The 72,089-nt window shown below is 45.5% G+C and overlaps 1 protein-coding gene and 1 pseudogene across 1 annotated transcript; one reads left to right on the top strand and one right to left on the bottom strand.

Moving 5' to 3' along the window:
* Window positions 1-19,000: 19,000 nt before the first annotated feature.
* Window positions 19,001-20,324, top strand: LOC146187351 (uncharacterized; annotated as a pseudogene).
* A 21,164-nt stretch (window positions 20,325-41,488) lies between these two features.
* Window positions 41,489-48,567, bottom strand: LOC146187350 (uncharacterized). The gene is made up of 5 exons (XM_084605768.1): window positions 48,289-48,567; window positions 46,512-46,652; window positions 44,812-44,900; window positions 41,852-42,071; window positions 41,489-41,604 (listed from the first exon to the last, which is right to left on the bottom strand). The coding sequence occupies exons 2-5, from the start codon at window positions 46,555-46,557 to the stop codon at window positions 41,522-41,524; spliced, it is 438 nt and encodes a 145-aa protein (XP_084461894.1). The 5' UTR covers window positions 46,558-46,652; window positions 48,289-48,567; the 3' UTR covers window positions 41,489-41,521.
* Window positions 48,568-72,089: the final 23,522 nt, after the last annotated feature.

The raw sequence follows: 72,089 nt of genomic DNA, 5'->3' as shown, positions 1-72,089 counted from the left end.
GTAATGCAGAGCAAGATTTGAGGAGGGAGCGACCTTCAATGAAGTGTTGTTGTCACGTAAGCGGGTATTTAGGCACCTTCCCGTTTGGCCCGCATGTGAAAGGCACCTTATACACAACTCCCTCTGCGCAACAGACAAACCTCAAGTCATGCTTTATCTTAGATAAGATAAGATAAGATATTCTTTATTTCGCTTTCAAAAAAATGAAAGAAGGAACTGCGGCAAAAGGCGGTTAGGCCTGACGGGGTCACAGTTAACCATACAGTTCACAGTAGCGCGCAACACGGAAAACAAACGATAACAGAACATTACAGCAAACGTGGTAATTAAACATACTGGAGTAAAACCTAAAAAAGGAGACAGTGTACACTATACACTCAAAAAGAAACAACAGCATATGGCACACAAAACATGGAAAAAAAATTGGTACACTAACATAACATGATAAGAATTTGCATTTGCCAAATACAACACCAGACTAAACAATTATTCCACTTCGGAGAGTATCAACTGCTTTTTTATGTCCCTTTTATATCTGCGTTTAGAGAGATAGAACATTGAACATAGGGGTGGGTTTTTGAGAATAGTTGGAATCTGGTAAATAAGCTTCTGTTTACCGTATTTTGTCCTTGTTTTTGGGACGACGGTTCTGTGTTGTATGAGAGGGTATTTAGTAGGAAATCGATTAGGAGAGACGAAGAAAAGCCCATTACTATGGATATGTTGTAACAAGCGGTATGTGTAGACTCGGTTAGCTTGAAGTAGATTATGTTTTTGGTATAGAGGTGATGTTGGTAAGTGTTCCGGTCTTCCATGATAACCCTCAATAGCCCGGAGTGCCTTTTTTTGCAGAATCAAAAGCTTGTGATAATTGCTATTTGTTGTGGCGCCCCACACCAGTGCACAATAAGATAACTTATAAAAAAACAGAGCATAATACATAGATACTTTAAATGAAACAGGTAAAAGGTCACTGGTCCTGTAGAGACAGCCAACAGTTCTGCTAAGATCTGTGGCAAGTTTAGAAATATGTGCATTCCAGGATAGGTGTTCATTGAACCAGACAACAACTTCTGAGTGGTTACCTGCTGTATTTGTTTGTTAGCATACCTTATATCAAGTGAGTAATGGATTGGGGCGTTGATAGGTCTGAAAATATTATAACTAGTCTTGGACAAGTTTAAGCTAAATTGATTTGCCTGCATCCAAGCGTGCAATTTTACCATGTAGTCATTTACAGTAGTTTCTAAATCTGGCAGAGTTCGGGCTGTGAAAAATATATTTGTATCAACAGTATACATGACCAAATCAGGTGAATCCGGTATATTACAAACATCATTTATGTAAACTAAAAATAAAAGTGGGCCTAATATTGATCCCTGCGGCACACCTTGAGTAACACACAAGAAATCTGAAACATAATTATTGCATTTAACATATTGTGGTCTGTTGCTCAAGTAACTTCTAAGCAGGCTCAAGGAAGTACCTCGTATTCCATACCTAGTTAGTTTGCTTAAAGGTCCCCTGAAAGATGTTACAAAGAAGGGTAAACAATGCCGTAACACTGATAGTTATTTAACCACCCATCATTCTCCCGCAAAAATTTTTGATCTAGCTTCTGCAACACCAGAGATATCGGCGATTAAAAATGACCCTTCCAATTTTCCCTCTCAACTCGTACGCCGAAGGGAGCCATAAAAAAAACAAAGAATACAAGCAAGTTCAAAGCTCCGCCCAGACATACGTCACTTCGACGAACTTCCGGTTGCCGCGCGCTCGCTCGCTGGCGTACTCGCGCCAACCCGTCCTCGCTCGCACACGCCTGAGGAGTTCGCCAGTTCGCGCAGCGACGGTTAGTGTAACCGCGAACCCGTGGTTATCCTATGCTACACGGCGCACCAAACCATGGTTGCACCACTAACCGCGGTTACCGCAAACCGAGCTTGACGACCTCGGTTTGCGTCGTTAACCGAGGTTATGACGGCGTCTGTTGACGGAAGCTACTCGTCGGAGCCCGAGTGCGCGAAACGTACGAGCGGGTCTGCTTCACACAGTTATTCATTTGCCCACTGTATCACGTTTAAAGATCGATATATAGATTATGGTGCCGCCCGACGTCTTCGATTACGGCCGACAGCGCAGCGACTGCGTACTGAAGCCTTGTCTTGATAACAGTATCGTTTGAACGGCTTGTTGCTGAGCAGAACGTCAAAAATACGCAGCTTTAGCTATAAAAGTACACGAGTTTGCAACGCTTGCAGCACGGGATGCCGCGAGCAGGCTGAGGTACGTTACAAAATTACCGCGGGGGTGGAACGTGCGAGCGCGGCGAATGCCGGCGCCGTGCGTGACCGTCCCTAGTCGTCGCTAGGCCTACATTGTTTCGCTTCGAAGCCGCGGCGGTCGACGCTTTGGAACATGATCAACGCTGTCGTAAATCGTCTACTTATGAAACTGCCTTATAGTGATTCCTATCCTGCCATAGTAAAATAATTATAGGATTAACTCTGCCGACGCATTAATCGCAGAGCTAGTACGAGCAGATGGGATCAGCCGAAATGCACCAGCGGCAGCTGGCTTGAGCAGAAACTAGCTTGTATCACGGCTATCGCTCTTACCAGCAATTTGCTGCTGGTCAGCGATCCGCACGAGGGCTTCATACTTGATATTCGGCTCAGTATTCCAGACGCCAACAAATTTTAGCACGCTTTATTTCGGACATCGGTGCTAACGATCCGCCGTGTCGTTCGCGAACGGTATGCAAGAGGAGGGGCCACAGCGGCGGTGTTTACGGCGGTCGAGGAGGTGCTGCCATCGTGCGGTGCTTGACCGTGCTGTTGACGCCTCGCCGGACGACACTCCGATACTCCTGAAATCACGTTAAATAAATAAGATATTTGTAAAGACAGCTTCGTTCTGCCGATGCCTGCGTCGCTTCGGTTGTTGCACTTAATGGGCAATGGCCACCTAACCGATAAGGGCGGCGAGCTGTGTAACAGCCCGCACAGAGTTCGAGCAGCGCACGAGCAGACGACTTTCGCAGCTACCGGAAGTGTGTCAGTGACGTCATGGTTGCAGTGACCGCAGCCAATGGCAGCTTCTAACAAGCCTTGCCAGCCAACCGACCCGTGACGTCACGGGACTAGGAAATAGTTCCATGCGACACCGCCAAGCGACATTCTCTCTGCCCGCGAATTTCAAAAAACGCTGTTTTTAAAAATTAATAATAAATCGCTGGCTTTGTTCCAAGGAGTTATACTCTGCGTTAATGCTCAAAAGGATGTGTTCTACACACTGAACACGTTTATCAGTGGTTTCTTGTGGGCCGTTTTCGTGGACCTTTAAAAGAATTTCATGCTGCACGCAATCAAAAGCCTTTCGGAGGTCCAAAAACAAACCAAGTGTACATGTTTCGGGACTCAATGTTGTCAACAACTTTCTCTTTAACAGCAAGTAAGGCTTGTTCGGTCGATCTATATTTTAGGAAATCATACTGGGACGGGTTATTTATATTATGAGCACTGAAGAACTTTTCCATTCTGCTGTGAATGTTTCCTTCGAATACCATAGAAAATACAGATAATACGGAAATTGGTCGATAATTCGTAACATCATTTCTATTTCCTCCTTTATATTGTTACGTATATGCCACCGAAGAGGACAACGATAGAAAATAGAGTGAGAGACGACGAAGCCCAAGTTCTAACTCACAAGGCGCGAGCTGGTGCAGCGTACACACCGGACATCCTGAGTCAATGGCGCCGAACCAAGATCAGCTGCCCCAACTGCCCTGCTGACTCCGTTGACCTGCAGCACTTGGTCTGGACCTGTCCTGGCACGGCTGGCCTCCGCGCACGCTACACATCTGCTCACCACATTCAGAGTTACGAAGACTGGACAGCCCCCAATACCAACGCCAAGCGCAAGCTTAGTGCCCTGCTAGACTTCATGTCGGAGTCTGGCGCCCTCAACCTCACCTCACCTAACCCACCCCCTTCCCCTCTAGGCCTCAGGTCATCCTCATGAATAAAGGTTTATGAATGAATGCTGTGTTCTGCTCGGCTGTGCTGTTAACACTTGTTCATCACCTGCCGTGGTTTCTTGTGCTTGCCATGTGCCCCGTATCATCTTGGTGGAGGTGAATCAAGGTCCCCGTACGCACCAATTAGCCCATTTACGCTGCAAAAAGCTGGATTTGCGCAGCGGCCGCCACCTACCTGGGATACCAACGACGCCACAAACAGCCACGATGACCTCTGAAGCAGCCCCTACCACCCCGGGAACATCGCCTCAGCCAGTTGTACTCGCACAAATTCGCCACCCTCCCATCTTTATTGGCGACGACCAGCCAGACGTTGACGACGGCTGGACGAATACGAGCGATGCAGCCGGAACAATCACTGGGATGCGACCATCATGCTGGCCAATCTGATTTTCTATTTGGCGGGAACTGCTCGCACGTGGTTCCAAAATCACGAACACGAGCTGGTGACCTGGGAAATTTGCAAGCAAAAGCTTCACGACTTGTCCGGGAAACCCATTGGATGGGCCCTCGCAGCTAAAACCGAACTTTCCTCTCGCGCCCAATCTACCACGGAGTCCTACCTTGCCTACATACAAGACGTGCTCGCGTTGTGTCGCAAGGCGAACAGCTCCATGCTGGAAAGTGAAAAGGTAGGGCACATCCTAAAGGGCATCGCAGATGACGCTTTCAACATCCTCTTTTGCATGGATTGCTCTACAGTCGAGTCGGTGCTTCAAGTTTGCCGAAGATTCGAGCAGGCTAAACAACGACGCCTGGTACATCGCCTTGAGCGCCTTCCGAACACGGCAGCTGCATCATCCTGCGATGATCTTGCTCCTCTGCAGCAGCCTTCTCAGTCCCCTACCATGACTCGGATCGTCAGGCGAGAACTCGAGGCCTTAGCTCCTGCGCCAATCCCATCTCCACTGCCCGACACCGTGGCCATGATACAGGCAGTTGTCCGCCAGGAACTTGCTAACGTTGGTCTTTCCTCCAACCACGTACCGCCCTCGTCACCATCGCCTCCTGTTCCTGTAGTGGCTGCTGCAACCACTAGCCAAGCTCCCCCGCTTCGCTACGTTAGTCGCAATCCTGCAGAGTGGCGCACCTCAGACGACAGGCCAATTCGTTTTATTTGCTGTCGAGCCGGCCACACTTCACGATATTGCCGCACTCGTGCCTTCCCCACCCCTCGCCCTTATTACAACGCTGGCCGTCGGTACTACTACGGACCTCGACGCTTCCCTGCCCAACCTGAACAACACCGCCCCGCATATGATGGACCTGGACACTCACCTTCTCACCCAGATGAGCCTCACACCGAAGCCGTCTCAAGGGTCCGTCACACCAGCCGATCTCCATCTCCACGGTCTCGTCGATCCCGTTCACCGGTGCCTCCTCGCAACTCCTCCCCATCATACGCCGGCACATACTCGGGAAACTAGTGAGTGCAGCGCCCGGGAGTGACGCTGCATTACCGACCCGGACTATCGACTCGGAACTGACCCTCGCACCCAGACGTAACCTCATTGACATTTTTGTGGACGGAGTCTCAGTTTCTGCTCTTATTGACACTGGCGCCCACATTTCCGTCCTCAGTGCCTCGCTCCGTCAACGCCTCAACAAAGTTCTCACACCCGCTCCCTCATCTACCGTTCGTGTTGCTGACGGCAACACAGCTACTGTGGTTGGTATGTGCACTGCAAGAATTACTATTGCCGACCGCCATATCCCTGTGCTATTTACAGTCCTCACCAGTTGCCCTCACGACGTTGTATTACGACTCGACTTTTTAACTACACATTCCGCGCTCATTGACTGTTCGTCTGGACTGCTTCATCTGGACCTGCCACTCTGTTCTGACAAACAGGCCTCTGATACTTCAACGCTCCGTCTCCGCTCCTCTACATTTACTCGTCTGCCACCAGAAGCTGCAGTGTATGTGCTCATGTCGCCTTTCCCCTCCGTTCCTGATGGAGACTACGTTGTTTGCCCCATAACCGACGTGACACTGAAGCGCAGGATCGCTCTCCCTCATAACATCGTGCACGTAGAAAATAACAACGCTTATATTCCAGTCTTGAACTTCGGCCTTTTTGTGCACGTTCTTCCTGATGGCATTACTCTCGCCGAACTGATCCCACTGTCTGACGTCACAGTTGCCGCTCTTTTACCTGACCCTACTGCTAAAGTGTCGACACGACCTGCATCGTCTCCAGCTCCGGAGTCCCGCATATCAGGAATGGTTGCACCTAACTTGCGCCCTGATCGAGCTACAGCACTTACGAGTCTTCTGACATCGTACATCGATATTTTCGATTTTGGTGACCGACCCTTAGGACAAACGTCCCTCGTTACACATCGTATTGATACCGGAGACGCCCGGCCAATTCACATAAGACCTTATCGTGTCGCCATTTCTGAACGACGCGTCATACAAGGTGAAGTGAACAAGATGTTAGAAAAAAACATTATAGAGCCTTCGAGCAGTCCCTGGGCGTCGCCTGTCGTACCTGTTAAAAAGAAAGACAATACCTGGAGATTCTGCGTTCATTACTGACACCTTAACAAAATTACAAAGAAAGACGTTTACCCGCTCCCCAGGATAGATGATGCCCTCGACTGCTTGCACGGTGCTAGCTATTTCTCTTCCATTGATCTTCGTTCCGGTTATTGGCAGATCGCAGTCGACGAACAAGACCGAGAGAAGACCGCCTTTGTCACTCCCGATGGCCTGTATCAATTCAAGGTGATGCCTTTCGGCTTGTGTAATGCACCCGCCACATTCGAGCGCGTGATGCATTCTCTCCTGCGTGGCTTGAAATGGACGACGTGCTTGTGCTATCTCGATGACGTCATTGTATTTTCTTCTACATTCGAGAGCCATCTCCATCGCCTTGATACTATTCTTGGCGTCTTCCGAAGAGCTGGCCTTTAGCTGAACTCGAAGAAATGTAGCTTCGGCCGACGTGAACTCAAGGTGCTCAGTCACGTGGTCGATGCCCGTGGCGTTCAACCCGATCCAGACAAAATACGTTCTGTAAGTGCATTTCCTACACCCCGTTGTACCAGTGATGTGCGTAGTTTTCTTGGGCTTTGCTCCTATTTTCAGCGGTTTGTACCCAACTTTGCGGAGACGGCTCGTCCACTCACCAATCTTTTGAAGAAAGACGCTTGATTTTGTTGGCACCAAGAGCAATCCCAAGCCTTTTCTGCACTCATTGCAGCCCTCACTAACCCGCCCGTCCTGGCACACTTCAATCCTTCGGCACCAATCAATCCTTCGGCACCAACAGAGGTACGCACCGACGCCAGTGGTCACGGTATTGGTGCCATACTCGCCCAACAGCAGATGGGTCGCACTCGCGTCATTGCTTATCCCAGTCGTCTCCTTTCAGCGGCTGAGCGGAATTATTCGATCACAGAACGTGAGTGTTTAGCCCTCGTGTGGGCCATTACAAAATTTCGCCCTTACTTGTTTGGCCGACCGTTCTCCGTCATCACCGACCACCACGCCTTAAGTTGGCTTTCTACGCTGAAGGACCCTACTGGTCGCATAGGCCGTTGGGCCTTCCTACTTCAGGAATACGCTTTTTCTCTCGTCCACAAATCTGGCCGGCTGCACGCTGACGCCGATTGCCTGTCCCGCAACCCGGTAGATCCGCCACCTGCGAGCGAGAGCGATGATGGCACATATGTGTTGGCCATCTCTGACCTTTCAAGCATTCGCCATGAGCAGCGCTTAGATCCCAAGCTTTGCAGCGTTATTAATCGCCTCAGCACTGATCACCTTGATGCTACCCTTGCTCTGTTTTTGCTCCACAACGGCACCTTATACCGACGGAATATGCGACCAGATGGCGCCGAGCTTCTGCTCGTAGTCCCCGAACACCTGCGTACCACCGTTCTTCAACAGCTGCATGACGCACCCACAGCGGGTCATCTTGGCGTGTCTCGTACGTACGATAGCGTCCGCCGCCGCTTCTTTTGGCCAGGCCTCTATCGCTCTGTTCGTCCTTACGTGGCTTTTTGTGACCGGTGTTAGCGGCGGAAGTAGCCCTCGGTCATGCCTGCTGGATCCCTGCAGCCGATCGACATCCCAGTAGACCCGTTTTCCCGATTTGGCCTTGACCTCCTCGGGCCTTTCCCACTTTCTGCGTCGGGAAATAAATGGATTGCGGTGGCCACAGATTATACTACGCGCTACGCTGTCACCCGAGCGATACTCACCAGCTGTGCAACTGACGTTACTGCGTTTCTTCTCCATGACGTCATCCTGCTCCATGGTGCTCCACGCCAGCTGCTCACTGAACAAGGCCGTTGCTTTCTTGCTCGAGTAGTCGACGAAATTTTTCGGTACTGCTCCATTAAGCACCATTTTACCACCGCTTACCATCCACAAACGAACGGCCTCACCGAACGCCTCAACCGCACGCTCACGGACATGCTGTCAATGTATGTCTCGGGTGATCACCGTGACTGGGATATCACATTGCCGTTGGTAACATTTGGTTTGGTTGGTTTGGTTTGTGGGGTTTAACGTCCCAAAGCGACTAAGGCTATGAGAGACGCCGTAGTGGAGGACTCCGGAAATTTCGACCACCTGGGGATCTTTAACGTGCACTGACATCGTACAGCACACGGACGCCGCTCCGTTTCGCCTCCATCGAAACGCAGCCGCCGAGGCCGGGATCGAACCCGGGTACTCCGGCACAGTAGTCGGGCGTCTTACCACTGCACCACCCCGGCGGGGTTTGGTAACGTTCGCGTACAATTCCTCTCGGCATGACACATTGGGCTACTCACCGTTTTATCTTCTATACGGCCGCGACCCTCCCTTTCCGTTTGACAGCGTACTGCCTCCCAACGCTAACGCCAGTTGCTACGTTCGTGACGCCATCTCCCGAGCTGACGCCGCCCGTGTTATCGCTCGCCGCACACTCGCCTCCTCCCAAAATTCTCAAAAAAGACGCCATGATTCTCGCCACCGGGATGTTCACTACTCTCCGGGCTCTCTTCTTGCTCTGGACTCCCGCTCGTAAAGTTGGGCTGTGTGAGAAGCTCTTGCCACGCTACGCAGGACCCTACCGTGTTTTACGGCCAGTCACTCCTGTGACATACGAGGTCGCCCCTGTACATCCGCCGCGACAGTCTTCTATGCCACGCACCGAGATTGTTCATGTCACCAGAATGACGCCGTACTACCCCTGCAGTAGTTTGTCCTAGTGCGCACCGGGACTGTGCTTTTCGTGGCGGGGTAATGCTATGTATATGCCACCGAAGAGGACAACGATAGAAAATAGAGTGAGAGACGACGAAGCTGAAGAAACCGTTGGGGCTTGCCTGAACACCTGCTGTGTTTGCTCTGCTGTGCTGTGAACACTTGTTCATCACCTGCTGTGGTTTCTTGTGCTAGCCTTGTGCCCCGTATCAATATATTGGGCACACCCGGGCTATTTTTAGTTCATCTGGAAACACACCGGTGGTGAAAGTTAGATTTATAAGATAATCTAGAACGTCGCAAATTGATACCGATACATACTTGAACGGTATGGCTTTGATGCCGTCATGGCCGGCGGAAACACTGTTTTTTATTTTACTAATATAAAGAGCTACTTCGTATGGAACCACAGGCAACAGCACAATAGAATTAGATAAAGGTTCAATGAGATCACGCATGGAGGGGTTTAATAAAGATTGATCAAAAGTGAGTTTACCAGCTTCAATGAAAAAGTGGTTTATGGTGTTTACTATATCAGTTCCACTGGTCTTGGAATCAGATATAAGAATTTCTGCATTATCTCTGCACTTCTGCTTGTTTAGTAATTCGTTTATCTCATGCCAAACTTTCTTGCGGTCGTTATATATTCTCGAGAAGCGTTCTATATAGTAAGCCGCTTTTGCTGCCTTGATGTCTTTGTTTAATTTATTTCTGAATTTTTTGAACTCAGTAAAAAGGTTTGCATCACGAGTGCATACAAAGTTATGGTACCTTTTATTTCTAACCTGTATTCGTTTATAAAGCTGCTTATTGACCCATGGCTTTCTGGACTTTCGAAAGTTCTGCTTAACTTGAATTAAAGTTGACATCAGATATGTAATATATATTGTCCCAACTGGTGTTTTCGATAAGAGTTCGAAATTTAAAAAGGTTTGTCTCACTAATATCCCTAGTTACCTTCTCGGCGCTTTTGGACACTATTTTATTGTGGTTCATAGGAAGAAAACGAAAAATCGGGATGTGGTCGCTAATTTCAGAAGATAACCGGCCAGCCTCCGTTGGAGGAGACATCGTATTGACACAAACATCCAAAAGAGAACCTCTATCAACAGTAACTCTAGTTGGTATAGATATAGCATTTATACAATCATAAGATGCTATAATGTTATTGAATTCATGTGTGTTACAATCATCATGCATTAGAATAATATTAACATCACCCATTATTACAAAAGGCAACCGGAAATTGGCAAGATAGAGCAGTAAACTTTCAAGAAGCCTAAAAAATGCAGTTTTTTCCGAGCAGGAAGTCTGTATATCACAGCCACAATGATATCAGACAATGATACAGCTAAACACTCGACATTGGGATCTATCATCGAAATGTCTTCTAGTACAGATTGTGGAAAGTTTTTCACGTACAAGGCAATACTACCGCCTCTCATATTCGGGCGAATGAGCCCATGATGCCGGTAGTTCTTGAATGGCAAATGATCATCTTGAGATTTTAACCAAGTTTCGGTAAAGAAAAGCACATAAAACTGCACATTTAATGACCCAAGAAACTCATCAAGACTGTCACGTTTGTTCTTCATACTACGGACGTTAATATGTATGCCAGAGAATCTTCCCATGGAAGTGGCAAACTTGTTGTTAAAGCATCATTTATCACAATGAATGCAATGGAATGGGCTGTCCATGTCAATGAGATTGTGATGTTATCTTATGGGCCCAGTACCGTTCAGGAGCTCCGGTAGGTAACAGAGCAGGCTCACAGACACACGCACGCTTCTTTTTTCTTGACCAACATATCACGGCCAACACACATGCATACAGCCTAGCTTGCTACCTAGTGGGACATATCCAAACACAAAACCGTCCTACTTCTGTTTGTCCGCTCGTGCACTCGATGCCGGTGCAGGCGAGTCCGCCGGTGCTCGGCGTCCTGTTAAGGCAAAACCAGCGGCCGGCGTGTGACGCGGGCTCTGTTCACGCCCAGTCGCCCGAGGACTCGGTAGCGCGGCAGGCCACGCTCCGGCGTCTGTGTCTAGCGTCTGCTTCGCAGTCCGGGGTACTGCGGTGGTCACGCCCGGGTACTGCAAAGGCACCAGTGCGGAAGCACAAGTGCGGCGGCCAGGCGCGATGAACAGTCGAGCTGCCTCCGGAAGTCGTTCGCAGGCTGGTGAAGCGCTGGGCGGCACCAGACCCCGGACCAGGTGCCCGGCAGGTGCTGGCGAGCCGGCCTTGTACGCCAGGCCCAGGAAGATGAACTCAGCTGCCAACGACGCCCAGCAACGTCCGTCCCGTTCTCTTGCCCGAACAAACTCTCGCGCACTGGCACGCCCCGCACGCGGCCGCACTTCACTTCTTTTCGAGCAACCCGCACACTCGCCACAATCACCATCATCACAACTTCCCCCCGTTCCAAGTCAGTTTCTTGCAACTGTTCTGGCGCCGGGGAGGGGGAAGACGTGGCGGAAAATGCACAAACTACACAAATTACAACCACAAAGCAGACGCCCACAAAACTCTTCACAGAGATATCAATCTAGCTATCAGATAAGTCAACACCTAATTAGCCATTTTAGCCAGATCAGATCCTGCAGATATTTTGATTGTGTCAGATGATTCATCCCTGCGTGCGAAAATTTAGCAGCCATTCGTCCACACAAATTTCCAGCCGAATTCCTTTTTTCGAGCAATGGTCGCTCTTAGCAGTTTTTTGTTGACATAGGTCAAGTGTTCATTGCCGCAGATACGGCCGCTATCTGTGTCTGTGCAGCCAAGCTCCTTATTAGACAGCCCACGCTTTCTGGCCTTGGAAAGAAATGCGTGGCGCTTATCTCGGCTCACAAAGCGGACTATGATGTTGGTTTCATCTTTGCGGCTATTTGGGATTCTATGACACGTGTCAATGTCAATGGAAGAAACGTCTTCATTAATGACCTCGCCGATTTTCTCTGTCACTTCGATTGGTTCAACATCTGACTTTACACCCTTGAGTTCTAGGTGTTTTAGGCGACCATACTGCTCAAGTTCTTCAACCCTTAGAGCCAAACGTTTGTTTTCGGCTCTCAAATTGTCATTGCAGCCTACCAGCTCGCTAAGCTCTTTTCTTAGTGCCTTTATTTCAGAGCTGATAACTTTCGTCTCGTCACAAGTGTCGCTGCAGAACTTTAGGCTATCCTTGACAGAACGCAGCTCACCTCTCATTTCACGTTTGAAATCGTCCAATGCTTTCGCTATTTCTTTATTTTTGTTTCTTTTCGTTTTCCCTTGATTTGGCTCAACCATGGCGCATATTTTTCCCAGCTTTTTGGGTGCAGAAAAAAGAACATCTACTCCATATCTGCTACCTACTTGCTTCAAACGGTGAGACATTTGGTGAATATATGGCACGACTGCAGTTTTATTTTTCTGTTTTTCGGAATGGTGCGGTGACTCTTGTCTACAGTACGATTTTATCCTTTTTAGTATCTTGTTGCATGCAAAAACTATGATATTGTTACGAGTGGAAATCACTCACTGATAGGTCACACCACTGTGAAATCGCTGGGCACCGTTTAGCCGCACAACTCAACACTGAGCGTCGTCTTTGTTCACACACCCAGACACTTCTTTCTTCCCTTGCTGAATGCCAGCATGGTACACAACATAACATTACCCCCGCCGCAGAAGCACAGTCACGGTGCGTTCTAGGTAAACAAAGCAATGCGTCGTGTCACATGCACAATGTCGGAAGCTTGTGATGCAGATGACTTCGGGTTCAAAGGTTCGATTTCATATGTGACGCCAGTGACTCGGCGCAAGATACGGTAGGGGCCTGTGTAGCGTGGTAGAAGTTTTTCGCACAAGCCCACCCGGCGTGATGGGAGCCAGAATAGAACGAGAGAGCCTGGGGCGTAGTGCACATCGCGATGGCGACTGTTATAACGGGATTGCTGGGAGCCTGGGAGGCAAAGAGCCTGCCGCGAGCAATGTGGCGAGCATCTTTAGCACGGGAGATGGCATCACGAGCGTAAGTACTAGTGGCGGCATCAGTAGTGTGTAGCGATGTATCAAAGGGGAGTAACTGGTGTCGGCCAAAGAGCAGATAAAAGGGAGAGTAGCCAGCGGTATCATGACGAGAAGAGGTGTAGGCAAATGTTACAAAGGGTAGATTAGTGTCCCAATCTCGATGGTCGCCGGAGACATACATTGATAACATATCTGTGAGCGTACGGTTGAGGCGTACTGTCAGGCCGTTGGTCTGAGGATGATAGGCGGTGGTAAATTTGTGGCGGACGGTGCACACACGAAGTAGCTCGTCAGCCACTCTGGAGAGGAAGCAGCGACCACGAACCGTGAGTAGTTCACAAGGGGCACCGTGTTGTAGTATCACGTCGTGGAGGAGGAAATCAGCGACGTCTGTAGCGCAGCTGGTTGGGACCGCGCGGGTAATGGCGCAACGCGAAGCATAGTCAGTCGCTAAGGCGATCCATTTGTTGCCCGACGCAGAGAACGGGAAGGCCCAAGCAAATCAACACCAACACGAAAAACTGATCAGTCCGGATGGATATTGGCTGTAGGTGTCCTGATGGCAATGCGGATGGTTTTTTTTCGACGCTGGCACAGCTCACATTCAGCCACATAATGTTGAACTGAGCGATGGAGGCCCGGCCAATAAAAACGTCGGCGCACACTGTCATACGTGCGGGACACGCAATGATGTCCAGCGGTGGGAGCATCATGAAATTGTTCCAGGATGGTGGAGTGCAGATGTTTCGGAACGCGAGCAAGAGCTCAGCGCCACTAAGTCGCATATTGTGGCGGTATAATGCGTCCCCTTGGAGTACGAACATGGCGAGGGCAGGAAAAGACTTGCCGGTAGTCAGACGGTCGATGATAGATCGGAGCGCGGCGTCCAAGAGCTGTTCATCACCTATGTGGGGAAAGGCCGATAAAGACAGGACGCATGCGTCAATGTCACAGGACGTAGAGCTTGGATGGTCGACAGGGTGTCGGAACAAGCAGTCTGCATCTTGGTGAAGCCGACCAGACTTATAGACCACGGAAAAGGTGTATTCTTGCAATCTTAACGCCCAGCGTACCAAACGTCCAGCAGGGTCTTTGAGTGAATATATCCAGCACAAGGCATGGTGGTCTGTGATAACAGTAAAGGGTCGTCCAAACAAATAAGGGCGGAATTTTGCAATAGCCCAAACAAGAGCTAGGCACTCCCCTTCGGTGATAGAGTAATTTTGTTCCGCCCTAGATAGTAGGCGGCTGCCATGCGCAATCACTCTGGTGCAGCCGTGGTGCCGCTGAGCAATAATACCTCTATTGCCGTGACCACTGGCGTCAGTGCGGAGTTCGGTAGGGGCCGAAGGGTAGAAATGGGCCAAGACGGGTGGATTGGTGAGAACAGCGATAAGTTCGGAGAAAGCTGCAGCTTGCTCAGGGCCCCGAAAGAAAGGAGCATCTTTTTTCAGTAGGGCGGTGAGAGGGCGGTTAAGGGCTGCGAAGTTGTGGACGCAACGACGGAAATAAGAACACAAGCCAAGAAACCTTCGAATATCACTAGATGAACGTGGTGTGGGAAACGTACGAACGGCACGAATCTTATCGGGGTCAGGCTGAACACCAGCAGCATTCACTAAGTGGCCAAGAACTTTAATTTCCCGATGGCCGAAACTGCATTTCTTGGAGTTGAGTTGAAGGCCGGCGCGGCGGAATAGCTCGAGAATGGTAGAAATACGAGAGGGGTGGATGTGAAAAGTGGACGGGAAAACAATGACGTCGTCTAAGTAACAAAGACAAGTGGTCCACTTGAAGCCGCGCAGCGATTAGTCCATCATCCGTTCGAAAGTTGCAGGGGTATTACATAGGCCAAAAGGCATGACTTTAAATTGGTACAGGCCGCCAGGAGTGATAAATGCAGTTTTTGCGCGGTCTCGTTCGTCGACGGAGATTTTCTAGTACCCAGAGCGAAGGGCGATGGAGGAAAAGTAGCTGGCTCCATGTAAGCAATCAAGTGCATCGTCGATGCGCGGAAGAGGGTAGACGTCTTTTCTTGTCAACTTGTTAAGTGGCGATAGTCGACGCAGAATCTCCAGCTCCCATCTTTTTTCTGGACTAGCACAACAGGTGGCGCCCAGGGACTGTTTGAAGGCTCAATGACGTCGTCGGCCAGCATCTTGTCAACTTCGCGTTGAATCACCTGGCGCTCGGGAAGAGAGACATGTTACGGTCGCTTGTGAACAGGAGCAGCATTGCCGGTGTCGATGCGGTGGGCTACAACAGACGTTTGGCGAAGAGGTCGGGCCCAAAAATCAAAGATGTCGCTATATGAAAGCAAAAGCTTGTAGAGCGTGTCGACAGAATCAGGTTGCAGGTCGGCCGCAATCATGCTGGAAACAGGATCACGGTGTAAAGGTGACGACCTATGAGCGGTAGGGGCTGTGGAAGGTGCAGAGGGAGGGTCGGTAGTTAGGGTTGAAACTTCTCAGTCGGTTAGCGGGGACAGTTCAGCAAATGATATTGCGTCGGGGAGGACTTGGGTCGACAAACTGAAGTTTAGGACTGGGAGAGGGGTGCGATTCTCAGATACGTGTATGATGAGGTGTGGGAGGATGACGTGACGCTGCAGGACGACGTCTGTAATTGGGCACGCCAGGTAGTCTCCATCGAGCACGGGCGGGAAAGGGCTCATAGGAATATAAACAACAGCTTCCGGAGGGAGGCGGGAATATTTTGCTGAGCGGAGGCGAGGTGGCGTGGAGAGGTCTTCAGAGCTGAGAGGAAGGTCCTGGCGTAGAATACCGGTTGAGCAGTCAATAAGGGCTGAGCGAGTGGTCAAGAAGTCAAGGCCGAGGGTCACGTCATGGGGGCATTCCTGGAGCACGGTGAATAAGACTGGTGTGTGACGACCAGCAATGGTTACACGGGCGGTACACATACAAAGCACGACAGCAGGGCTGCCATTGGCGACACGAATGGTGGGCGAAACTGCTGGCGTCAGGACTTTCTTCAGGCGACGACGAAACGGGGAACTGAGGACAGAGAGTTGGGCACCAGTGTCAATAAGGGCAGACACAGGAACCCTATCAACAAGGACTTCGATGAGGTTAGATTGTGGAGCAAAGGTCAACAGATGTTTTTAAGTCCGGGTCGCGAATGCAGCATCAGCTCCGGGAGCTGCATCGTCTAGTTTTCCGAGAAGCGGCCGGCATAGGATGGTGAAGAATTACGACGAGGAAGAGGAGAGCGGGAACGTCGGGTTTGTGGGGAAGGCGACCGGCTGGAAACACGAGCAGGTGGAACAGGATCTGCGCGGGATGGGTCAGGTTGGGTCGAGAAATGGCGCGGTTCAGGGACACCACTGCGATTGACGTAGAAGAATGTGCGTGACGGCATGTACCAGTGGTTGCGGCAATGACGGGAGATATGACCAACACGGGAACAGTTGAAGCAAACGGGGCGATCTTCAGCGGTACGCCAGTCATTAGGATTACGATAACGGTTTCGAGGCATAAAGCTTGGGTTAGAGGCAGCAGCGATCAGAGGAGGGGCTGATGGTGTCCGGGACATGGCCAGCAGAGATGTCCATGTTAGCAACCTCCTGGCGACCAACAGCATGGATGAAGGATACCGTAGCAAGGGTGTTGTCTGTCAGCTGAGATGAGGAAACAGCGGGAGCCATGGCCTCAAGTTCTCAGCGGACGATTCGTGGTAAGTTAGTCGGGTTGGAAGGCTGACGGAGAGTAGGCAGGTCAGTACGGGATGAGGTAGCAGCTTTGTTTGGCAAGCTGTCAAACCGGTGACATATGCGTTTTTGTTTCGCCTGTTCAAAGCGCCGGCACACTTGAAGAGCAGAGTCTACAGTTGAACAGTCTTTGCATAAGATTAGGTAAAAAGCGTCGTCGGCTATACCCTTTACTATGTGGCCCACTTTATTTTCCTCACTCATGGCCGAGTCGACTTTTAGGCACAGGGACAGGACGTCTTGTATATAAGAAATATATGACTCGGACGATGTTTGGACGCGAGATGCCAGGTCTTTCTTGGCAGCAAGGCGGCGTCCAATGGGTTTGCCGAAGAGGTTGTGCCATCACGACAGTTGGGGCGGCGGCCGCAGAGGGGGTGGGGTCTGTGGACATTGTGATGGTACCGACGTGGCGTCCACTGCAGAGATCCAGCCTGTTGTACGGGGATCGATGATTTCACCTCCACCAAAGATGTTAGGAGTGGAAATCATTCACCGATGGGTCACACTAGTGTGAAATCGCTGGGCACCGCTTAGCCGCACAACTCCACACTGAGCGTCGTCTTCGTTCACACACCTGGACACTTCTTTCCTCCCTTGCTGAATGCCAGCATGGTACACCACATAACAATATCATCCGGAAACCCCGCTGTTCTTAGTCTCTGAACCTGTCCATTAAAACTGTCACTAATAGCATGTACACATCATTTATGAATGGCGGCACCTAAACAAGAAACAGCTATACAACATTTTACAATCTTGGAATGCGCGGAATTGTAACTAAGTAAAGGCTTTTCAGACCTCCGCAGAAAAGACCAGCACACAAGATCCGGCTTCATTTTCAGTCTAATATCTAAAAATTGCAGCTCATTCCTATTAGGCTTCTCAAAGGCGAATGCAAGGCAGTGTCCACTATCCTCAAACATTTTAGCACGTCAATGACCTGCCCGTCGAAGTCACCGGGATTCACAAAAACAAGGCAATCATCGACTTACCTGAAGATACGTCTTATTTTAACCGACAGGTTGCTTACAATAGCTTTATCTACATAGCTAAAAAATATTTGCTTAGTACCGGAACCACCTTTGAATCAATGCATGCTCCCTTTTTCTGAGTATACAGTCTTCCTTCCCATTCATCAAAGGTTTACCCAAGGTAAAACGCCAAAAGTTCCAGAAAAGCTCCCACAGAAATACCGCATTTCGAAATGAATTCCTATTCATCGTTATCATCATTAATACATTTGCTAACAAATTGGAGTAAGCTATTGTGTGGAGGAGGATAAAACAAATCCTGAACGTCTATACTGAACACACTGGAGAAACCGGAATTATGACACTTCAAATATTCAACAACACCAAGCGAATTATACACTAGAAACGGATCGTCAATTGTGAGATAAGATTTTTTTCTAAAAAAACTCCAAACTTTTGTATTGCCAAGTAGCGCGCTCAGTAACAATCCAGCGTAAAGGAAAATCAGGCTTGTGCGTTTTCACCAAAAAAAAAATACATCCAAACAGTCCTCATTTGCATTCTTAACTGAAGACTAAAGTACGGCTAGATTCATTTCCCCCATTAACCGAAAACGCTTGAAGCAAGTAGGTAGCAGATATGGAGTAGATATTTTTTTTTCTGAATTCAAAAAAGCTGGGAAAAATATGTGCCATGGCTGAGGCAAAATCAAGGGAAAACAAAAAGCAACAAATAAAAACGAAAACAGGGTGCCAGATACAGCATTACTTGAGGTTTGTCTGTTGCGCAGAGGGAGTTGTGTATGAAGTGCCTTTCACATGTGGGAAGACCTACATAGGCCAAACGGGAAGGTGCCTAAATACCCGCTTACGTGACCACAACACTTCATTGAAGGGCGCTCTATCATCAAATCTTGCTCTGCATTACCGGAACTGTCCGCTTAACAACCAACTGAATTGTTCTGAAAAGTCACGTGTTCCCCTTTTTAATGAAGCCATAATTCTGTACAAAGTGGACACGGCGGCACGGCCATGGCAATGTCACCAAACGTACCCTTACTTGTGCAGGTGTTCGCTGGCTTGCTCTTCGCTTTCGGTGAGGCAACATCGTTCCCTGCTGAAGGATGCTGCCTGCAGCTTGACGAAATCAACACGGCGCAATTGCTCCATGGGTACAGCTTGTTCTGCGCATCTTCATCCGACGACATTATGCTCTATCTACGGCACGCGGTCAAGGACTATGGCGCATCATCTTCGGGCACGCTGACGTCAACAAGCCATCACGGGACAGCTAAACCGGTGGATATAAGAGGCGCTTCTGCAAGTTCCTGCTTCAGTGGACACGGCGGCACGGCCGTGGCAATATCACCGAACGTACCCTTACTTGTGCAGGTTGGTGACGAAAAGTATGGCTTCCATAGCGACTACCTTTGTATAATAGTGCTGCCGTATCCACATAGGCTGCTGCAATGTGTCTGTGAATAGTGCTGCCGTGTCCACATAGGCTGCTGCAATGTGTCTGTGACTGTTTTTCAATGGCACTCTCATTACTTAAGCTGGCTGGAGACGTTGAATCTAATCCAGGCCCTGTTACTGAACAAATGTGCTATGAAATTATTAGCACACAGAACAAAATATTGTCCAAAATCTTACAAATTCAGCAAAACAAAAAATCTTTCGACGCACGCATTTTAGAAATACAAACCAGGCTTCAGACTATCGAAATAAATTTCAGAGTCTTGGTGGAACTCCCAAAAGGCTTGCTGACTTAGAAACTGTTGTTGAGGGTCAAGTCATCAACATGGATAGTATCTCCAAGCAGCTTGATGATCTTGAAAACCGATCCCGTCGAAACAATCTCATAATTAGGGGTGTAAAAGAGGAAGGGAGCGAAACTAAAGAGACTTTGCTGAAGAAGGTGAGTGATGATATATTTGGAGAAAAACTTGGACAGAAACTAAATTCTATTGAAAGAAGTCACAGACTAGGAAAGAAAACATTGGGTGGGGACCGTCCTGTTATTTTGAAGTTATCAGATTTTAGAGATAAAATGAAAATTATACGCAACTGTCACAAATTCAAGGGCACTGAAACGAGCATATCAGAAGACTATTCTAAAAGAGTTGTTGAGATCCGTAAAAAGCTTTGGGATTCGTCAGTCGTGGAGAGGAGCAACGGCGCGAAAGTTAAATTAATCTTCGATAAGATTAAAATTAGCGATGTCCTATACGTGTGGGATGAAGTCACAAGTGAAAGAGTGAGGTTTAATGCTCCAGCAGAAAGCGAGCATGTGGGACTCAATCATTTTTCTAATGAATCTCTTAAAATTATAAACATAAACGCCGGAAGCATGGTTAACTAAGTAGCCGCCATTGAAAGTATTATCTTAGAGCACGAACCGCATATTTTGGTAATAACTGAAACTTGGCTTCATCAGAACGTTTCATATGCGGAGGTCATGCCCCCAAACTATACAATAATAAGAAAAGATAGAATAGAAAGAGGTGGTGGAGTGGAATTTATGGTTAAAAGCGATATAGTATTTTCTGTGTTAGACGTTCCAACTAATATAGAATCAGTATGGATTAAAATTAAGTTGAACAACCGCTCGGTGTTTGTCAGTGGTGTTTATAGAGCCCCAGACTCCTCTCTAGATATGCTTGTGATTCTGAGACATTTCATGGACACAAAGTTAAATCATGATAACCCAATCCTGCTTTTAGGTGATTTTAACTTGCCAGATATCGACTGGAATGCTCTCTCCTTTAGTACAACGGATAAACCTAGCTGTGAGCATTTAGTAGAACTTTGTTTTTGTTATAACCTAACACAAGTTGCAGAAGGTTATACCAGAATATATGAAACGACATCATCACTCCTTGACCTAGTTTCTGTATCCTCCATACTGCTACCATATCTACGTACATGTGAACTCCACGAGGGTATATCGGATCATAAAATGGTAATAATGGAGTTAGACATGATACCAGATTATTCGCACAACATTCGTAAGACGGTTCTAAACTTTGCGGCCGCTGATGATGTTGCTGTCTTAAACTACCTCGAGCGTTCATTTGATAATTTTATGTGTCTTGTCGAAAGCGGAACTACAGTTGACGAGCTATGGTTTTACTTCTCAAACGTGGTAGAACACTGTATTAAGCAGTTTATTCCCAAGCGCCTAAAATGTACAACAAAAAGGTCTCCCTGGATCACGAGAGAAATCATACATGCTAAGCGAAAATTAAAACGTAAACGGAGGGCAAACAGGAATAGGTCTGATCCTAATCGGAGTAGTGTCATTAGCCAAATGAGTAAGGAACTTAAACGTCGTGTCAAAGTGACTAAGAATACGTTTTATAATGTAACACTCAAAAATTGTTTAACCTAGCAAATTTTGGCGATATGTTAATCCAGCGAAGACTCAAAACGTGGGAGATAACTATAGTCAAGAACGTAGCTAAAGCCTTAATTCTTTTTTCTCTTCCGTTTTCACTTCTGACGATGGTTTGTCACCAAATTTAATAGACTCACCTGTCTGCCCACCAATTCAAGACATATATATCACAGAGCAAGGAGCTCTAAACTTGCTTCTTCAACTATCAGTAAAGAAAAGCCCAGGCCCCGATGAAATCCCAAACGAAATTTTTTTCAGATATGCAGAATGGGTTGCCAAATAGCTTACGAAAGTTTTTCAAATATCTATTACCACAGGGTCTTTCCCGTCCGCTTGGAAGCATGTCAAAGTTATTCCGATATATAAGAGTGGTTCTACATCTGGTGTCTATAATTTCCGACCAATCTCCCTTCTATGTACATGTTCTAAGTTGCTTGAACACATTGTACTTAAACAGCTTATGGCGTACCTTCATTCTTCTCAACATGGGTTCCGAAAAGGCCTTTCCACAATTACTCAGCTTATAGAAACCGTTCATGATCTTTCCGTAGGAATAAATTGCCGTGGCCAAACTGACGTAATATTCCTGGATTTTGCAAAAGCATCCGATAAGGTGTGCCATCCAAAGTTGCTGCTTAAAATTAACGCCATATTCAGAAACCCTAAAATAACAAGCTGGTTTTCTTCCTACCTCACCTCCCGAAAAGAGTTCGTATATCTAAGAGATTATAAATCGACTTCTTCCCCAGTGCTTTCAGGTGTGCCGCAGGGAAGTGTCTTGGGCCCCCTTTTATTCTTGGTTTTTATAAATGATCTTCCAAAATCAATCACTGTTCCGGTCAGACTGTTCGCTGATGATTGTGTGGTGTACAAAACAATCAAATCCGCAAGTGATCAAGAAGAACTGAACACTAACCTACAAGAAATTGAAACCTGGTGCGCTAAATGGCCAATGGTACTCAACCCTGATAAATCTGTAATCATGTCTGTTACCAGGAAGAAAAATGTTATGATATTTTCTTACTACATTGCAGGTAAACAAGTTAATAGGGTACAACAGCACAGGTATCTTGGTTTGACCTTCAGTTCTGACCTACGCTGGAATACGCACATAAATAATCTGTGCTCTAAAGAATACAGGGTAATATGGGGGCTAGGTGGTAATATCCGCAGCGCAACTCCCGATATAAAAATACTTACTTATAGGGCCCTGGTAAGACCAGCACTTGAATACGGGAAAATTGTGTGGGACCCCTAAACCACATCTAACAAAACAAAAATTGAAAAAGTCCAAAGACATGCTTCCCGTTTTATCTACCATAAATACCGAAGAACCAATTCACCAACCGAATTGTGCAAATCAACCAACGTCGAGAAGCTAGAATGCCGCACTAAGATAGAAAGGCTGAAGTATCTCTTTCTTCTAATCCATGGTCACTTTAAGATTAACACATCACATTATTTTGCAATACACCCCGATGGGTCATCAAGACATCGGCATAGTATGTACATTCCTGTGCCGCTATCTCATAATGATTGTTTTAAATACAGCTTTTTTCCTCGTGTGATTAAAGAGTGGAACATGCTGCCTGACTGCATTGTGAAAAGCAATACTCTAGATGCCTTTCTTGAAAGCCTAAAAACGTACTTTGAACAAAATGCGCGTATATAAAAGTTGTCCCTCTGCATAATCTGTTTCCCTTTCTTTCTTTTGCATTATTATTTGACGTTCTGTTTTACGTCCACTGTTTTTGCTTGTATTTGTGTGTCGGACTTTAGTAGTTGTTGAAATGTACTCCTGTTTTCGTGAATTTTGTTTATTTCCACTCCTGCAATAGCCTGCATAGGCTGACGGTATTATTAAATGAAATGAGATAAACTAACAAGAGAAATCAGTGAAGCGTTTCATATTCATAAAAATCATGACTCGTGTGTAAGCACCCCTTCTGTATCTGTTCATGACTGTGAATTAATATATCTTGATTCAAAAGACTGATTTATCTGTTTGGCGGTTTGAGTTGCACATGCGCTCTTGGTTGTGAAAAGAGTATATTTTGCGTGTTTTGTTCTAATAAACTGCAGTTGATAGTCAGCGCAGGTGTTGTCTTCTTCCTTGTCCTTCGTCTCCGTGCTGTTATTCCTTAAACATGTACCAACTAGCTCAACTCTCCGTTTTATTGAACTTCTTACCTGCAATGGCTCTAAATCGGTTGTCTGCAAGAGTGATGATGGGGATGCTTTCCAACTACAACATATGTCTACATCTACTGCATTCTGTCCACATGTGGCGCAACGTTTAGATGCATTCCAGCCCATCACTTACAAAACAAAAGGGCTCTTTCAACCGCGCATTAATTCAACGGCCCATCTCTACGGTAAAGTGGCGCCCACATTTGAAAGCCACTCTATATGTTACCCAAACCTTAAAAGGCACGTAGACTGTCCTGTGTCTAACGCCGCACCCGAAGGTCCTTGCATACGACGACGCTTCCGACCACCGCTCTAGGATTGGGCAAACCCTTGCCAACTTCTGCGAGGACAAACCCACACCGACCCGGTACCTTGCACTAATATTGTATACGCCATGTGATTGTCTATGAATGTACCGTGTGATGTCAGACCTCTTCTTCGCCCCACCTGGTTTCTTCGCACCACCCTTGAGACTTTTTGCCAAACCATCGCACACAGAAGCAATGATACCTTATTTTTATTGCTTTTTTCTTCCAAACCGTAAACAATAATGTTATTTTTGCGACTTTTATTTTCATATCATCCAGTCTTCTGCTTATCCTCCCCACGTCTTTGCTCACTTCGGCTACATGTTGTTCACATCTTTCTAGTGTTTCGTTGTGTTGTTTGAAAGATGCAAGTGTAGCTTCCATCTCAGCTAGTCTGGAATGAACGCCTTGCAATCATTCTTCCAGATTGCGCTGCGTTGAATTTATTACCGTAGCGACTTTCAAGATCTCAACCAGTGTAGCTGTGCCGGGATTTTCCTCAATGTTACCACTTTAGAGAATTAGTTCCAGCTCTGAAGCTGCACCTAAGTGCAAAGTAAAGGCGAACTTTCGTCCTCACTTTTCAACAAGTTCTCATCCTCTGAGAATCGTGTTTGCTTTAGAATAGAAGCGAGAACCAAACATAGCAGGCTGGTTACTTTTGGCGTCAGCTGTACGCAGACATCAACCTTCAGTTCGCAACAGAAAAAATAATTTGGAATTTCACGGTCTACCAGTCAGTGAGCGTGAGAAACTTTGCGGAGAGTGAACAAGGTGGCTTGAATTACTGGTTTAGCGGAGGACAAAAGTTCTGACATTGCGGCTTGCCGCAGGCTCCCAGCAAACCCAAGTACCAATCATTCTAGTGCGGCTCAAGAGCCAAACACTGAGAGTAGATTGGTTAAATACACGAACTGTGCTCAAAACTAAGAGCAATAATGTGCTCATGGGCGATATCCGGACACGCAAAACGAGCCTTTTGGTCACTACAAATAAGTAGTGGGCTAAAGACACAACAACCGCTTTTTTCGGCACTCAAATAGTAAGTGCTCACCACCAAACCAATGTTCTTTTAGTATCCAATTCACGTGACCTAGCGCAGTTTTTCTCTAACAGGTAATGGGGTCTTTGCCATACGAAAGTACTTCTCCGTCATGGATTATTCCGCTAATACTTGCCGTTAGGTATTGTATATTTAGTTATTGCCGCTAAATTCACTTATAGGTTTCAGTTTGATCTATACTTTATAAAAATGTCCAAGTAGTGTATAATAAGTAGCGTGTTGGCCCAACAATGGCTATGCTCTACGTGTTGAAATGTTTTCAAATTAATGTGCGTCCTCTAAACAACGAACTAGACAGGGTTCAGGTTTTACTGCGTAGCTTCGGCTTCGCTTCTGATTTTCTTATAATATCTGAAACGCGGCTAATTAAGGGTAGATTCCAGATAGTTTACGCTTAAAAGCATGACATTTATCATGGCTATAGCGTCACAGTGGAAGCGTCCGTAATTTTGTGGACAACCGAATCCGCTGCGATATGATGGGACAGTTATATCATACGTCTGCAGGTGTTGGCGTTGCTTCTGTTATTACTAATACTACTGTAGTTTCTGGCTTCTAGACAAGCTTTCGGTGGCATGAGTTTGTTTTCAAATATATCGAGCATTGACAAATTAAATGCGAACACAAATATGATGTAGTTATAGGTGTTGATTTTAATACAGCTATACTGACTGATGGAGTTAATTTTCAACTTCAGTGTAACTTTACGCACCTTTAGTTTGATAGATACTAGCAAACGGTGAACTCGCATAACCTCACATTCAGAAAAAATAATGTATTTATTTATCATTTACATTTTTATTTATTTATTCGATACTGTCGATCCAATCAGGGATCGTAACAAGCAGGGCACCCAAAAGTTTGAAGGCACAAAAATAGCAATGGTAAATAATCAAAGCACATATTATATATGGCACAAAATTATGCATTAGAAAATGCGTACATCACGGCCTTACCAAAACTTACCCCTATCCCTATTCTCCAAGAGTTTGCACAGATAAATACGTTGACAGAATTAGTTAACAACTAGTGGCAACAAGGCATATGAAGCGAAAGTACGTTACGCCCATAGCATCCTTGTACAACGAAGTGGCAGTTCAAACACCACTAATGACTGACCACCCTCCATGGAAATTCAAGACTATTACGACAAACAAGAACACTAGGCTTCGTCGCAAAGAAAAGCTGGCATCTCGACCTCTGGTTGATGCACTTCCAGGTACCTGCATTGCATATACGGACGCACAAATTATAGAAAAGGGCAGTAGAACAGCAGCTACTAGTCCAACACACAGTGAACTAAAGGTACATAAAGAATATGTTTCAGAATATCCGGACCCGCTTGTGATGGAACTCTATGCAATCCGCGATGCTATGGAGGCCATAAATAAAATATATTCTACAACAGAAGCCCACATCTATACAGACTCCTTAGCCGCCTTAAAACAACAGCAGAAAGTGACGAAGACGCTATGTGTTACCCAGGAAATCCACGCACTCAATAAAAAAAAACTAAGATACGCATCCAGATACATTGGACACAAGACGATGCTGAGAACGCTGAGTAGAGAAAAGTGGACCACCTCACACACGAAGTTCCAAACACTAATGCGCCCCCAACCAGGCTCCCTTTTGATGCACGCTCCGCTGTTCCCATCTTAGCATCCTCTTTAAGGAAAAGTACACCTGCCCTCATTCCACCGTGTACATTCCCCCTTCATCATAACTTAACGAGATTGGAGGAGGTTTCCTGTTTTTCCTATATAAAATTACCTATATAACTGGTTCTTACATATAAAATATATAAGAACCAGTTGACGATCGGTTACAGTATTTAGATTTATTGATTCAGTTCGGTGAGGATCATGTTTGTTGGGAATACAACCCGAGATTGGTGAAGCCCTTGGTAAGCTCGCATTCAGGGCATTCGAACTTAGTGAAGAATGGGATGATCAACACAAGCTTGTTAAATGCGCTGAAGACATCTTCGACCACGGCATGGGCAAGAGTTTTGAAAGACAACTGACAAGAATTGCAAAGGCCGGTTATCGGGAATCGGTTAATAATGGGTCAGTTGCCGGGTACTGAAGAGCCTTAAAGGAACGCACAGACAGAAATAGCTGCCCAGCATGGGTGAGAAGAAGAGGAAGGTTGCGGTGGTACCGTATGTGCACAGAATTTCACATGGCCTCAAAAATTTAAGCAAGAGGTATGGTGTTGACGTCGCATTTACCGCCCCGCTCAAGATGAAGAAGATTTGCCCCGTTATTCAAAGGGAAAGAGAATCGAAGAAGCAAGAATGTGCGGTGAAACATAGAGACCCCTATGTTGGATGCAAGACTGGTGTTGTGTACAGGCTTCCACTCTCTTGTGGAGCCAGTTATATAGGACAAAAAGGATGCTGTGTTAACGAGAGACTACTGGAACACTGGAACAACTTGGAAAGTGGCAAGGACAAAACATTGGTCTCACATTGCCATTCATGTGAAACAATGAAGAAGGAGACGAAGAAGTGTACTCCTATGTTTGACCAGATTAGGATTTTATATCGCCAAAAAGAAAAGATGACGAGAGAGATAGTTGAATCATATTTTATTTCAACGGACAATAAGTGCGTCAGCAAGACTTCTCTTGATCTTTCAAGCAAAGAGATGTCTTTTTTGAGGGACGTTTTTGCGCAGCAGGTGAACCCACTGGTTGTTTCACGTGACTGTTTCGTTTTCGTCATATTTGCTTATATCTGGGCCTTGGAATAAAGGCTTAGGCAGAGTTGTGAGTCAGTGCTTGTACTTTGGCTTCCTTTTGTCCTTTGTCTTCTTGTTCGTACTGTTTAAATAATAATGATTGCTAGAAATACTAGTATATAAGTCGTTTATAGAAATTAAAAATAATACTGGGGCTAGAACACTTTCCTGTGGTACACCGGATGTTACATTGGTTGTTTTGGACTTCGTGTTGTTAATTTCGACGAATTGAGTACGGTCAATCAAATAGTCCAAAATCCAATCTGCTATAGGGCCAGCTACAAAGGTTGCATTATGTGATACTCGGTCGAAAGCTTTTGAAAGGTCTAAGAAAATGAGATAGATTTGTTTCTGCTGATCAATAGCGAAGGATATATCATGTGTAAGTTCAATTAGTTGTGCGACTTTCCGAAAACCGTGCTGAAAAGGTGATAAAATTTGATTTTCTTCTAAGTATGTTGGTATGTGGTTTAAGATAATGGGCTCTAGTAACATGCATACTGTGCTCGTTAGTGAAATTGGTCTGAAATTCTAGGGATTTGATTTGCTTGCTGTTTTGTGTATAGATGTCACGTTATCTATTTTACATTATTTAGAGATGGCAAGGACTTGTTAAAAAGTATCACTGAAAATTTTGTTACCCATTCGGCATATCTACGCATGAAAATGTTAGACATTCCATCAGGCCCTGATCCTTGATCCTTACACATCCGATGTTAACGAAGCGAAACTCAATGTAACGACCGCGTGAATTGGTATCGAACAGGTCGAATTTCCAAGTAGCTCCCAACAATGAATGAATGTTTTGACACGTAAAACTTCCATTTGCGAATGTTGTCTTCAATAAAATTATAAAGGACAAGATATCGACAGAAAAATCTCTTATTTCTTAGTCCCAACATATTACAGCAAATATGATGCGGAAGGCACATATAAATCGAGCAGTTATGACATAAAGACAACCATTTTGTCACATGAGACATAAAGTCTCATGTGACAAAATAGCAGCCAGCATTTTTTTAATATCGCATAATGGCAGGAAGTAATTAACCGGGAGCTGCAACAAAGGGACGAAAGAACAAGATTATGCAGAAAAATTGTAAGCTATTTATTAGGCAACAATTGAGAAGTAATAAAGAATATAAATTCTTAAAGTGCAGAGCAAACTACTACCTACATTTATAAGATATTAATGTAAAACGATGCTTAGACAAAAAAGGGCTTTGCTCCTCTCACGTTCCTTCACCTTAGAATCTTAAATCTTTAGAGATACGTACTGCATAATTTGTACAGAGATGAGATCTCAGACCTACTGCTGTGTTTTCAGCCCTCAACCTGAATCATTTCATTTATTTATACTGCAAGACAAAAGCTGGCCCAAGAAGGAGGGGGAATACAAAATAAAGCGTGACAATGCAGATCACAATAGCAGTCATGTACAGGATGCAGGCTGTAGCAGTGTCACTCAGACAAATGAAATGTCGCACTAGCACAATAACTAACAAAACAAAAGGAATAAATTAGAAGGGTTCAACGCTGTTGAATCGAATATGAAGCAAAAACTCAGCTGTGGGTGACCAAGCATTCTTTTTCTTCTTTTTTTTTTTCGCAATTGGACGTGGCTCTCGTGCATGCGCGTAACGGGCGGCGCACACTCATGCGAAGCTCGGCCCCGACCCGCGTAGATTAGCTTTACGCTACAAAAACCGCACATCTGAATCTACAAACAGATGTGCTGTGCCAAACAACAGAAAGATTAAAAACAACACAGTGTAAATGAATTTGAAATACATATCATAAAGTGGATTACAAGCGATGCTATATTTGGGCCAGATTATGTGAGAAACATGTTTTCCGAATCTTTTGCAAAGCTTTTGACTGAATCCCACGATGGTAGGTCTTTAGTCTGTAGCAAAGCAAGCTCAAATAGCTCTCAAAAGGACTCAAATCATATACAGGACTGATATAACCAATAGAACGCCGGTAAATGCAAACTGGCGCCATTTAGCCGCAGACGCTATCCTCTTATATTCCCGTGTGTAATCTGAGACGGTGGGGACGAATTTAGTGCATCTTGCAAATACCTGGGTAACAATCTTGAGCTGTTACTGAGCATAAATACATTTCCAGAGTTTCGCCATTCAGGCTAGAGCTGCCGGCTTAGTGAGGCTGGCCATGAAAACCGAGCGAAAGAGTGGTAGCTCTGGACGACAAAGGGCTGGACGCCAAAGCACCAGCGTCTATAGTGGCAGCATTCTAGACGTGCCGTTGTGTGATGAACATGCAGCAGGCAGGGCTGCTAACTTGAACCGAGAGATACAAATTCGAAGTTGTTTCGTTTTTTGTGTGTGGGGCAAGATTCCGAGTTCAGGTTTATATTTTTCTTTGGCTGATGAAATATCTGCAACTGTACTGTCAGCTTGTTCACTCAATCGCAGCGCCATAATACAAAGCCTAGCGACCATATGTGGCGTTCTATAGCCGTAACCCCAATCATTTTCCACGCCACCAGTGATTCTCACAAGCTAAAGGCTGTGTCGCAGTACAGCCAAGATGCCGACCGGAAGGATTACGTCGGTGATCAGCGTGAGCACAATAACGAGCTTCCTCGATCGTAGTACTCAATCACGATGTTTCCTTGAAGGCATTGTAGGTGTGTTTGAAACAATGAGATCATCTGCCAGTACGCGGAAATATACGCCATGGGAGAGAAACTGCGCACGATCGTCGCCCGCCTCCAGGGCGTAATTAGATAGGTCAAAATCACCAGCACTGAGTTTCTCTCCGCGCGCATTGACGCTGTGTTCTTTTGAGGTAAGGAGCTCTTTGCGAAAGCGTTGCCTGATTAAATCTAAACTGTTTCACGATGGCTGTGCTTTTCTGTCGTCGCCTGCTTGGTATTTTATTTGAAGAGCTGGCCGTCGCAATTACGTGAAGCCCACACATCATTCGCATAAGCAACTCCTCTGTATGTGCATTTCTTAGCTGGCTGAGCAGCATATTATTTCTCTGCTGTAGCACAAACAATATGTGTTGCGTACCAAATGTTAGCGTGCACCTACGGTTATAGAGAATGTTCTCGGTCCCTGCTTTTATTTACACACCGCTTGGCTTAAACCCAATCACCAGCTTTAAAATTTAGTACATACTCAAACATTCCGCTTTCGTTTCTCTGTAGAGGACCAGTGTAGCCCTAAAAATCAGGTCTTTTCTCACCCCTGCAGATGCTCTTAACACCACTGAGTTTTGGGCGCGGAGTCAGAGGCGTGGCGGTAACGTAGATGCGGGCTTGTTCATGCTGTCACTTGCCTGGTTTACAGTTCTTTGGCGTAACACAGGTGAATTACAATTCATCGCTCAGGTCGAGCTTATAGACAAGAGCATTCTCGTGATTTATTCCGGCCAACATTGGTGGTTTGTAGTTTTTTTTTCTTGCCCGCCTGCTCGTAGCTTTAAAGCGACGGCGTTGAGCGAGCCACTTTGAATCAAATCTACCTTTTTCTTTGCCCACAAAACGTCAAAAGCAAGCCTCCGGCAGGAAATAGTTGACTGGTGGCTAGGCCGCGCACTGAATGGAGTACCGGTTTTGGGATGTTTCGAGGTCACGTGATATGATTGAACTGGGATGAGATACCCATGGCATCTGGGAGGCTTTGACCTCTTGGTACACGCGTGTTGCCCTCAGCACGCACATATCCTCGTACACGTCTTTATATCTATGTCGGATGGTATTACGAGCAATGAGGTAGCTGACAAATGTTTCCTGGTGATTATTTCTGGTAGATATCTCGGGCTCAAACATTAAATATTACGCGAGTAGCAAAATGCACGTACGCTAATTTGGAACCTCAAGGAGAACAGCAAGTAACACCATTATCACTCTGGCGTCATTACCTAAGAGGCCGAGGTTAACAGCCCCCCGCCCCCGCCAGAATTCGATAGTTTAACTTTCTAGTTATGACGGACACCAATTAACACGTATTTTTAGTTGGCACAGTGCTAAAAACAAAGGCGTTTCCATGAGTTCAAAGTTAGAAGCTGAACGCTAGATAACGGGAAATATGCGTACTGGTGCTCAGATATTTCCGCCGCCGGCCATGTCCGCGAACTGCAGTTCGTGAAGTCAGGTTTACTACGGCAGATCAATAAGGCATATTTTATGCTGCTATTCATTTCCATCCACGGAACATGGTACCTGGTTGGTGAAAAGTTTCTAATGTTATTATGCTTGATACTACATGCGTTATGCGGCACAGGGACAAACGGAAATAAAAGAAACACAGTCCATCTTACACAGAAAAAGGTGTGTGGAGCGGTCATCCACTTTAATTTCTCGCAGCTTCCGTCAGTAACAAAACGAACCTGAACGAAACCTTTACAATGTCTAAAGAATTTCTCTAATGCATTTATCAACTTTCACTGACACTTATGCAACGTTCTGTCAAGATCCAGTGCCGGCCCCTGTTTAACCTCATAGCAGTGCGCAATAGACTTAACTCACGATGAAACTCACATTTCTCTCAGTGAACGTTGCTATATGCTTCTCACCAATGCTACTTTTTTTTTTTTAATGCGAAAGCCCGGCTTGATAGCAACAATAATAATTGTGGGTAAACTTAGCCTCATCTCAAAATGTTTTCAAACTAAATTGACGCATGTACAGTTCAGCACAAACGATGATCTTAGGCAGTGTCGATCATATATTTCGACACAGACAGAAAAACGTACTGAACTCAAGGGCAGAGCCAGTGCGTGCAGGTACGCGTAAGAGACAATTTCTTTGGTCTTAAATCCAGCGCCACCGCATAGAAAAACGATGAAGGGCTTTTGCGGGGTTGGAGGCTGGGTCGACGGGCCAAATCGGCTTACGTCAAACCTCGTCCACAATAAACAAGGGTATCTAAAGCCGAGATGGAGGCGCAATCCCAGCGGGCTCCGCGCTTTAAACTTTGCACGGGGGAAAGTGGAGGATTTTCTAACGGAGATATTTACCCTGGGAGGCAGCTCTGCTTTGCTTTGAGAATCCTCAATCAAAACAAAACTAAAAGGTCAAAAGGATCGACTTGTGGAGCATTAAAAACGTAGGAGAAATCCACAAGTGTCGACGAAAACTAGTTCGCGAAAATAAACAACTTTCGAGAACGAAAACACAATATACGCATGAATTCGATTACCCACACGCTAGGAAAAAGAAGAAATATAAATGCGCACACGTGGAGGGGTCAAAAAAACTATACAAAGCATTTGTAGGGAGGGGGGGGGGGGTTGGTAGAAAAATATTTACATCAACAGTCTTAAAATGTGCGCACTTAACTATCTAGGATAGTAAGACATAATCTATTCGTGACATAATATAAAAAAACAGCGCAACAGACGTGGACGTAGGTGAACTGTTTTTTCTATCATGTCACCATACCAACTCGCCCAGATGTCTCTTCTATTACAATCTATTCGTGCTTAATCATATCTTTCAAACAAAGTATATACTCCTAGGCTTAAGTCAATCAAACATCTCTCTACTGCAGCAGAATATTCGTTCATCGTAGTAAGATGTATGCTTAGGTCGGGAAAACGTGAGGCGCTAAACGGAATAGCTACCTCTCGGCTACACTAGGGTTCCTACTAGGGTCTGGGATGGCCTTCGGATAATGAAATAATGATAATAAGCTACGAAGCTAAATCAAGCCGACGGTATAGGCAGTGCTGTGCTGTCTTCGAATGAGTGGTTGCGAAGGCGAAGAAACAAAGGTGGGCATGTGCTGTGGTGCATTACCCGAATTCCAGGTGAAGACCAAATCACGTCAATTTGCCGGCACGTAGCATCCGTTCAGTATACGCAGAGTAGTGAATAAAAACAGCCTTGAGGCACCAGCGTCTACCCTCCGACCCCGGGTATCGGGGACCATGTAACTCAGTGTATTTGAAATGAAGTGCGTCCACTATTTACTGAGGTGCAAATTTGTTAGGTACAGTCCCTTGTAGCGTGTATTGTGTCTTGTGCTAGAGCGTTAGAAACCACATTGGGGTGCTTTCCAACTGTGTCATGAAATTAAACGACTTCAGCCGTGAAGACCCAATCGTGGGGCTAGAAGTTATTGCCGTTGTGTCGCATAAGGATACGCCAATCACGTGAGTGCATTTCCTCTCACCTGCATGTAAAACTCGAGAATAAAGTTTATCAATGCGATTAGTAAGACATGCATGGTTCTTTTCATTTATTCGTTTGTCGTCTGAGTAAGGCAAATGTTCAGCACTCATGAAATTTGTTTACAATATGTTTTGTTGGCATCTGTCTCAATCTTGGCTTCTTGCTGTCTCCCCATCTTTTGCAGCTGCAAGGTGGCAATAAGCAAAAAATATTTTTTAATACTTGAAATATCGATTTTCAGAATAGCATTAAAGATACATAAAAGCGACCGTGTGAAGTTCTTATATACTTCCTTTCAAACATTCTTCACTTTTCGATTAATCTGGTGATTTAAAAAGTACTGCATAACGATTCAATAAACACTGCGTGTAACCGAATTTATACGGTTATTAAAATGCGGAAGAGCGTGCCTCTTTCTTTTGGTTACGTGCCATGTCTGTAGTATATTTGAAATACGAGTTCTGCGCGCACTGACCTTTCCTTTAGATTTTGCATAAACGATTCCTAACATGTACATTTTATGAACGTAGACGATCATTTACTGGGTTGATTCTTTATAATGGCAGAGAAGACGTAGACGATGAAGAGTGGGGTTGCATGCAACATCACGGTAGTGACTTTCTGGAGCCGTTTAATGAGACAAAGATCTTCATATTCTGGAAAGCTAGCGACGCACTACTGAGCCTTCCGGTAACTTCCTCTTTGTACGTTGTAGCGCCTAAAAAATAAGGTTGCTTCATTTATAAGTTATAGACCTCTTGCTAATGCATATATTAGCGAAAGAACATCATATAGCTCTGTTCCGGCTACAAAAAACATTTTCAATTTTATTCGTGGTTTAATTGTTGATGATGTTGCGCGATTATAAATGTATAGCTTACTTGGGTTTTCGATTTAATGAATTTGCTTTCCTGAGCTTTTTTTTAATTTTATTACAAAATGCCGGGATGCACTTATAAGTAGTGTTTCTAATAAACTCTCATTTGGAAACTTGCGCCCTACTGCATCCTTGTTTGCGTCCCACAGTGCTGTTTCACCATAAAGGAAGTGTTCCCATTGTGCTCGTCGGGGTCATTCACAAGAAAGCGACAGTGGTTTCACACTCTCCGGTGTCGTGCAGTCAGTTCATGGTGATCAGGGTGCCGTGAACTGTGTGTGTCACAAGTGGTCGTGGTCGCCGTAAGTCTGAGGCATCTGACCTAAAGACGGCGCTATTGTTCCGCACCTGGCGAACGAATGAGCGCTGTTGCATTTTTCGAACGCCGGGAAGAATAGGCATGAAGGAAAAGTCAATTAGCATGTAAAGATGAGACGTCATCATCATCATCATCAGCCTGACTATACCCACTGCAGGGCGAAGGCCTCTCCCATATTTCTCCACTTAACCCGGTTCTGTGCTAGCTGCATCCACTTGACCCCTGCGAACTTCTTAATCTCATCCGCCCACCTAACTTTCTGCCGCCCCCTGCTAGGCTTTCCTTCCCTTGGAATCCAGTTTGTTACCCTAAGCGACCATCGGTTATCCTCTCTTCGCACTACATGTCCTGCCCATGTCCATTTCTTCTTCTTAATGTCCACTAGAGTGTCGGTAACTTGAGTTATTTCTCTGACCCACTCTGCACGCTTCCTATCTCTTAATGTTACCCCTACCATTTTTCGTTCCATAGCCCTCTGAGACGTGCTGTTGGTTTTATGCTAGCTTTTGATTTATAATGTCCAACCGCAAGAGTAATCGTTTCCAAGTTCGGCTCACGCTTGAGCCGCAACAGCAGCAACGGAGACACCGGCCATGTCTGTTACATCTGCTGTATGCAGAGGTGGACATGTGCACGCTTTGTTTGTCTATAGGTGTCATTGCGTGGCATCGCCCCAATTGGTTGTAAGCGGCCTCCGAGAGCACTTTTATTAACATTTATCGTAAATTATAGGCTCTGCGCGATGCTTTTAAATTTCACTCGAACAGTAATAAAGATAAACATATAGATTTCTTTCATCAGGATATTACAGCAAGTATAGATTCAGGGACGCTTTAACATGATTTTGAGCAAGCTTCCCTTGATGGTTAAAAGTCGCTATGCGGTACTTGTGAAAGGGTCTCATGAAATAAGGACCATCAACAAGACGCGTGCAAGTCTTGGAGAATGGGCAGCAAGCTCATCGAGCCGAAAAGAACTGTTTCGGAGAGCTCGTCAGCGACTTAAGTGAGATCCTGCTCTAGAACGGAAAACAAGGAAAAGCGTGCAAATGTAGAGTGCGCAGAAAACTAAGTAAGTAATAAAGTTTGATACAGGGGAATATGTGTTTTGTGTGGTCCAATGCCAAAGTGAATAGTAAGAAAGATAATACATACCAGTCGATTGGTTGAGATTTTGTTGCCTCAATCAACTTTCTATTACACAAGGTACGATTTACTGCAGACTGTCCCAGACAGTCGATGAAATTAAAAACATATCTTGTAATCATGAAGTCAAGATTTCTGCATATAAATTTTTGTAAAGCTCTTGCTGGCTTCGCAGATAGCAGTCTACGCTGCTACGTGGCTTAGCGTACTACAGACCTCATTACTTTGGCGATGGTCATGGGTACAGAGTATTCGTTACGTTCTTCCCACGCCAAAGGGAAATATAGGCCCGAAGATGTCGCAAAGTAGCAAAGTGTACCGTTCAAATTTCTTCTTGTGTCCACAAAACCTACGTTCTGACAGTGGAGCTTATTATATACAATAATTAAGATACGAAAGGCAATGATAATGCCGCTATCAAAAATGTTGCAAGTCGCTTTTCAAAAAAACTCTAGTCCAAAGGTTCATCAAAACCAACCATGTAGCAGAAAAGCGGGGCCTCCAGCCCGTCCTTGTAATCACGGTGGAATCTGTCCAAAACCTTTCCCTTTTCTGTTTTTCGCATGAATGCCGTTCTGCGTGAAAGCTGAATTGGAATGTCGAGAGCGAAAGCCTCCGTTGCCCTCACTAATGAACCTGGGATCAATGTGCGGTCTTTCGCTCTGACTGCAGCGAAGCCTGTGCTAAAGCCAACCCCCTCTCCGGTTTTCGCTAAGCATGGCTGGGTCAATCGTAATTCCTGCAGTAGCCGCGCAAAAACAACAAGACTAATGAGCTCAGTTCACTTTTTTGACTTCTTCCTTTTCCTATAGAGGCTGCTGGGGAGCTACCTTGGATGAGCTACGCCTCAGCGAACTCCTTCATATATGAATTAGAAATAGAAAGCCAAAAGAGTGCCTTTTTTTTTAGTTTGTAACGCACGTGCTTGACTAGGCTGATATTAAGGAAACCTAAAAAGCGAATTATGCGCCAAACATTAAGACATTCTCTAACCGCCGTTTTAGGGGTTGTAAGCCATTCTTTGAGCCATGCAATATGAGATGCTCCACCTACATCTTTCTTTTTTCATCGCTTGCTGCATAATTTCTGCGTTGATCGCAATTTATTGGATTTACTTCGCTCTCGCAATTTTCGGAAGCTGTAGAGCAGATATGCTGCAATACGCATGTCGCAATGAACAAAATTTTAATTTTTTAACACGCAGTTATTGTCGAAGGTACTGACTTATCATGGTAAAATTATTTTTAACATGAAAAGGTATTTAAAGTGCACATTTCATAACGAAACCAATTTCAAGCATCGAGTAGGAAGCGTTTTTGTGTTATTTGAACCTGATTGTATGTAAAACATGAGCTCAGCCGTTGTTTGTATATCGACAAAGTTTGAATGCTTGCCTTTCATTGGCGCGCCTTGCGGATCCTCTTCGCACACAATCACGTTTATATTCGAGTTATCAATTATATTTCATTGTATGCCACAATTATCCCGCACATACGTGTCAGCATACAGTCTTAACTACCCCATGAAGTGAAGGGTCACCTGACATAAACTTAAATCCTCGCTTGAACCAAGCCTCACGAAAGGCACCTAATTAGACATCATCATCATCCGTCGGACTATACCCACTGCAGGGCGAAGGCCTCGCCCACATTCCTCCAATTAACCTGGTCCCGGGCGTGCAAACTAGGCATGTCAAACGTCATTTAAGTCCACATTAAGACCTTCCCCTCTCATCTCCAAGCCGAAGCTAGACTTCGAAGCGCCTGCCAACTTGATCCCCTATGTGAACTCATGAGGTTGCACAACCAAATAACATTAAAGTGCACACCCGAATCGCCTGCCCCCAATCTATGACCTTCCAGAACCATGACCGTACTTTCCCGCTTGTAACGCCAGGTCAGAATTAAATAAAAAACTAGGACTTTAACAATATCCTTCTGTTCCTGTTTATTTAAAGCAGAGGAGGGGGGGGGATTAGGCGCGAGTGGAGGCCAGGTCGTTATGCGTTGCTTCCACCAATGTTATCAAAGCGCAGGCGCAGCGTGAACATTTCGCGATGGAAATGAAGCGCAGGATTAGCATTCGAATAAATATGTGCAAAGGCAGCCCGGGAACAATGCAGAAAAGCCGTCGCAAGTGGAGCTGGCTTCATAAAACATGATTAGGTGATCATGAAAGACATCGCGAATACCACACACAGCTGTGCTGTTTGGTACAACGGCGGCAAAATAACTCAGGGCACGCAACAAGTGGTAAAGTTCAGATACTGCATCGCCGCACCGCATTACGTTCTACGTCTTGTGTCGAGAAACACCATGCGCATGCTCGTAGCAAGGCTCCCTCTATCTTTACAATGCCAGCCGAATCGCACGCTTCGCAGCACTGCGATTTATTATGGCCTGTACCGGTTGCCGGCGTCTCAAAATTGCTTCAGCACTGTTTCTGCGCTCCCATTACTAAACGTTGCGACCTGTTAACAATGACTAAATTGTAAGATTGTTTGTCGGTACTGAAGTGCTGTTACGAGTAATATCTACGATACAAGCGGGTTTTTCAAACAGCCACAAAGGGACTGCTGCCCCGAGTGGTCTCCGGGGTCTCCTAGCTTCGCTGCTGAAGGTATCGCGAAAATCGTGCAATTCTTTAGATTATTTCAAAGTCAAAGTCAAAGTCAAAGTTTATTTCCCATCTAAAACTACAGATGGAGGAATCGTAGAAAAAAGCTGCCCTTGGGCAGCTTGACGAGTCTACAATCCTAATTATTGGCAGAGAGGCAACACAAGAGTTTATACAATTTTAAAAACAAGCTCATCAAGAAACACCAGAAGATACACGAAACAGCAATATGTATACATAATGAAACTTAAACCATGTTATTCAAAAACAAATTATGTAGTTCACGACGTGATAGTCTTCCCAGTATATAGGGGACGACATTGGAACATATTTTTACAATGTTGGCCGTAAAAAAGCGCCGTCCACTGCCTCTCATGCGAAACCTCCTACATCAAATGACGACCATAGGACAGGCAGGAATCAGCGCTGTTGGTCGTGCTAGCTATATGAGGCTGCCAACTTTGCCGAAAGCCCCGGACTTGTGCTAGCATGATAATGCTGAACTTAACTATTAAAGTTTATTATTGGTTCACGTAATATCTTCGTGGAGGGGGTAAAGGTAAATGCAAAATGCATGACAGAACCTCTCCGCCCCGCAGTGTAGTGCAACATATATCAGTCGAAAGAGAAAGAACATTCAAGAGCAACAAAAACTCTTCACTTAAAGAAGACATAATTTCTGAGACACGGCTTATTTCACATTCTAATGATCATAGCTTTCAAAGCCATTTTAAGAAGCGACGGAACTACATACAAATAAAGTGGTAATAAGAAACACTGGCATGTATACAAAACACGAATAAAACAAGCATTATTTGATTCTATCGTAAGGAGCACAATACCTTGAAAGCATGGTAGTTAAGAGCTCTTTGAAAAGATAAACGATAAGGTTGAGTGGCGCATAATGAAACTATGTTGACAATCGTAGTAAAATAATTGACGACAAACATGGAAATTTTAAAGAAGCTCAGGAATGAAAGGCGTTATACAAATGTAATGTGATACATCTGAATATAGCTGGCAGTCCTTCTAATAGAATTGCTGTTTTGTTTTTTTCTTGTACGAACGTGAGGTTTATCAAACTGAGCTGTGCTCAGAAAGTGCTACGCCGTGACAACGCCTATGGGTGGGCTGACCTATTCAAACTTTGGCAGATGTCTCCTGCTTTATAGGGACAGCTTTACAGCCCCTCTGCCCCTGACTAGCTTTGAAGGCGATAGCATAGGATGTGACTGTTAGCATGTAAACACATGACTCTTATTGTGCCACAAGTGACCACATGAAGGGAGGTGCAGTACCTTTTTCTCTTTTCAGTGGGCTCCTACGCTTACTAGAGGTACAGAGCGTTGTACAATTACCGGTGTAGCTTAGAACGCTTCTCCCAGCTAAATCGAGGAATCCTCGAGATCAAATTTGCAAAACAAATGGCATTTCGTCTTTAGTATTTTAATCCCAAATTTGTTTGTGGTACTTGCCTGATTGGACGGTGGCGAATCGGAACATCACAAGCTTCAGCAAAACCCCTTTTTTGCATGACTAATAGACTTCCCATACAGCGATTGAGAGCTACTTGCACACAACAGCACGCCAGTATTTCTTATGGCTATTTGGTTTCAGGTGTGATAACGATGAATATTTATATTTGTCATCTATGTAGTAAAACTAAATTGAGGATAGGATAGGATAGGAAAGACGTTAGTTTCTCTGGGAAGGTCTAGTGCTAGTAGCAGAAGAGGTCCATCTTTCGTCTTCTCACAGGGTCGGTGCCCCTATTCCAGGGCTCCGCTGAGCTTCGCTGCTCGCTGGGCGTGCTGGATTAGACCTAGTTGGCAATCCAAATCGCCGCTGGAGAGCCGGCTCTCCCACTGTTCCGCACTCGGGTCTTTACGAAAGCTATCGTTATTTCTACATTGCCACGTGATGTGGTATAACGAATGTTTGCTAACACACCATGGGCAGGTGTCCCGATATGGTGACGGGTAAATTTTGCTTAGGATATGACGGTTAGGGAATGTTCCGGTCTGCAGTCTTCGCCAGTATACTGCCTCTTGTTGTTTTAGATCCCGATGAGGCGGCGGATAGCGGATCCGTACCTCCTTATAGTAGTTCAGAATGTCTGAGTACGTAGGGCTGACTCGCTCGGGTAGATCGTCCGATTGGGAGGAAGCTGGGCTTGTGTACCCTCGAGCTACCTCATCGGCGCGTTCATTCCCCGCTATGTCGGTGTGTCCTGGCACCCAGTAGATGTTGTGTTTGACTTTTGATGGGGTCGCGCTCTGGAGGAGCCTGAGCGCGGCGCGACCTATGCGGCCGTTCATGTAGTTACGGCACGCTTCTCTCGAATCTGTAAGAATGCCCTTATAAAAATGGGAACATCCTTTGAGTTCAATGTGAACTCAAAAAAGTCAGAAGGAAGCAACTTCCTCTGAACTGAGAATTGGCTACTGATTTTGAATTCACAGTGAATTAACTTTCTCTGACCATCCTGTGAATTTCCTGTGAATTTCCTTTGAGCTCCCAGGGAACAGACCGTTGTCAGTTTGAGTTGAGTTCACAGGCAGTGGCCAATTATTGGTTCAAAGGAAGTTCGAAGGAATGATGACTATGGGATATTTGGTGGATGTTCGAAGGAAGTAGGTTCAGACTGAAACATTTGTTTGTATGAGCTTATATTTATTTCAATAGATGTACTTCCTCTGTTTAGGCCTTGAAATTAGGCCTGCTTTCGAAGACCCTGCGACAAAAAATTGGATCACTGTCCACAATCCCAGTGCAAACTTGCGCAACTGCCGGTGACCACCTTGGCTAGTACTCCATTGAGCAAGCAGGTGTAGGCTGCAAAAAGAAAAGAAAAACATTAGAAGCATGACTGCAATGAACAAGCTAGAGTCCATCCAGCCTTCCTTAGCTTTTGTAAATTAAATATACAGAGCACGGATAGTGTGAGAGCCATGCAGGCACCACAGCATTATGCATTAAGGCAAGCATTATGGCCCTGACCATCACTGAAAAGTCAGCTGTTTGGACAATATTTCAGAATGCTCTTGCATCACATGCACAGGCTATGAGCTTGAGGACTTACAGATAACGGCATCCAATTTTGGGCAGCCCAGTGCCTTTTTTGGAGCTTGTTCCTTGCGGGCATTGCAGACACGGCCATAGAGTGAGCTTTCTTCCAGTTCTTCGGGTGAGAACACAACCCGCACCAAGTTACACGCAAACTTTGTTGCTTGATTGCCCGCACTGAGTTTCATGCGGTCAATCAACTGCTGATTTACCATAATATTGCTGCCAATGTGCACCTGCAAGAACAAAAAGCAAATATTAGTACTATGACCAGTATTGTAACATACAACAATATTCCTTGATATGCAATAAGAAAATGAAGGGGCTTTACAAACAACAAAAAACTTAGACCAGCTTAAGAACATTCAAAGAAACCCCAAAATGAATAATTAAGGTCATTTGTTTGCAAGTAAAAATACACATTCAAGAAGCCGTACTTTAACATGTACAACAATGAAGGCATACGAAAACTATTGGATGTTTTTGACACCTTCCCGAGCGGTGTTTTGATCTAATTTTGAATGATGCCAAACATCTTTTAACATTTTTATTAGCGTAACCTGACAATTCTGTACTATGTATTTAAGGTAATTTCTATAGCAGATGAAAAAACAAGAAATAAGAGATTTTTTAATGACCTAATTTATGCTTGCATTTCAACAATAAAAAAAAAAAACAGATTTTAAGTCAGAAAATAAAGTGATTTACTCATCATTAACATTGCAAAGGCCATTAAAAGCCAGTTTAGACAGAGCACAGTGCCCACATTGTCACCTCCTGTTTAAAAATACTAACATCCTTTTCATACATCAGAAGCTCAACCAATTAAAAAAACTGCCAATGAAGGTTTAGCAAAAGCATGCACTCCCTGCTCTGTATGTGCTACTTTGAGGCAACATTTAGTTTCCAGTTTGCACAGGTAGCTTTCATAATTTAACCCCTCAAGCGCTTTGGACAAGCAGCTTGTCCTTGCAAAGATGCCCTCAAGCCATTTTGGACGAGTGCTTGTCCTTGCAGGATAGATCCTCACCCTGAGAGTTTTAGGTGAGTACAGCGCTCCTCTGTGGCTTAGGTCATGCGCCATTTGACAGATGGCACCACTGACCCGTTAACTGCTTTTTGTTCTACCGCTTGAAAGCATTTTAAGCAGCCTTAATGAGAAAAACGGTGCCTGGTAGAGGCAACGCATGCACTGTTGGCCCGTCATCGCGGGAAAGAAGCTTTTTTTCGTTGCCATCCTCGCCATCCGAAGATGGCTCAGACACCAATTTTTGCATTGTTATGGGAAGTGAAGACGACAGTGATGACATGAGTAGTTCTTCCGACGAAGATGACGTCAGCTCAGACGATACTATTGCGAGTTCTGTGTCAGTGGATGAAAATTGACAACATTCCGATGAAACCCCCTGGGCTTCCATTCTTGGTCGTCCCTTGTAAAACATTTCCAGTTACCTCGCTATATGTTACTCGACTAGATTGCTGCTCGGATACCTCCTTTTTTATTACACTACCAATAGAAACCAGCAGTAAAAATGAAAACTAAAGGGACACTTAAGCTCCGCCTTTAAGGGTATGATGCGACCAGTGTAGGCTACCACCCAACATATAAAGCCCTGCTTTAACCAAGCTGTATCAACATGTCTGCGTAGCCTAGGTGCAGCAAGCCTGACTCAGCATTGAAGAGCACTGGAATGTTGATTCGTATTTCACCTTCCCACCTCAAATGAACGACCGGAGTTAGCAGCTCCTCCTAACTTTTGGATATCATGTGGTCTCGTTAAGCCACACAAATCATCCAAGAATGTGTGTTCGGCCATGCCACTTGTCAGCGCCATGCTCTTGATGTTTCACTCACAACACAGACAACAAATTTTCATGTAATGGGGCCTTTAACGATATCGTAATTTTAAGCAATTTTAGCTAGAAATCTCGAAATAATAGTGCTCAAGGGGTTAAAGTGAAATTGAACTATTGTTGGATCAGCTTAAGAAGCCACAACTCCTTCTCAAAGGAGACCCTCCTGGCAATACCATGGTGGTTAATTGCCTTTGACTTGCCAGAGTGACATTGCAGGTGGCTGTCAGGTGCAAGTGGATTATATGCACATTAGCTTGAATACCATGATGACTGGCCCAAGTCGCTAAAATGACTGATTAGAGGAGCACCAGCTGCGTCATTCGAGTTGTAGTGCAAAAAGATGGCCTTCCGAGATCGATAACCTAAGAAATTGCTGAATATTAAACAAGCTAAAGGAAATCTCTTTTCTGATGAAAAGGGCTTTGCTATAGCCCAAGCGAAGTATGGTCAACAGGAAGCGTAAACAAAAGTAACCTTGCACTTCCGATCACTACAGCTTTCACAAAAACTCTTCCAAATCAATATACACACGAATGAAGTAACAGTCACTAAAATGAAAGGAAGCAGTTGGGATTTTTTTTCATGGTTGTTTTGACGAATTTAAGAAAATAGCACTGTCTGTCTTTTGTCGTTTCTATCAAATTGACATTCATTTAAAAATATCATTATGCTACTAATTATGCAGTCTGTGAGCCCAGCCTCATAAACAGCATCCCAGCCAGGGCAGCCGCTTTTCAGTGGAGCCGAAACGCAAGGTGCCCGTGTGCTCTGTGTTGTCGGTGCACGTTAAAGCACCCCAGGTGGTCGAAATTTCCAGAGCCTTGCACTATAGTATCTCTCATAGCCTGAGTCGCTTTGGACATTAAACCCTAAGAGCCAACCAATCATAAAGAGCATTGCTTCTTGCCTATCTTTGAATTCAGTGACTGCTGACTTCATTCACATGGATAATGAGCTCCTCGTTTCCCTATCCCTGCACACTTCTCAAATGGAAGTGCATGACTTGTGGCAGTGCTATCATAAAGCTAGAACCAAGTTCTTGTGTGACCCTTAAAAAAGTTTCATCGAGAAAGGCAGTAATGAGCACAACCATGCAGACACTAGACTAAAGCAACTAACCTGAGCCTCGGTTGGCAGCACAACTGCTTGTGTTGTACACGCAGCACTATTAACGGATTCCGTCAGCTGACTGACCAGCTCAGCAACATCTGAAAAAAACAAAAAAGGAAAGCTGGAACAAAACATACTATTTCATCACTAGCAGCAGCAGCCCATGTAACATTCACCACAGGAGAAAAGCCTTTTCTTTGCCCTTGACTGCATGACCAACCCTTTTCTGTCACCAAATGCGCCATTCAAAATTTACCTGCTAGACACTGGCATCACTCAGGCACTCAAGGCGCCCTATCAGCGGTACATAATCTAGGGGATGCTGATAGCAATTGATGAAGCCAATGTTGACATCCCACTTCTGATCTTTGTTCGCTGTGGAAATGCCTGGATTGAATTAACTGCGGAGGACGTTGTAACTACAGTGCAACTGACGGGTGCTGCTATTACTTAGAATGAATTCATGGGTGCGAATGATGATGCCGAGATAGCTGTGAGCGCTTTAACAGAAGTTAGTCAGATCACATCCCTGAAACAGTTTGTCGGTAGCAAGGGCCTTGAAGAGGTCAGCATGCAATATACATGTATGGCGGCAGCAATACGCCATACATTTGGACAAAGGCTGACACTCGAGTGTGTAGCTGATACTCGATAGCCCATGCTTCACCTATCTCGTGTCTGTCTTTCGTGTCGACATTTGCTAACAGGGTGTAGTGACCGAGTTAAGTTAGGCAGATTGCTGAGCCAGGTGCCGAGCTTGGACAAGCATAAATTTCCTGTTGTGAAAAAAAAAAAACACCACCTAAGTGACCAAAATGGCACAGGAAAATGAAGCGCATGCCAGAAGGATTCCAAGGTCCAAGAAAGGACGAGGCCACATATGATAATTTCATACAAATTTAGATTTTTTGCTGTCCCGCCTGCGCTCATTCTAGATGCACCTCATCATTTGCAGGAGACTCTGAGGTTAAAATCTGAGGGAATCAAGGGTTCCATTCAGATACACCGTCCACAGTAATGCAAGAGCACCACAGACCTGCCGCAGCCATCTGGCTACAACTTATACCCCGTGAATGTGTTTGAACCTAATGCAGCTCTCCGGGTTCACTGGAGCGTTGTTGTCACCGACCACTCCAGAACAGAAAGGAACCCAATCCCGCGCCCGTTTTTCGGCCTCGGCTTGAGCAGCACAAATCAGCACAGGTGCTCACCTTGAGTGGCATTTGTTTACCATGCATTTTCATGCAGCTATCACATATGACAACAGGCTCAATCTCAGATGCATGCCGATCCCAAGAAATGACATGTGACACGCAAGTCACTGTAACACAAACAAAGCATGCTTGCAGAGCAGGGGTGGCAGCAGTTCATCTGCTACGTGCACTGCAAGCATAGTGGTTGGTGGCGTCATGCAGCAGTGCCACGGTGTAGCTGAGCACTACTGCACACCACCTATAATGTGTCGCAAAGACAACTACAGGAGGAACACCAATCCTAAACCTCAATGTAGGGGGAACCTTAATGCAGCAACATAATCTTACTGGTGCTTTTACTAGGATGTGCTACAGACCAAGGGGTCTTATTCATTTAAGAGTTAGCACTTGAATTTGTTATGCTTTACGTAGCATCTGGTGACACAGCAAATAATTTCAGTCTCATGGCAATGGAGATCAGCATTCCAATGGCTTCAGAAAAAAGCGATCACATACCAAGCATCTGACGTGCTTCATCTCTTGCGGCCTTATATTTCTTCATTCTTTTTTTTTTGCAGACCCCACTTCATCCTCAAGCTCCAGGACTCTCTTTTTTGCATCTGTTGGCTTAGACATTTTGTCACAGCTGCAGCTTTCCTGCAAAACGACATGTGGCAAGGTCTATTCACTAAATTGTATTTGCACTCAAAATGCATCATACAAAAATTATTCAGTATAACGCATTGTGCAGATATCTGGTTCCACATATGAGATTAGCAAAATAGTGACCAAATGAAGACCACTGACACGAGAAACGTAGCATGGACACTGTTTAGGGTTCAAAGCAACACTACTTAAAGAGGAACATTAGCCCTTGAGCAAACCTTGGCACATAAAAGGACATGGTAATGTTTAACTGCGAGCTGACACCATCCAGCATCACTACTGCTCAAGTGGGCAGAATGCCCACTTGAGCAGTAGTGGACAAAACAAAGGATGCATTTCCAGAAAAACAGTTTGAGCTCCCACGCATACCGTAAAACATAGCCACTCTGCTTTATGGTAGGCTCATGGTGGTTTATGTCCCAAAGCGACTTAAGCTATAGCGATGAGGGATGCCGTAGTGGTGGGCTCACCTGGGGTTTTTTAATGTGCAAATGACATCATACAGTACACAGTCAACTTGCATTTCACCTCCACTGAAATGCGGCCATGAATGCTGGGATTGTACCCATGTACAGTCGTGAGCTTTATGAAAGGGAGCATGCGATCCCGTGGCAGATAGCCTCATCCAGAAGTAGTGGCAAAGTGCAACGGCAGCATTGAAAATGAAGTGGAGAGAGCGGTGCCCTTCCACCTGTTGGCCGTACCCCATGCACTGGGAGCAACTTTTACATCGGCAGCTAAAAATCATTGCAGCATTATGCTGTTGGTAACTGATATCACTGCTTGCTTTGCTATGCTCTGACCTAGCAACCCAGCGTAGGCTGGTAACTCAGGCAAAAGCGACAGCCCAGGCCACTAGAGTCTTAGAATGGAGACTCCACACACTGCCTCCCCACCACACACACTTTTTTTCCCCCTTTTTTAAATAAAGTTTTCTCTCTCTGCGCGAAATCTGAGGAATGGGTGGTAGCGAATAAAGGAAGCATGTTTGACGCTTCAATAAAAAGAAACAAACAAATGAATATGAAAGTAAATGAATGCGACAACACGTTAGGCGCTTTTATCTGCTTAAACTTCAGTCGCCTGCAGCTGTGAAAGCGTCCGTTTCGCTGCTACACTACCAATTGTCTCGGAACGAGCACCCTGGGCATCTTTAAAACTTGTTCTAAATCAGCTTCAATAATCAAGGAGCTGCCATTCTCCATGCCGCACCGTTCCGAGACGACGATGCGGGCAGGGTGCTTTTTTTTTCTTTTTTTTTTATAGAGCCCAAATTGGGAAGCCTACTCCTGTTATCACGAAACACCGAGAATTGCCATTTGCTGTGTAAACAGGGAGAATCAGGTCCACGTAACGACAGCAGCCGCGTTTATTCTACTTCTTATTTCCGCAAATTCAGTTCATTATGCATTTTTGTTTTAATTTCACGCAATTCCCGGAATCAACTGTCTACCTCTTTCACCATGTGCACTCCTGTCACCTGCCGGTTAACACAATGCGGTCGTAATGCGGGCATGTAAACGACTTCGCGACACGACTCACCGCGAGTAGCAAAGGAAGGTGTTTCACAGGCAAACATTATTAAGACACGAATACGAAAAGAGACAAGAGACGTTTGACTACTTACCCACTCCGAGAATGAACGTAGGAGAGTACGACCCCTCCTTCCACTGGGCATGTAGTACTCCTTGGTTTGGAATAATCTTCCAGTATTTTGGATTATCCATCAGTTTTGCCTGCAGTTCTTTTGATTGTAGGTTTCTTACAGGGTATACGTCCCACTTCTGAGCGGTCGCCCATTTAACCAAGACATGATCGGCCATTTGCACTACTCACGCTAAGAAAACACGACGAACACAACGAACGCGAACAATCAACTTCCTACGGTCATGAAACACATAGTGAAGCATGCCGCCGGCTGTTTTCACGAAAACGATAGCGCTAGAGTCTCAAGCGCCATTGCAAACTTGCAAACTTTTAAATGCATTTTTGCAAACTTCACAAACTTTCAAATAAAACTTATAATTTATAAACAACCTTAAACGTTTGTTTTTTTAGTAGTAATATGTGATGCGTAACAAAACACAAAATAATTTAAGCAAATTATTGCCACAAGCAGCTGCAGCGCCCTTTTTTTTGCTGCGGAATTCTTGTTGTGCATGTCAATCTTCATTGGTTTTACTCGCAGTGAGAACGTTGGTTTTACTGGCAGTATTCGTAACCTCGGCTGCGGGGGCTTCTGTGCGTGGTGGTACCGACGTCGCTGACGTATTAATTGCTGGTCTTTAAACTGTGATAGGAGGTAAACGAGCTTGACTTTCGTGAACAATGTGACATCCGGTACTAGGCACATCGTGAAGTGCATTTAACTGCAGGCTTTTGAAGCCGTTATCGATGGTGCTGCGGTAACCGCCTACCCGTCGAACGCACTGGAAATGCCACCACGGTAAAAGCGTACTTGCGCGACGTCAACGTCACGCCGTACCGAAGTGCACTAAATCACGACGGAAGCAGGCCGCGCTTGCTAACAGCGTCGCCCTTGGCGTCGCTGCGAGCCAAGAGTTGCCAGGCTGCAATGCCGACGCAAATACTGACGAACCCTGCCAGCCCTGCGCCGAGCTTTGTTGCGTACCGTGTCAGAGTGCTGAAGCAGCGGTCACGGATGTATGTACGTACATGCCGTCTCGCGCATGCATCGCCATCGAACCAGCGGGCTGCGAAAGCGATGAATTAGAACCACCTGGCATTCTTTAACATGTATGAAAATTCTTGAATGTATTATATTTTATCTTAAAAAATTCAGAGGGGCAAGAAATAGACCAAGTAATGCCACACACACAAAAATAAGCACAAGAAATGAATGAAAAGAAAGTTATCTTTACACTTAAGGACAAAGGAAGGAAGGTGGTGAATATTATTGGTCCTTGTGTGGTGACTAAGAAGAAACTTGCGCTAAAAATAAGATCTAGCGCGTGAAAAAAAAAAAGCATGGATTTAATATAAAATGAAAAAAAAATTAAAACGATGTTTACTTGCACAACAAAGAAACGAATGCGATTTTGTATATTTTGATAAATGTATAATTGGTTTATTCAAAAAAGTTCAGAAGTTAAAAAAGTGCAAGGGATACTAATGAAAGAAAAAAAATGAGAAGTATAGCTGAAAAGAAAAATGAGCTTCGTATGTTTTCGCTTAAGAAAAAAAAAAGAAGGTATGATACATAAAGAGTAAAGAGAACTTTCTCTTTACTTGAGGAAAAACAAAGGAAGGTCATTATTGATATTGCCAAAGAGAGCCAGTTTAAAAATGAGCTTCCTTCTGTCAAAAGAAAGGAAAGTCTCAACAAGGTGAGCTCAAAGGAAACTTCCTTTAGTCAAAAGAAAGGAAAAGTCTATAGGAAGGCTGTTCAGGAAGCACAAAGGAAAAACAAAGGAAGTAAAAAGGAAAATTCGATTTTTATAAGGGTGGTAAGGGACGTGTTGCTTCGATACCCAGCTACCACCGCAAGAGCAACGGCCAGCTCCTCCCCTTCGGTTACCGTGCATTCCCTAACTGAGGCGCTAGCTAGTTCCTTTAGGTTGGAATCAATAGCTACCGCCACCGCGCTGTTATGTGAGCTTCCTGTATACGAAGCCGCGTCCGTGTATACCGTTGTGGAACTTGTAGCTAAATTTATTTGTACATACTTCGCCCGGGCTGCTCTACGGGCCACATGCAAGTTGGGGTCCATGTTCCGGGGAAGGGAGCTAACCTTTAGCGTCTGGCGAATTGCGTTCGGTATGCTCGCAGTACGAGTCTCCATTTCCGCAGTTGCACCTAGCCCCAGTCGCCTAAGAAGCGAGCGCCCCGTAGGAGTCTGCTGGAGCCTGGCTATCTGCGTGACCAGTTGGGCTTCTTTGATCTCTTCGAAGGTGTTGTGAACGCCCCGAGCTAGTAGTTTTGCGTTAGAGGTGTTCATTGGTAGGTGCAGGGCTGTCTTGTAAGCTTTGCGGATGACGATATCTGCACTTTTACTTCTCCTTTGTTGAGGTTGAAATACGGGAGGGCGTAGCCCACGCGACTGAGTACCAGAAAACTAAATTGATATCCGTGCTCCATCCTATATGTTTTCGTCCTATAGTTCGTGGTCCTTCTTGTGGTTGCAAGATGCATTCAAGCTTTGTTCTCTTTTTTTGTTCTTACAGTGATCGATTGTCGCCGGGATGCGGGTGTATCAGTTTCTTCGTTACATAGACGCATCCAGATTTGCCATTTAATTATTACGGTTATACGCGGCTACTTTTTCATTGTTAGCGATCGCTCTAATATTTTAGAGGATTTATCTGGATGCTTCATTGTCAGTTTTAAACTGAGCGCTGCCGAAAGAAGCAGGTATCATGTACATCGACAACTGCCCGGCAAAGTTTCTGCAATCACCGCCACCCGTTTGGAGAGTTCGGTAGGTGCAAATGACCCCACCAAGGTGTTTTTAAGAGGCCTAAGCTTTTATTTCTAAGTGCAGTACTGTCGTCACAACTACGCGAATACATGTTTTCTCGTTATAGAGGCGCGAACACTTCGCTTACGCACCGCTCATGAATAGGTGGACCAAACACAGTGGCGGATAACAAACATGTACTGAGGAGGAACTAACCGCGACTGAAGGTTGCTTATGTAGCTCAATGCAGAGCATCTCACATGCGCGGATCCGGCTTCATCTGTCGAATATGTGATTTACTTGAACGTAATGTAATTGAACGCATTGTTAAAACTAAAGACACTTGTACCGAAAAAACGAGAGGGAGAAGATGGTTTATACGGTATGAAGGAGCACTGAACAGGGGTAAAAGGCGTACGCCTCAGTTCGCAGATCGAGCCAACGTTTCGACAAGTGGACTTGTCTTCGTGACTAAGAAAAGCCGACTTGTCTGACGTCGGTGTTGTCGGCGTCGGGGCTGTGAGCGAAAAATCACGAGCAGGCTTCTGCGGGCACTAGTTTGCAAGCGGCTGGTCATACAGCAGATTAGCCGGAGGGTTGTGTGACTCCACAAGACCGCGTGACGTGCTGTATTCGCAGCAGCTCCTTTGAAGTGGGTGCAGGGAATTGGAGAGGAGTCCTCTGAGACTCTTTTCCCCTTAGTTATGTACTCTAACCTTAAGTAACACTCACACATTTGTAGGGCTTGGGTAGAGCGGTCTTTTTATCTACGTCGTGCGGCTTTACACATATTTGGTGGTATGAAACTGTATACTAATGAGTATTAAATCAAGGCCCGAAGTGGTGTTTGAGATGTAATAGTTTCTGTTCAGGTTAATGTTCAGTGTACTAGAAATATAGTTAGGTAAAGTTGAAATCTGAGCGACCTGGTATATAATGATGCTGAGGTTCAGTGCAACAAAGGCAGAAAGACAAGACAAGCGCTTGTTTTTTTCTTGTCCCGCCATTGTAGCGCTGTTCCCCACTAGGAACACGTACCAACGCGTCTGCAAGTCATGTTTACTTCCGGGGATGACGTCAGTCATTATAGCTACTGGAAGCTGTTTGGGCAGCGGAGACGTCATCGTGGTTCTCCTTAATAACCTCACATACGTGATCTCGTAGATTGACACCGCTTGCACTCCTTCCGTATGGGTGGATTGCTAAGCACACTCGAAATGGCCCTCCACTCAGAGTCAATGTGGAAGGATTCAATTTCCAGTCAAGTTGGAAGTAACAAATTTTTTCTATCATTACGATCCCTCAATCTTTATTAATCAAGCGGCAGTGTACTGTGGGAAAAATTAGACGGCTAATTGCGTATATTTGTTGCCTCTTAAGTATAAACAGCACCCCGAATAAGGAGGGTTCTCCTAAATCCACCACCTTTTATTCATACTCACTGTACACACATTAGAGTGCTCCTGTCTAAATACACAGAGCAAGCGAGCTTCACGTCTCGCTTTGTCATTGCGACGTTGTGCTTACAGTTGCGACGATAAACGCGTGCTACTCTCTGAGAAGATGCAACTGGAGGACTTAACGCGGCTGCTTGTACACTGATCCGCATGCTATTTATTAACGAGAGGACAAAGCGCGGACGCGCCTTCGAAAGTGCGCTGTTGATTTGCATATCTATGCAGTGGTTGACCGAGCGCAGTCCTAATACAAAGTTTGCCTCGACACTCGCGCTTCATTGGCGTAAACAAGTTTACTTCCGTGTTTATAAATAAAGTAACGGCTTTTCGATGACTTTCCTCTGTAGAGATATGTTCTTTAATTGACCTCGGTCATGCGTACCCGGCCCTTCATTTGTGCCAACCAGAAGCTCGGTTCCCTGGGACTGTACGTAGCAATATTAGCCGTCGGCAACATCTTTCTCAATAAACGCACTGTACAATACGCGCCCACCCCCGCGTAGTCAGGCGACAAATTCGTTGGACCGCTCCCAGGAAACTACGTTGCTGAAGAAACATTTGCGATGGACGGATGTTCGAACGTTGGAACATTGCAGCAGTTTTCTACTAATTGAGCTAACCATAAAAATTGTAGCAACGTCTTTTTCTGTTCTTATATATTATTATTACGGAACGTTAGGAAGAAGAATAACCATTCTGCGACCAAGCTCTTCCCACCACTGATGAATTAGTGTACAGCCTCAGGTAGGATTCCATCGACACCAAGATTAAAGTGGCTCCCTCTCGCCATGCATCAATGATTTCCCATTTTTTTCTGTGTCCCGTGTGAGCGAACGCAGCATTGTCAAATATGTGGTTAATAAATTCTCGCCCAGCTCGATATGACTGGTAGGAAAATGTAAACACCAGGACACGTGGTTAGGTCTACCGTACATACGGCTCCGACCCGTCATGTCTGCTTTGCAGCCTGAAAAAGCGCTGTCCTTCCGATCCAGAACGGTACATCTCAGCGAATCTTGAAAGGGTTAGTTCCCTTAATGGAATATGCCAGTCTTATTTGCAAATATGAAATTCTATTTTTACTCAGTCTTGCTCTCTACCTTGTGCGAGTGGTACCTCTCTTCGCCTCTACCTGGACATTTACTATAAGCATCATATTGACGAAGGAAAAAAGCCATCTCTGAGAAGGCGGCCTTCGTTAACCGTGATTTCATACATGTTAACTCTTTTACTGCCTCTCTTATCAAGTAATCAAAGGAAAATGCCTTCGGAACAGTCTGCTCGCCAAGTTGTCCACATTGAGAAAATTTTGTAAGTGTCGCTATTTTTTATTTAGTCATACTGTCAGTGAATGCCAAGACAGGTGTTGGTTTTTTTTTTTTCCAGTAAGTACCAAGTAACTTTGCATCTATTCCCATGACACTGAAAATGTACAATCAATGAAAGGGATAACAATCAGAAATAGCAAAGAACATATCAATAAGAAAAAAGGATCGCCATATTCATACACTGCAGTTAAGGATGGGTTCAAGCATGTCATAATTTCAATCAAACTCCAAAATCTTATACAAGGAATTCAAATAAAACACTGAGCAAGTCTTTAAATAAACGGCAGACAGCAAACATAACTCGCAGAGACGTGAAAATCACAGTTTTCATTGATTATACATAATTTCCAAGTCCATTTTTAAAACCGTGCACATCAGGACACGCAGCCACATATTTTGGAATTTGTTCCACTCTTCAGTGGTTCGGACCAAAAATGAGTGTGAAAGATTCTGTTCTAGAGTTTAGGGGTTGATGTGTTTTGAATGCTTTATCCTGGTTGAACTGCGATTCTGTAATGTGATATATTTTCCAGGTCTACCTTATAATGTCCCTCTAAGACATTAAAAAAAATAGAATGAGAGAATTAGGTTGCATTCTGTGGTTCACGGCTGTGAGCCCAGCTCTAAGTTCGGTTACTGACAGTTCTGGAGTATAACCTCAATGCTTTATTTTGTACTAGCTCATATTGAAGCAGGTTTTGTTCAGTGTAGGACTCCAAAGTGTGACTAGCATAAGTGAGAAGAGGGAGTACTATCATTTTACACGCGATACGTTCTATCTCCGGGTTCGAGGCCGTAAGGTTCTCGTCGCAACGACCAAAGCTTACGTATAGCTTTGTTACAAGTATTGTCGACGCGCATTGATCATTTCTAAATATTTTAGTTCTGCAACTTGAGTTACGTTTGTGCTTTTTATACTCTATGGAAACATTACCGTGTTTTTCTAGCGTGTCATACGCATAAAAAGGTTTTACGTGCATTAAATTTTATTCGCCAATCATTGCACAGTTGGTAATTTTTCCGACATAATTACTGATTTCAATTAGGTCAGCAGCAAAATTTATTCTTTCATGCACAATGGCCTCATCTGCATATCGCGCTTTACCGCCAATCGCGGCGAAAAACGCTAACTTACATAACTAATATAAATAGGGAATTGTAAAGGGCCTATTACTAAGCCAGGAGGCACACCGGAACGAACGGGTCTGTTAGTACTGAAAACCGAGTTCAATGACACAAATTCTACCCTTCAGAAATAATTATTAACTACTCCATTCCACGTAGCCCCACCGAACTGTGCGAAAGACGATGTCGAAGGCCTTTACAATGCACGAAGGAACAGGAACTATAAACATTTTCAGAATGAAGCTCTTACAAGCCTATCCCGGGTAGAACATAGTGCGATGCTAACGCTTGGGTCCAAGAAGACAAGCAAAGGAATATAGTTCTCAATCTACAAGGAGGCTAGGCTTCATTATAGAGTGAGCATAGAGTGCGCACTCGCTTTCAACCGGCGATCAACTCGCTTTAACCGGCGATCTCCACGGGCTTTCGGCAGATGGACCCGGCGTACGGTTGGCTTCGACGGTGCAAGGCGAGGATGGGGATGAACCGCACCTCCAACCAAATGTTACGTAGTGGCATGACAAGCGATGGAACACGGCGACACAACAGGAACAGAACAACTTGATGACATGACGATGAAATATGCTTTAATGGCCAGCGGGCCTGGCGCGAGCGCTCCGCCCCACGCCACTGCCCGATTCATGATCTTCGTAGCAGTATCGCCATCCTCCGTTATGGCGCCTAACCCCTAAAAGTCATTACTTTTATTCGGGCTTCCCACAATTTGAAACAGGGATTCCCAACAACTGAGGTTTCTCCTTCCCCGTTCTAGGATTACCATAGCCGGGATTTCCAGAGTTCAAAGCTTAGCGGTGACTCCGTCTGGTTACATTGTCATCTTCGTTTTGTGGTTTCGGGCTTAGGGGCATCTCCTCTCTTCAAAGTAAAAGCTTGGTTCACCCCAACCGTGTTTTGCCCGCTGCTCTTCGGAAACGAAAACTTCTGAAGCATCTGGAAGTTCTTCCGGGAAGGAATCAAGGACGAATCCTCAGCAAAGGCCTGTGTATTGTATTTGAAAAGCCTATTTCTTTCGGAAGCCATCCGGTGAACGGTTTTTTCCCAGCGAATTCAGAAAGCTTAGTTTGTATTGTCGACTGCAATGTTAACCTTGCTGAAACCCTTCACAAGCTTTCCGAGACCGTGGGGATCACTATTCATCGATGTACTCGGGGGGTTAACGAAGTCAAGATGCCGGCTGAGACTTTTACTAAACCGTTTTCTGGCTCCACATGTTCAAGAGATGAGGTGGGGCTTCTAATTTATATGGCATATCTGTTTTTGTGACGACCGTTGCAATTTCGGAATTGGTGAAGGTTTGGTCAGCGCTTGAGGGATCTTGGTACACTGCCAGATAATGAATCTTCCAAATAAAACCTGTCGAATAAGCGCTGTGCCTCCTTATTTGTGTTCTGTGTGTAGTGCTCCTGTTTATTTGAGATCGATATACACTGACTTGCTCAGTTGTCTGCCTTGATGCGACTGCAAGTGATTGGCCGAATTAATAGCGCTCATCGTTTGCCACGCAATTTTTTCTGGCTTTCTTTCAACCTGTGGATGTGTGCAGTGGGTGCCAGGTTCTTCAATTTCGCGCAGTTTGTAACAGCCCCCTCCCCCCCCCCCCCCCCAACGCACCCTTCTGCGCCTTCAACGAGCTAAGGTTCAAGTGCCTTTCATCGTTCCGCGCAGTCAAGTTATCCTCCGCTGCCGGGCATGTCTTGGACTGCTCCAATATATAGCACCGCTTACTTTTTGCACGACATAACAGCGCTGACGTTTTTGCCATGCACGCAAAATAATACTCGATAAATGGTCCTGTTAGCATGCCGTTCTTGTGCTAGTGAGACATTGACGCGCTAGTACATTACTTGGGAGTATACCTATATTTGCTGAATTTGGTGCTAACAGCCTGTGTTACTGAATCCAATCCTGATCATTTATTGATTTTGATAACCTGATTAACACCCTGAAGCAGTTGAAATACACAGTCAGAGATTCTAGGCCACCGAAATTCATTAAATCCACTTTAGCTGAGCATAAAAAAGCATCATTAACTTAGAACACAGGCTAGATACTACTTGTAGTAGTGCTGTCCTTAAGAAGCAAATAAGAATCAGATTGAAGACGTCAATCCTCAAAACAGGATGACTTATCAACTGGGACTGTCGGTGTTCAAGAAAAAGGCCGCGTCGTTACAATATTCTTCAGGTTAAAATATGCTCAAAATGATTCGTGGCACGAGTCGGAAATTCTGAGAGTAAAGCTGTGTGGCAATCGACATAGAGCTGTCCACATTGGCAGATAACTTACGAATAGACATACAACCGTGCAATTTACCGTGTAAGTTTGTTGCCCACATTGCTGTAAATACCACACTTCCAAACGCCCAATATTTGCCAGATTCACTACTTGAAATTCGAAGATACTCCCTGGTTTGGAAGCTAAACAAACACCACTATGCGGTTGGTGACGACGTTGCACTTGATGTCCGTTCAGCTCCCGAGCATTTATTTGAATTCAGAAAGTCTTATGATAAAATTCAAGAAGCGTAGCTTGTTGGGCCAGTTGGTGCACAGTTGAAGGTGAAAACCAGCGCAAGGAGGACACGTTAACAAGGAAGGAGTGCACAAGAACGACGCTGGAACACAACTGAATTTTACAACATGGAAATGGTCCAACAGAGTGGGGCGCACACGTGCGTCAGCATCAACGCCACAAGGAGAAAAAAAAAACAATTCAATAATAGTGCAGATGCTGCTGTCTTCATCATCATCGTCATCCTCAACCTGACTATACCCACTGCAAGGCGAAGGCCTCTCCCATACACCTCCAATTATCACGGTCCTGTGCGAGCTGCACCCACTTGACCCCTGCGAACTTCTTAACCTTATCCGCCCACCTAATTTTCTGCCGTCCCCTGCTACGCTTTCCTTCCCTTGGAATCCAGTTTGTTACCCTAAGCGACCATCGGTTATCCTTTCTTTGCGCTATATGTCCTGCCCACACCCATTTCTTCTTCTTGATTTTCATTAGAATGTCAGTGACGAGTTATTTCTTTGACCCACTCCGCACGTTTCCTATTTCTTACCGTTATCCCTACTATTTTTCTTTCCATAGCCCTCTGCGTTGTCCTCAACTTAAGTAGAACCCTCTTTGTTAGCTCCCACGTTTCAGCCCCATAGGTAAGTACAGGTAAGATGCAACTGTTGTATACTCTCCTCTTGAACTTGTATACTTTCAATCCAAGTCTTATTCTCCTTGGTAATTCTCTTTCATTGTCCGGATCTGCGGTTATTACCTGTCCTAAATATATATATTCACCTACTAGTTCTAGTGCTTTGCTACCTAACGTAAACTGCTGTTCCTTCCCTAGGCTATTGAACATTACTTTAGTCTTCTGCATATTGATCTTCAAGCCTACTTTTACTTTTCCTGTCTAGGTCATGAATAATTCTTTGCAGTTAATCCCCTGAGCTACTAAGCAAGGCATTGTCATCAGCAGATCACAGACTACTGAGGTATTCTCCATCTACTCTTATCGCTAACTGCTCCCATTCCGTCTCTGAATACTTCTTAGCAATCTGTAAATAGTAATGGGGACATCGTGTCTCCTTGCCTAACACCTTTCTTTATAAGAATTTTGTTACGTTCTTTATACAGAACTAAGGTTGCTGTGCACCCTCTATATATATAAATATATATATATATATATATATATATATATATATATATATATATATATATATATATATATATATATATATATATATATATATATATATATATATATATATATATATATATATAGCACTTTCACGTACGGCTCGTCTACACCCTGATTTCTCAATGCCTGTATGACCACAGAGATTTCTACTGAGTCAAATGCTTTTTCCTAATCAGTATGTGCTATGTATAAGGGCTGGTTCTATTCCGAGCATTTTTCTATAATCTGGTTGATGGTATGGACATGATCGAGAGTGCAGTATCGTTTCCAAAAACCTGTTTGATCTTTTGCTTGGTTGCAGACTAAAGTTGCCCTGATTCTATTCCTAACGTAAACTGCTGTTTCTTCCCTAGGCTATTGAACATTACTTTAGTCTTCTGCATATTGATCTTCAAGCCTACTTTTACTTTTCCTGTCTAGGTCATGAATAATTCTTTGCAGTTCATCCCCTGAGCTACTAAGCAAGGCATTGTCATCAGCAGATCACAGACTCTTGGTAAGTACCTTATACATAACAGCTATCTTCCACGTGGCAAAACTATGTCCCATTCATAAAATTATATGCCCTGGCAGAAAACCTCAAGGAGCTGTTACTAACGCATTCAGTGCCTAAATTCTTAATTTTGAAGGCTTCTAAGATCTCCCGATCCATCTGTGCTTTTCCACGGCTGATGATGCTGACCTTACTAAAGAATGGGGTGCAGTTAGACAACTGTTGCAGTGTTTCAGTATCATCATCATCATCAGCCTGATTATACCCACTGCAGGGCGAAGGCCTCTTCCATATTTCTCCACTTAACCCGGTTCTGTGCGAGCTGCATCCACTTGACCCCTGCGAACTTAATCTCATCCGCCCACCTAACTTTCTGCCGCCCCCTGCTACGCTTTCCTTCCCTTGGAATCCAGTTTGTTACCCTCAGCGACCATCGGTTATCCTCTCTTCGCACTATATGTCCTGCCCATGTCCATTTCTTCTTCTTAATTTCCACTAGAATGTCGGTAACTTGAGTTATTTCTCTGACCCACTCTGCACGCTTTCTATCTCTTAATGTTACCCCTACCATTTTTCGTTCCATAGCCCTCTGGGTTGTCCTCAACTTAAGTAGAACTCTTTTGGTTAGCCTCCACGTTTCAGCCCCATAAGTGAGTACAGGCAAGATGCAACTGTTGTATACTTTCCTCTTGAGCGATACTGGTAAGCTACTAGTCCTTATCTGCGAGTGCTTGCCAAATGCGCTCCATCCCAATCTTATTCTTCTTGTTACTTCCTTTTCATTGTCCGGATCTGCGGTTACTACCTGTCCTAAGTAGACATATTCGCCTACTACTTCCAGTATTTCGCTACCTAATGTAAACTGCTGTTCCTTCCCGAGGCTGTTGAACATTACCTTAGTCTTCTGCATATTTATTTTCAAGCCTACCTTTCTACCTTTTCTGTCTAGGTCATCAATCATTATTTGCAGTTCATCCCCCGAGTTGCTTAGCAAGGCAATGTCATCAGCAAATCGCAGATTACTGAGGTATTCTCCATCTACCCTTATCCCTAACTACTCCCATTCCAAGTCTCTGAATACCTCCTCTAAGCAAGCTGTGAATAGTACTGGGGATATTGTGTCTCCTTGCCTAACACCTATTTTTATGGGAATTTTGTTACTTTCTTTATGCAGAACTATGGTTGCTGTGCAGCCTCTATATATATCTTCCAGCACTTTCACGTACGGCTCGTCTACCCCCTGATTTCGCAATGCCACGCGAATGCAATGTGTGGCATCACCGCCGAGGTTTCAACTGAGTCAAATGCTTTTTATTAATCAATGAATGCTATGTATAAGGGCTGGTTATATTCCGAGCATTTTTCTATCACCTGATTGATGGTATGGATATGATCGATAGTAGAGTACCGTTTCCGAAACCCTGCTTGATGCTTTGCTTGATTGCAGTCTAAGGTTGTCCTGATTCTATTAGCGATTCCTTTAGTAAATACCTTATACCTAACAGACAGTAAGCTGATTGGTCTGTAATTTTTAAGGTCCTTAGAGTCCCCTTTCTTGTGAATGAGGATAATGTTTGCATTCTTCCATGGTTCCGGTACTGTCGATGACACCAGGCACTGCGTATACAGGGTGGCCAGTTTTTCTAGCACGATATCCCCCCCGTCCTTGAGCAAATCCGTAGTTATCTGATCCTCTCCAGCTGATTTCCCCCTTTTCATAGTTTCTAGTGCTTTCTTGACCTCGTCCTTCGTCACTGGTGGAACGTCTGACTGTTTTTCCCTAACGCCAATCTCATTACGGTCCTGACTACTTTGGCTATTGTAGATATCTGTATAGAACTCCTCGGCTACTTTGACTATCTTGTCCATATTAGTGATTACGTCGCCCGCCTTGTCCCTTATCGCATACATCTGGTTTTTGCCTATGCCCAATTTCTTTACCGCTTTAAGGCTTCCCCCGTTCTTTACAGCATGCTCAATTTTATCCATGTTATACTTCCTTATATCGACCGCCTTGCGCTTATTGATTAGCTTTGATATCTCGGCCAATTCGATCTGGTCTGTTGGATTGGAAGCTTTCATACTCTGGCGTTTCTTAATCAAATTTTTCATCTCCTTAGACAGCTTACCGGTATCCTCTCTAACTATTCTACCGCCTACTTCTACCGAGCACTCAGTAATGATATCTCTGAAATTATTGTTCCTTGCCTCTAGGGTAATATCGCTATCCTCAGTTAGAGCCGAATACCTATTCTGTAGCGAGATCCTGAACTCTTCTGCCCTCCCCCTCACCGCTAATTCGTTGATAGGTTTCTTTCTTATTAATCTGTTGCGTTCCTTCTTCAGATTTAGGCTAATTCGGGACCTCACCATCCTGTGGTCACTGCATCGCACTTTCCCGATTACCTCTACATCTTGCATAATGGCGGGGGTTGAACACATTATGAAGTCGATTTCATTTTTAGTCTCTCCGTTAGGACTTTTCCATGTCCATTTCCGGTTCTTCGGTTTGTTGAAGAAGGTATTCATGATTCTTAAGTTATTGCACTCTGCAAACTCAACTAGTAACTCCCCCCCGCTATTCCTAGAACCAATGCCATAGTCACCTACTGCCTTGTCTCCTGCCTGTTTTTTCGCTACCTTGGCATTGAAGTCGCCCATTAGTGCAGTATACTGCGTCTTTACTTTTCGGATTGCCGATTCTACATCTTCATAGAAGCTTTCAACTGCCTGGTCGTCATAACTACATGTAGGTGCATAGGCCTGTAGAACCTTCAGTTTATACCGCTTATTAAGCCAAATTACGATGCCTGCAACCCTCTCATTAATACTATAGAATTCATCTATATTACCCGCTATATACTTATTGACAAGGAAACCTACTCCTAGTTGTCGCCTCTCTGGTGAACCTCGATAACACATTACATGCCCATCCTTCAGTACAGTATATGCCTCATTCGGCCTCCTAACCTCACTAAGCCCTATGTCATCCCATTTCATATCCTCTAGGTCCTCTAACAGCACTGCTAAACTAGTTTCACTAGCTAGGGTCCTAGCGTTAAACGTTGCCAGGGTCAGTTTCCAATGGCGGCCTGTCCAGCGGAGCCAGGCTTTCTTAGCACCCCCTGCTGCGTCACAGGTCTGACCGCCGCCGTGGTCAGTTTGTTCCGCAGCCGCTGGTGACTGAGGGCCGGGGTTTTATGGAGCCTATCATAGGAGGTTGTGGCCAATTACTGCACCAGGGTGGCCAACTCCTGTTCTGGCGAGGAAGTGCGTTGCCGGAGGTGTTCACCGGCATCAGGTCGCACCCCAAACCTGTTTATGCAATGAGTTCAGTGAGGTGGGGTGCTACCTTAAGGGGCCACTGTCCAGGGAAGGACCTTTTAAGCAAAGGAGCCCAGTGTTTCGATCAGGTACCGGAGATAGTCTGTGCAAAATGCTACAGTGACACGCGCGCCATAAAGCAACGAAAATACAAATCAAAGCTTTCTCATGCTCTCCTTCGGGAAGCCAGCTTCCCCGTCTTCAGCTCTGGCCCGTAGAGCTACAGTAATGACGTACTTCCAAAGATCGACGTCCATTGGTCCGTCTCGCTGACTGATGGGAGAAGGATGGATGTCTACCGCTTGCTGCGCGCTTTTCCCTCGCCACGGCCAGACTGAATTCAGCGGCGCGCGCTGCCTCGCCCGTTTTTTTTTTTGTTATTTTCTTTTTCGCGCTCACGGAGTGCCACGCCCCACCTCCCGCCAAACGTGGAGCAGGAAGGGGAATTTGTCTTGCGGAGGCTAGACGACCTCGGGCAGAAGAGTGAAAGACCTTTGCGAGGGAACGGAAGGAGAGAAGCATGAGAATGGGGTGATTGCGGTGGCTGTAACTGCGTTATTAGTTACTCATTTCAAAAACATTTTGCGGCCTTGCGTTCTAGGGGCGAAGTCTCACAGTCACCAGAGAAGAAAATATTTTCGACCGGAGGGTGGACAGTGGGCCCTTAAGCGGTCTATAATGCACTGGCTAGTTTTGCCGATGTAGGCCTGACCACATGACAGGGGTAGACTGTATACAACATCGGTTGCACATCTGGTGAACATAGCTCGGGCCTTGAAGTTGCAGATCTTCTTTGTGTCCTTATTGGCAGTGATATGGGCACACACTGACGACAGTTTTGTGGGCGCTGTAAAACAGAAAAAAAGAGAAGACTGATTTCCTGAAAATGTTATTTGCCTCAAAAAGGCATAAGGCCGGATGCTCCTCCAGGGCCATCGTCATCAAAAAGGCATAAGGTCAAAAAGGCATAAGGCCGGATGCTCCTCCAGGGCCATCGTCATCGAGGACAGCTCATGACAGAAAACGGTCGGAGTGTTCTTGAAACGTTCACTAGACACCTTGGCATCCGAAGACCCCTTTGGCGTGCAGACATCGACGAGCGTTGTGCGGGTTTTGTCTAGTGCTTCTGTAAGTGCCAATTCCGCCATATACGTAGACATCAAGGACTTATTCTAGTCTGCCCCACAAGAAATTGTTTGATACTGTAGGTGACCTCATCGAAAGCCGAGGGGCGGTTTCTTTCCAGAACAGTTCGAACTTGTCTGCTAACTCGTGTCTGGAACTTTTATGTATTACCTGTCATCTACTGTGGTAGATCATGAGGAGTGAAGGTATATACAGAAGCAGGCAATTCCTATTAGCTCGTGTGTGGCTCCCGTACTGTGCCACATATTTCTGTCTAACTTTGACAATGTGTTGTGAAGGCGTGAAGGTCGCAGAGCCGGTAAAACGAAGAGCTCGGCGTTGGCGACGTCCAGGCACGTACGGTCCGAGTGCTAGAGGGCAACTTTGTCGTCATCTGCTTCTCTTCCTTGTCACACTGGCATCATTAGCTACCCCGGTAACGAAGCCTCGACCCGATGCTCGAGGCGTTCACGAACTCACAGGGAGGATGTCCTGGCGTGATAAGGTTTGAGCTGAACGACGTGGACCATCTCTGGGCGTGCGGCACGACTTGATCGTAGGGCCTCGTGAGGAAGAACTTCGTAGTTAAGAGCGCCAATGCGGCGCTGACCTTGGTAAGGACCGAAGTCGCGACGCAAGAGCTTTTCGCTAAGTCCGCGTCGTCGAACTGGAGGCCAAACCCAGACAAGACCACCCGTCTGATATTCAAACTCGAGGTGTCGCAGGTTGTAGTGTAAGGAAGTAATGTCGACTGTTGGAGAAAAGTTATTCTTGAAAAGCACGTCGTCGCGCAGGCAGAGAGAATAAATCGCGCCGATAAGCTACGGAAACGCTACCGCTAGCACTTTGAAGGTAATCAATTATTGCCTGAAGATCAGGATTGGTGCGTTGTTGCACGCAAAAGTCTGTAGAGCTCACTGCGTTGACGAAGATGCCGTCGTCATCGCCTGCGTCAGTTGGGCCAGGCTCGGCGGGAGCCCGGGAAAGACAGTCTGCGTCCAAATGTCTACGACTGGATGTGTAGGTCGCTGTGATGACATATACTTGTAGGCGCAGACTCCATCGTGCAAGGCGGCCTGATAGATCCTTCATACTGGCTAACCAACAAAGTGCGTGGTGATCCGTCACTACTTTGAAAGGTCTCCCGTACAGGTATGGCCTTAACGTCATAACTGGCCACACAATGGTGAGGCACTCTTTTTTAGTGGCAGAATCATAGCCCTCGGTCTTCGACAAAGAACGACTTGCGCAAGCAAGTACACATTGTTGACTCTTTTGGACCTGAACTAGAATAGCGCCCAAACAAAAATTACTCGCATCGGTGTGTACCTCCGTATCAGCTTGTTCATCAAATGCGCCTGAACGGGTGGTGACTGAAGGCAGCCTTGAAGGTCCTGAAATACCTGCTGCTGCGGTGTTTCTCATTCGAACTGTACATATGCCTTTGTGAGATACGTAAGGGGCGCGGCAATATTTGAGCAATTTGGCACAAAGCGGAGGTAGTACGCACATAACCTCAGAAAGCACTGATGTTCCTTGTATCTCGTGGCGGCGGGAAATTCGCGATGGTAACAAGTGTCACTGCATCAGGAAGGACTCCTTCAATGTTGAGGAGGTGGCCTAAGAATTTCAATTCTTCGTAGCCGAAGTGATATTTGTCTGTCATTAATCTATAGGCCGGATGACTTTATACGTTGCAGTACCACCTCGAGGCAATGAATGTGCTCTGCAAAACTTGGGGCGAAGACGATCAAGTCATCCAGGTATACAAGACACGTCTGCCATTTCAAGTCCGCGAGGACTTTGTCGAGTTGTCCATAAGCCTTTGAAAGGTCGCTGGAGCTCCGCACCAGCGACCTCCGTCACCAACGGCTCAGTCACCTCAACGACCACAGTCACCAGCGGCTGCGGAACAACTGACCACGGCGGCGGTCAGACCTGTGACGCAGCAGGGGGTGCTAAAAATTCCTGGCTACGCTGGACAGACCGCCTTTGGAAGCTGATCCTGGCAACGTTTAACGCTAGGACCCTAGCTAGTGAAACTAGTTTAGCAGTGCTGTTAGAGGACCTAGAGGATATGAAATGGGATGACATAGGGCTTAGTGAGGTTAGGAGGCCGAATGAGGCATATACTGTACTGAAGAATGGGCATGCACTGTGTTATCGAGGTTTACCGCAGAGGTGACAACTAGGAGTAGGTTTCCTTATCAATAAGTATACAGCGGGTAATATAGAAGATTTCTATAGTAATAATGAGAGGGTGGCAGACATTGAAATTAGTCTTAATAAGCGGTATAACTGAAGATTGTACAGGCCTATGCACCTACATGTAGTTATGATGACCAAGCAGTTGAAAGCTTCTACAAAGATGTAGAACCGGCATGCGAATAGTAAAGACACAGTATACTGTACTAATGGGCGACTTCAAAGCCAAGGTAGGGAAAAAGCAAGCAGGAGATCAGGCAGTACGTGACTATGGCATTGGTTCTAGGAATAGTAGGGGGGAGTTACTAGTTGAGTTTGCAGAGCGCAATAAGTTAAGAATCATGAATATCTTCTTCAGCAAACGGAAGAACCGGAAATGGACATGGAAACGTCCTAACGGGCAGACTAAAAATGAAATTGACTTCATACTGTGTTCAACCCCCGCCGTTATGCAAAATGTAGAGGTAATCGGGAAAGTGCGATGCAATGACCACAGGATGGTGAGGTCCCGAATTAGCCTAAATCTGAAAAAGGAACGCAACAGATTAGTAAGAAAGAAACCCATCAACGAATTAGAGGTAAGGAGGAAGGCAGAAGAGTTCAGGATTTTGCTACAGAATAGATATTCAGCTCAAACCGAGGATGGCGACATTACTCTAGAAGCAATGAACAATAATTTCAGAGATATCATTACTGAGTGCGCTGTATAAGTAGGCGGTAGGATAGTTAGAGAGGATACCGGTGCTGTGTAAGGAGACGAATGATTTGATTAAGAAACGCCAGAGTATGAAAGCTTCCAATCCAACAGACTATATAGAATAGGCCGAGATATCAAAGCTAATCAATGAGCGCAAGGTGGCCGATATAAGGAAGTGCAACATGGAGAATATTGTGCGTGCTGTGGAGAACGGGGGAAGCCTTAAAGCGGTAAAGAAGAAATTGGGCATAGGCAAAAACCGGATGTATACGATACGAGACAAGGCGGGCAATGTCATCACGAATATGTAGCCGAGAAACTATCACGAGAAACTAGCAGAGGAGTTCTATACAAATCTCTACAGTAGCCAAAGTATTCAGGACAATAATGAGATTTTCGGTAGGGAAAGACAGGCAGACGTTCCACGAGTGACGAAGGACGAGGTCAAGAAAGCATTGCAAACTATGAAAAGGGGGAAATCAGCTGGAGAGGGTCAGATGACTACAGATTTGTTGAGGGATAGAGGGATATCGTGCTAGAAAAACTGGCCACCCTGTATACGCAGTGCGTGGTGTCCTCGACGATACCGCAACCATGAAAGAATGCAAACCTTATCCTGATTCATAACAAAGGGGACTCTAAGGACCTTAAAAATTACAGACCAATCAGCCTACTGTCTGTTACGTATAAGGTATTTACTAAGGTAATCGCTAATAGAATCGGGACAACCTTAGACTGCAATCAAGCAAAGGATCAAGCAGCTTTTCGGAAATGGTACTCTACTATCGATCATATCCATACCATCAACCAGGTGACAGAAAAAACTCGGAATATACCCAGCCCTTATACATAGCATTCATTTATTACAAAAACGCATTTACTCAGTTGAAACCTCGGCGGTGATGCAGGCATTGCGAAATCAGGGCGTAGACGAGCCATACGTGAACGTGCTGGAAGATATATATAGTGGCTGCACAGCAACCATAGTTCTGCATAAAGAAAGTAACAAAATTCGCATACAGAAAGGACTTGAGCAAGGAGACAGAATCTTCCCACTACTATTCACAACTTGCTTAGAGGAAGTATTCAGAGGCTTGGAATGGGAGCAGTTAGGGCTAAGGGTAGGTGAAGAATACCTGAGTAATCTGCGATTTGCTGATGACATTGCCTTGCTAAGCAACTCGGGGGATGAACTTCAAATAATGATTGCTGACTTAGACAGGAAAAGTAGAAAGGTAGGCTTGAAAATCAATATCGAGAAGACTAAGGTAATGCTCAACAGCCTCGGGAAGGAACAGCAGTTTACATTAGGTAGCGAAGTAGTAGGCGGATATGTCTACTTAGGACAGGTAGTAACCGCAGATCCGGACCATGAAATGGAAATAAGAAGAATGAGATTGTGTGGAGCGCATTTGGCAAGCACTCGCATATTATTACTAGCAGCTTACCGGTATCGCTCAAGAGGAAAATATACAACAGTTGCATCTTACCTGTGCTCACCTAAGGGGCTGAAACGTGCAGGCTAACCAAGAGGGTTCTACTTAAGTTGAGGACAACCCAGAGGGCTATGGAACGAAAAATGGTAGGGGTAACATTAAGAGATAGGAAGAGTGCAGAGTGGGTCAGAGAAATACCTCAGGTTACCGACAGTCTAGTGGAAATTAGGAAGAAGAAATGGGCGTCGGCAGGACATGTAGGGCGAAGAGAGGATAAACGATGGTCGCTTAGGGTAACAAACAGGATTCCAAGGGAAGGAAAGCGTAGCAGGGGGGGGGGGCAGAAAGTTAGGTGGGCGGATGAGGTTAAGACGTTCGCAGGGGTTAATTGGATACAGCTGCCACATAACCGGGTTAATTGGAGAAATATGGGAGGGGCCTTCGCCCTGCAGTGGGTATAGTCAGGCTGATGATGATGGTGTGACGGAAAGGCCGAACGGCATAACCTGAAATTCGTGCAGGCCGTCTGGAGTGATAAATGCCGTCTTCTCGCTTGCCCTCTCGTCTGCCTCGCTTTTCCAGTACCCAAATGTGAGGTCCATGGAAGAGAAATACTTGGTGTTGCATAGACGATCTACAGCGTCATCAATTTTGGGCAAGGGGTAAACATACTTTTAGTTGCATTGTTCAATCGTCGGAAGTAAACACAGAATCGTAATGTGCCGTCTTTCTTCCTGACATGGACGACAAGCGCCGCCCAGGGGCTCTGAGATGGTCGAGTAACGTTGTGACCAAGCCTTTCGTTAACTTGAGTGGTAACTGCGGCACTTTCTTTAGATGAGACACGATAGGATGACTGTCGGAGTGGTTGTACTGTATCGTCCGTCATAATACGATGTTTTACAAGGTGTGTTCGACCGACGCGCGGCAGCGACGCGTACGCAGTTCTGTAACATTTGGGGAGGTTCCTCAGGATTATCTTGTTCCGTCTGCGGTAGTGCCGGATTGATGTCGTACTCAGCTCGGCGAGTTCCTCTTGTTTCGGTCGAGAACCACAAGTTAAACTGTGCACGCACCTAGTTTCAGCGATGGCATCAATATAAGCGACCGTTGTTCCCTTATTGAGATACTGGTTGACGACAGCCCTAGCAACAGCAATGCCGCGGCCGAGAAGCAAAGGCAGTTTACTCTCGACGACATCTTCAACTCCCCGGAGGGTGTGCACACCGATGGTCACCATTACACTGGAGCGGGGTGGAACAGCCACGTGCTCGTCGATAATGTGAAGCAGTGCCTGCAGAACACAGTTAACTTCGAGGGCATTCTCAGTCGAAAACTGAACCGACTGAGATTCGAGGTCGATGATGGAGCTGATTTTGTCAGGAAGTCCGTGCCCAGTATGACATCTAGGGAGCAATCCGCTAGAACAACAAACGTTGCCGGGAAGGTTCGCCCTCGAACTGTGACTCGCGCTATGCACGTTCCGGTTGGTGTAATGAAATGTCCTCCAGCGGTACGTATCTGTGGGCCGTCCCAAGCTGTCGTGACCTTCTTAAGTGCCACCGAGAATAATCCACTGAGTATGGAATAATCGGCCCCAGTATCCACCAAAGCGGTTACGGCGATGCCATCAACTGAAACGTCTAAATCGGCTGGCAGGGACGTCTCGCTGCGGTAATGTTGAGGTGTCCGGTCTCGGCTTCGGTTCGTCGAAGAGGTGCGGTGCTGTAGAGAAGCGGTCGGTCTACGCAGTTCATCGGGTTGTCGTCTTGTCGTTAACTTGAGTGGCTTGTAATCGTCGTCGTCTCTGTGGGTTTCAGCGTCGGCGAATCGGTTTGCGTCGTTGGAGGGTCTTGTACTTTTCGTCGTCGTGCAGCCACACCTCCAGAGGCTGCTGCGGCTAGTTCCCCCTACGGAAATTTCTAGACTGATCCCGCGACTCGGAGGAATCGTAGCGGCGGGCCGAAGTTGATCGGTGGCGCTGGACTGATTCCGGGTTAGGAAGGTAGTCGGTAATCTCTCGTTAGCGCTCTCCTGGCTACGGACAGGGAGCACCGAGGGGGAACCTACGAAGATCCATCTCTTTGTACGGGCAGCGACACCAGACGTGCGCAGCTTCGCCACCGCAACGGCTGGTAGTCCGCGGTTCGCCAGATGTCACTTCGGCGGCACCTGGGTCGCTGGAGGAAAGTTGACTGGGAAGGTGGCATTTGTAGAGCGGCCGGCACAGGCGCTTCGTAACGTGGTGTTCAAGGCGGCAGAAAACGGCTTGGGACGGTGGCGTAACTCATTGTAGATGTTTGTGGAGGGCTTGCAAAAAGCGCTGCGGCACTCAAAGCTTGTTGCACTTCTTCGCGAACATCATTGACCGATGCCATCTACGGCTGCGCTGGCGTAAGCAACAGTTTCGCCAGCTCTTCGCGCACAATGGCTTGAATGGTGTCACGCAGTGAGTCTCCTGATGACACAGTGGATCTCTCAGTACATCTAGACAGCATCGACACAGTCGTGCACTCGTACTGCCGTGTCCGCATGTCAAGCGCTCTCTCAATGGAAGTAGCTTCCGTGAAAAAAGCATCTACGGTCACTGGCGGACTGCGAATGAGGCCGGCGAAGAGCGGTTCTTTCACACCTCTCCTCCATAATCGCACTTTACGCTCTTCCGACATGTTTGGATCTGCACGGCGGAACAAAAGCTGCATTTCCTCCACGTACATCATCACGCTTTCATTCGGATGCTGTATGCGATTCTGAAGTAGAACATAGGCCTTTTCTTTACGGAATGTGCTAATAAATGCCTGCAGAAATTCTGCTTTGAACGTATCCCATGTTTTCAGGCGAGATTCATGATTGACGTACCAGGTCCTCGCCGAGTCCTCAAGGGCAAAGTAGACATGGCGCATCTTCGCGTTCGCGTCCCAGGCATTAAAGGTGGCCACCCGGTCGAACTGGTCGAGCCAGTCCTCAGCGTCTTCATGGGGGAGAACATTAAAGCGAGGGGGGTCTCGATGGTGAAGCAGGACATTGGCAGCTATATCTTGAGTGTTCACAGTGATAGCCTGTCTGATTGTAGACCGTAGATCAGGAGGCGGTCCGAATTCGGGAGATAGGCCACGTAGTCGCTACCTGCCCTGGTGAAAGGGTTTCTACTCCGGTACATGAAAGATCCGCCCAGCACATCCACCAGATGCCACATTGTGAAGGCGGCAGAACCGGTAACACAAAGAGCCCGGTGTTGGCGAAGTCCAAGTACAGTGGCTACTATTCTAGCCACTGCAGTCCAAGGACGTACGGTTACAGTGGCTACCGAGCGCAAGAGGGCAATTTCGTCGTCTTCTGCTTCTTTTCTTTGTCTTCATCACACTGGCATCAATATTAGGGTTTTTAGGTATTTCATTGACTTTTGAATCCTTTTAAAATTAACTTCTTTTGACAACGTCGATTCGCCTGCTAATCACATATTATCCGTTTTAAACAGACTTCGACTGACTTGAGCTTCACTCATGAGGTCCCACTTGATGATAGCATCACATTTTTAGATTTACTCACCTTTTCTGAGGATAGCCACGTTTGCTGGAAATACGCTCCCCCTACCAAGAAAGGCCTGTTGTACGACACCTCGTCCCATTCTAAGCTTGCAGAAAGGCGAATCACAACCACTGCCTAGGTAATGCCTTTCCAAAAGGCTGCCCACACGTTCTGCAGAATAGTTTCCTTGAGAAGGTTTGTCGACTGCTGTCAGCAGGTTACCCTGAACAGGTCCTGATCTCTGTTGCTGAATCAATATCAAGTAAGCTAAAGGTACAGCACATGCCTCGCAATGAAGAAAAGTCATGTCAGGATCCGAAGACGGCTGTAATAATGTATGTCTCCTAAATATCGCTTGCATAATAGGAAAAAGGGTGCTATGAGATATGGAGTCAAAGTTGCTTTTTATGCCCACAAAACTGTCGTTATTGTGTGCCCGTATCACTGCAAATTAAAAACAAAGATCTGCAATGTGAAGCACCGATCTGCGTTCACCAGATGTACAAGCAATGTTTCATACTCCCTACCCCTGTCATGTAGCAAGGCCTACATCGGCCCAACTGGCCAATGCA

The sequence above is a fragment of the Amblyomma maculatum genome, chromosome 6, assembly GCF_055883805.1.
Source record: "Amblyomma maculatum isolate TAMU_Amacu chromosome 6, ASM5588380v1, whole genome shotgun sequence".
In the NCBI taxonomy this organism is placed as follows: Eukaryota; Metazoa; Arthropoda; class Arachnida; order Ixodida; family Ixodidae; genus Amblyomma; species Amblyomma maculatum.
This window is presented reverse-complemented; position numbering and strand designations above follow the sequence as displayed.

What these genes read in the sequence shown, in the direction of transcription:
- LOC146187350 (XM_084605768.1), bottom strand. Translation starts at nt 46,557, where the DNA reads ATGAAGAAATATAAGGCCGCAAGAGATGAAGCACGTCAGATGCTTG. An exon ending in TGAAGCACGTCAGATGCTTG is followed by an intron (nt 44,901 to 46,511) that starts GTATGTGATCGC and finishes TGTTTTTTTCAG; the next exon opens with ATGTTGCTGAGCTGGTCAGT. An exon ending in TGCTGCCAACCGAGGCTCAG is followed by an intron (nt 42,072 to 44,811) that starts GTTAGTTGCTTT and finishes TTGTTCTTGCAG; the next exon opens with GTGCACATTGGCAGCAATAT.